Source organism: Galendromus occidentalis, unplaced genomic scaffold (assembly GCF_000255335.2).
Source record: "Galendromus occidentalis unplaced genomic scaffold, Mocc_1.1 scf7180000077496, whole genome shotgun sequence".
In the NCBI taxonomy this organism is placed as follows: Eukaryota; Metazoa; Arthropoda; class Arachnida; order Mesostigmata; family Phytoseiidae; genus Galendromus; species Galendromus occidentalis.
In genome coordinates this window covers 217,569-288,959 of record NW_003805484.1, presented here as the reverse complement: position 1 = coordinate 288,959, position 71,391 = coordinate 217,569, and the positions used below count along the sequence as shown (strand labels likewise).

At 53.9% G+C, this 71,391-nt stretch overlaps 1 protein-coding gene across 1 annotated transcript; it reads left to right on the top strand.

Moving 5' to 3' along the window:
* Window positions 1–20,798: 20,798 nt before the first annotated feature.
* On the top strand, window positions 20,799–63,523 carry LOC100901790 (ELAV-like protein 4). The gene is made up of 6 exons (XM_018640681.1): window positions 20,799–20,880; window positions 36,522–36,625; window positions 57,536–57,689; window positions 60,476–60,478; window positions 60,797–61,085; window positions 63,202–63,523. The coding sequence occupies exons 1-6, from the start codon at window positions 20,799–20,801 to the stop codon at window positions 63,521–63,523; spliced, it is 954 nt and encodes a 317-aa protein (XP_018496197.1).
* The last annotated feature ends 7,868 nt before the right edge of the window (window positions 63,524–71,391 follow it).

Here is a 71,391-nt window from a genome sequence, read left to right as displayed (position 1 = left end):
AAAATATATCATGCGGGTTTCAGCCCTCCGCGCCTCTGACTGGTTCGGCCACGAGCCGCTGTACGTAGCCGAATGAAAACCAAGAGGGAACTCATTTTTTCCTCCCGCTATTTTGCAAATTCTTATTCTGTATTCAAAAACTCTCGCGAGTTACGCCGCACCGCTGCAATGTATCTCCGCGTCGGCTGACGGCTCAACGGATCAAAAAGAAGGTCTTCGCTATCCCGTTTCGCGTCTTCATCGCGTTCATAATTATTCAGCAAACAAGTTTTTTGCCTCCGCTCAGTTCGACTAATTCTATCCTGGACTGGGGCGCAGACGTCGGCGCATGAAAAAAGGAATATATTTCATTAGAACTAATGGTGCAAAAATGCTATAATCAGCTAGCATCGCTCATGCCACGGAATTCGCCGGCTCTGCTCCTCGGGAAACATAAACAGACGGGGTAATTTCCAAGCCTGTTCAGCGGTCGGCACTCAGCGTTAGTTCGCCTCGAGAGCGTAGCCACGCGGATTAAACGGTCCGTCTGATGGAAATGCAGGATGGACGGCAGAGAGGGAACTTCCCGGCAGAATGAGCGTCCAGTGGAGAAACGGATTCATTGTCTGACTGAATTATTCGTCGTTCGAAATCCATCCGGCCCAGTGCTCTTATCCGATACGGGTCGATGGATATGTCGAATACGTTGCACCAGATGCACATCCGCGGATGACCTGCGTGAATCAGTGCGTCGCGTTTGAACCTCGAATTTTTCCCCACCGGTTTCATTCGGGAAGATGACGACAGGCAGGTACGCAGCCGAACAAGCCGACCTTGAGAAGGGGGGCGGGAGGCGCTTCAGGTGCACTTGATGCTCAGGAGAAACAGGATCTCGCGGGTGGAAACCCGTAGTGGGCGCTGAACTCTCACAGCGCAATCGGGTGGAAGTTGCTCAACGCCCGCACTGGTGCGTTCGAAACACCCTTGGGTCTCCCCTGGGGTCCGAACGTGGAGGTTCCTGAGGGCCCAGCGAAGTCGGTTCGCTTCTTGATTAGGACCGACTCCTGCTTCCGAAAGAAGCCCAAATACGTCACGCAGCAATTTTGAGGGGATGGTTGGCGGAGGCATGTATCGTTCCTCGATAGGGTCGACATTGACGAAAAGGGGCGCTGTTTTGGTCGCTCTTGTGTTGACCGGGTCACAGGTCTGTAGATTCCGCGTCGGGTTTGGAAATCCCCGCCTTGTTGAGGGCCCGGGAAGTGTCCGCAACCGTTGCGGCGAGCGGGTTGCTTCCGTCGCGTCGCCGACGGCGTCGGCCGCTCGCTCAGCCACCCAGTCAGAAAGTCAGTCAGCCGGCTGAATGAAGTCGACCCTATATAAAAATAGCCGTCAGCCAGAGGAGGATGGGCATTCATGGCCGTCCGCCTGCCTTCCAGGTTGCCCGCCGGCTCGCCTGTCACTTCATTAGCCTGCCTTTTCGTTGAGGTCATGTGAAGCCCTTCGACCCTCATTCAGTTCCTCTCCTGCTCCTTTTCACCTCATTCGCTCTGGCGTTCTCCACCACGCTCTTTTCATTCCCGACTTCTCCCCGTCCGTTCCCATCTGCGATTTCTCTGCTTGTCCCAGAAGATGAAGAGCTGAAAAAACTCGTCGTCGACTCTGACGGATGGGGGAGTATGGGCGAGCGAGCGCACGCACGGGGACAGAGGCTGCGACGGGAATCTGAGGGAAGACAACTCCGAGAAGGACGGCGCGAGGACGTTGCTGAAAGATTGATGGGTCGACCTGATTTTTCGTGACTCACTCAGCACTCGATTAGCCGGTTCAACTGCGAGAGCCATGTCGAGTCTAGGAGTCCGCGGGGGCATGTATGATGTTGCCCATTTTCTTAGGCTCTCCGACCATCCATCCATGCGGCCGCACATTATTCCGTCCTCGAAATCGGCTTTTTTGCCCCGTAATTGTGGCTGCTGATGCGCCAAGATTTGGAAATAGCGAGCTCCCGCCAAGGAGTCTGCTGTAAGGCGACAGTGCAAGAGTTGTTCGAGCAAATCACTGCGATTCCTCGGGAAGTTTCATTGAATTTTATTCGAGGAGGACGTCGTCGACGTCAAGCAAGGACTCTCAACGCCCAGCCAGCGACCGAGCGTTTGACGCGGAGTCAGAGCAAGGAACGAAGAAGATTCAAAAAGTTTTTGCTTGCTCGTTTTGGCTCCGGGCGTCGAACTGACGAATCGGTCCCGATCTATCTAAAACTCACTGCTCCTGCGTAGTTCGACTGAGACTGACGATCGGACCTTCGGCTTGCCGATGCCGCGAGAGGGGAGAAGCAAAGACCGCAATGAAAGCGGAAGGGGTGAATGGCGGTGGCGAGGAACAGTCGAACGAGCGTTTCCGCGGATAATAATCAATGGACTCGATTAGCATATCCGCTATCCGCCACCGTCGCTGTCGGACTGGTGGTGGTTGTGTTGACGATGAGGGCATGCACGACGGAGCTCGTGGGCGCACGCAACCGATTCCCCGCCGACGGAGAGCGACAGGGCGAGTGGGGGGCATCCACGATGCAGGATGTTCATCTCGTCAAACAGTGGAAATGAGCCATTCCATCACTGGTGCCGCCAAGCCAGTAAGGCAGTCGGCGAGCGCGAAGCCTCACACGCTCAGCGATCGATACGTCCTCGCGAAAAAAATACGAGCCCCGCGACTCTCCCAACAGAGGATTTTATTTTTCGCGCTCCATTTTTTGCCTCGTTCCGAAACAGCTATTGGTGAGCTCACTTCACGCTTGACGGAACGAGATGAATTTCATACCTGGTTTTCCTTCCGGATTTCCTCAGAGCGGATTGCACTGATTCTCGCGAGACAGTCTCTCGCGATGGATCCTCCAGCCATCGGCACCAATGACACTCTCCGACGGCATTAAGGTCGCGAGCGAGTTGGAGAGCGTGGGGGCTGGCGAACCCGAACAAGTGAGCGGGGGAAGAAAGTTTCTTTGCTTTTCTTTGCAGAGAGGATATTGAATCGGGCGGAGCGATCTGGCAATCCGGGGAAACTGCACGGGAACGGGCAGACGGCTGGCATCTGTTCTGTATCCCATGCGTTGCTGCGGCTCGGTAAAAGGCTCAAGATCCCCTGTCGATTCGACTCGATCTCTCGCTTAGTTTCCTGATTCCCGTTCTTCCTACCACGTGTAGGTTTCCACAGGGTTCGTCTGCCCTCTTCGAGAGCAGGGAAAAGTGAAAAGCTCCTTAATGGCAACGAAAATGGAATCTATCTCCTCGCTTTCCTGGCGTTCGCTCGCCCGCACGTCTGTACGTCGGGTCTCGTTTCTCGCCCGCTGTTCCCCTCCTTTTCTCCCGCTCGCAGCGAGTTCGCTCGTCGCGGCTTCCTTTGCATTCAAAATTTACGACACGAATAGATGCCCCTCGCGACGGCGCTCCGAATCGGAGCGATTTGCTGCACGCACGAGCGGGAAGCCACGAGACGATATTCAGAACGTGAAACACCTCGCGGTCGTGCCCAACCGGACGCGAGCGGGATAAAGGGTACCGACTTCCTGATTTCACCGTAGAGCGGAGATCAAGACGAAATTCCCGCGAGATTCACCGTCTCGACTCCGGACGTGAACTTTCGGCGTCTCCGCCGCCATCGAGGGAGGCTCACCACCTACGCGACCGGCAGAGCGAGCAGCTACGGCGGGTCTTTGGCGTCGGGCAGCAGAAAACGTCGGACAGCTGTGACGTTTGCGTTGCCGTCGCCGGCCGGCTTGGACTGCGGCGGACATCCGCTAATGAGCGTTCCATTAACACCACGTAGAGATACAAGCTTTAAGAACGGACCGCTGTTGAGGAATAAGGGACAACCTCGAGCGGACATGGCACAACCAGAGAGATTAGCAAGAGCACTGGCGGAACAAGTCGTTTTTCTTCCCGGTGAGTCGTTGTCTTCCACAGGAGCGTCCGTTGCACTCGTGTCAGAAGGAGACGAGGGGATTGGGATCAGAGATTCGGGAGGAAAACGAGCAAGACGCTGGGATACAACAAACGTAAACAGTTCCTCGAGGCACCGCAGATCGACGGGTTCCCGATGCTCCGAGGATATATCATTCCGGATGTACGATATGGTGATCGACGATTGGCCGGGACCGAAAAACCCCGGAACTGGAAACCGGTGGAAATTTCAAGGGGCGCAGGCAGGCGGGCAGGCGACGGCAGCAGCACGCAAGCCGGAGGCTCTTTGATCTGTTCGAGAGGAGTTCGCTGCCGAAAGTCGAAACATATTGGCTTTTTATTCCGGTTCCTATTCCTCCGGCTTGCAGCTGGCAGGCGAACGGGAGAAGAAGAATGAAATCACTCCCTTGAGGATTTCGTCGTGAGTGTTCAGTTCCTATGGCAATTTCTCTAGTGCCATCGTCTTCTCCAGTTCCTCCTCGGAGCGGTGTTCCTGTTCTCCTTGTTGTGCTCGGTGTTTTGCGTCCGAGTCGGCGTGCTCCTCCTCGTCCCAAAGATGCCATTTCTGCGGGCTTGCCAATTTATCCGTTCATCTCTCAGTCTGCTCTTCGGCAGTGGTTCGCCGCCGCGGTCTCAATTCCTATAGGCCACATTCAAACGCGTTCGTTCCTCTCGTAACCAAGCTCTTAGGAGGAGGAGGAGAAGACAACAAGAGCTGCTTCAAATACCACTACGAAGCGAGTACATCAACGGAGCTAACCGTACAAGGACATGCGTTTGTTCTGCTTCTGCCGCATTCTCGTATCCCCAGTTCGTGTCTTGTACCTCGATTCTGTTCTCAATATCGAGGAACGAGCGGAAAACGAGGCGGCGGAGCACGATGTTCGGCTTAGATTGAGAGCGTGCCAGAGGATCAGTCAGCCAGAATCGTTGCGCTAAATAAGTGAACTAAATCAAAAACTCACACGCGCACGACATGAACTAAGATAGCTGTTCCTCTCTCCCATCCCGTGTCACCGACGGATATCTCCCGAAATGATGGATATTTCCCGTTCTATCGGGCGGCCCCCAGCCGATCGCACCGTTTAATCTACGCGGGGAATCGGTCCTTTCCCATGCGCCGGAAAAAACGGAAACTTCGGAGAGAAATGCTGACGACTTCCAGCGAGAGATTAGTGCGAGCTCCGCAGAGATCCGCAGCACCACTATCGATTAATTTTCGGCCGCCGCGGTTCCCTGAGGTGGGTAGCAGCGGGAGCAGTCGGGATGTGTCCGTTGCTCGGATACGCCCTGTATCTATTTCCCTATTATTTTTTCCTCTTTTATCTTTCACCATGTCCCTTCCTGTTGCCGTCCCCGATCCTTGCGGTTCTCTTTTCCTGCTTGTCTTCACTCGGCTTTTCCTTTCTTCTCCATTAAACTGCTCAGTTATCTTTCACCCATTTTACTCTCGCTATCGCTTCCATCATCAGCCCCACCGAAAATGAGTGGGTCAGTGAACGTGAGCAAGAGATACAAGCGAGCCTGCTCAAGCTAACTAGCAACTCTCCATCGTGAAGGCTTTCCGTTATCTCGACTTTTTCCCTCCTCCAAGCCTCGACCATCCTCCTCCCTTCTGCGAACCAGTAGAACGGGTATGCAGGCGGTTCCGGGGAGCAATCAGTTGCAAGACCGGTTGGGAACTGGTGCTGGAGCCGGTCGCTCGACACTACCGCCATGCTGCATCATTACCTTTATCTCGTCGATAATCCCTCTGTCTTCTCGCCCGGCCTCCCGTTCGAGAATCTCTGGGGCCGGGTAGCATTGCCGGATCCCGCTGTCGCTGAGGCGCGCTCAAATTCGAGTCCTCGCGGAATCCGGACAATAGGCCAGAAAGCGTGCGTCGATCGACGATAGTTCGACATCTGGGCGATTCCCGGAGACTTTGCCTCGACCGTTGCTCTTCCGAAATACATAGGAGCCTAATAGAAAGACTGGACGAGATGAATCACTCGGGAAAAACCGAGAGCTTTCGCGGCATCCGAGAGGACGAGGGTAATCCCGAGGTTTCGGTGACCGAAACCTTGAGCCTCGCGTCTCAGTCAAGATTCTTCGCCGGAAGTGCTTAAGACGCTTCAAGGCTCGGTCTCCAATGGATTGCGGGTCCATTGGGCAGCCCCGAATCGAGTTGATAAATGTGGTGACTACCTTCCAGCGTGGCATATGCTCTGTGGAGGGCGGAGGAGATTGGAGGGAGGCGGCAGGAATAAGCGTGCTATGAGCGTCTGTTCGCTAAACATTTTCCCGTTCACCAAAAGTCGGGACCCAGAACGTCGATCCCAGACGACAGATACGAAATACGTCCTTGTCATGAATGATGAACGATCGAGAGCGATGTCAAGTGTGTAGGGGTCCAACCGGTACGTACCTGCTCGTCATTCGAGTGGTTGTTGCACAAACTTGCGCAATCCTCGCCGCGTAACGGTACGCGGCGCTTCTCCGATTACGATTCGAGAGTCTCGATTTAGGCTGATCATCCGAGCGCTCGATGGAGCTTTCGAAATGCTCACATGCTTCCCCGAGCTCCAGACACGCTCCAAATCATCTAAGTGAATCCTTGCGGAGTTCGCCCGCTCGCGAGGAGTTCCTCTTCGACCACTCCTCCGTCAGTCTGTCGGCTTTCCATTGTCCTATAATGGCAGCATACATATCGACTCATCTCTCGTCGTGTTCGTTGTTTCGTCGAGGAGAATTAGGCGCACCGGCCATCATGAAACTTTCTCTGCACACGGTAATGAGTCTCTTATGCTCGCCGCATCTCAAGACCCCCGGAGTCGGAATACGCAGGTCGAGTGTTGCGCTGAAAAACTTCATGTGAGCAGTGAACACCTCGATGGGGAAGCAGCGGAGAACATATGTTCCGTGTCTATCCGACAACCCTGGTGACCAACGGACTTGTTCATCGGCTGTTCTAGACTCTTCTCGGTCTCCCAGTGTTTTTAGACTCGTTGGCGAGTGTTGACAAGGTTCCGAGTGATGACCGCATCGGACGGACCCGAAGAATGTGAACGAGAATCTGTGAGAAAAATATCGAGACTTTGTCAGCGAGTGTGTTTCCAAGCGATCACTCCCGCCGCCCGGCTGTCGAGAGGGTCTTTAAATGAGGAAACCGACTCAGCGGATGCCGGCACCCTAGACAGCGGTCGGTTTCCTGAGAATCATGTTTCGCCAGTCACGGTCCGCTTCGATGCTTCATCTCACTGAGAGAAGAATCGGAACGACGAAATCGACGCCGGGGAAATATGAGGAGAAGACGGCCGACCAGGGTGGCCAGATATTCTCTCCAGACGTTCCGAGGCTCCCGGGAAGCGGTTCGAGGGGTACAGTGTCTCCCCCGACCGACTGACTGCCTGTCTACCCTCCTTCCGACATTTCCCGAAAGAGGGAAAAAGTTTATCCCGAAAAGGGCGTCTGGAGCCTTCTTTCCAGAGCAAGACAAAGCATTCCCGGGCGAGCTACAAGAGTTTGTCGAGAGCTTCTCGAGCAGTCCTCCCACTTTAACACACCGGTGATTTTTGAGCACAACGAGAGAAATCGTGAAAAATAGACCAACTTGTGCTCAGTTCGATCCCCGCTCGGACCAGTTCTCTGGAGAGTCCCAAACTCGGCTCTCTAGTCGGGTTGTCGCTTTCTCCATTGACTGGTTCCCGTTTCGAGCGAGCTAGTTCCCCCAACGAATGTGGGTTGCGTATAAATGGTGGCAGCAACAGTAGCAGCTGTCAATTAGTTCTGCTCTTCCATATCGGCTGGCCGGCGCTCGTGTTTGATGTGGGCTGTCGACGACGGCGGTGCGAGTCTACGAGCAATGGTCGGCGGCCGCTCGAGCAAGCGAGCAAGCAACCGCGCAAGCTAAATGCAAGCCGACAAGCAAAAGATCAAGAGGACACGCGATCCGCAGCAGCCAGTTGTTCAAGCAGCCCTCTACCGAGTTTCTGTCTTGTGCTCTTGACCGGTCGCCTAGGTCGGTGGCCAGCGGAGTCCCTTCTTCCACCCGATCTTTTCCTTCATTCCCCATCTCCTTCAAGCTCTCCTCCCATCTACGGATCCTCCACCCTTTTCCGCTCCAGCTTAGTGGAGAAGTTCGGTTGTATCTTCTGCGGGGGAGTGAGAGTGAGAATGAGTGCAATGCTCGGTAGGTAGGGCCGGGGGAAGAGGGTGGGGGCGGAAAATCAGGGGGAAACGGAATCGAGAGACGGAATGGAGAAGGGTCATAGGAGGTAAGGGGAGGAGGGAGCAAACGAGGAAGAGTGACAGCAAGACAGACGGCTCTGGACCGAGGGAAAAGGGAGAGAGTGAGTAAACGAGGAAGAGAAGAAGAGAGAACCAAGTGGAGAGGGTGAAGCGGCTACACTCCTCCTTTGTCGGTGGGGTTGCTGCGAGAGAAACGTACGCCCCACCCGCCTCTCGCTCCTCGCCCAGCTCGCCGCCGCCGCTAGCAGCAGCAGTTGCCGCTGCTTCTTCTGCTGTATAGACATCCTCTCTCCTGAGCTCTGAGGAGCCGAGCGAGCGAGAGAGAGAGAGGGAGAACGAAAGTCGGGGAGAGAGAGCGAGAGAGAGCCGCCGGAGGGTGAGCAAGCGAGGGAAGCCTCCGAGCGAGCAGCAGTCACTCAGTCAGTCTAGTCTTCTCTGTCAGAGCGCAAGGAGCTCCTCCGTGTTGCGTTCGTTTTGCTGTTTTGCCTTGAGTTTGTGTCGTGGTCGTCGTCTTGGTGTTCTACTCCACTGATCGTCGTCCATCGTACCGTCTATCCTATTGTTCGTTCTCCTGTCCGTCTGTCTCTCTGTCTTCTTCTGTCCTGACTCTTACTTCACCTTCAAGAGCAGAGCGCATCTGGCTTCGCTCAGGGTCTGCTGCCAACGCCGAAATTACCTTCAAGTTTCTTTCGATCTCGGCTTCTGCCGCCGAATTCCGTGAGCGGTCGTTGAGACAAACGCTGCTGCCGCTGCCACCGCCGCCGCTGCTGTTATTACCGGCTGTGCCACCGTGAGCTGTCATAGCGAACCGGCAACAAGCCGCCACGGGAAAGTGGTGACAACAACAACGACAAAATCAACGACGACGGCAACTAGTTGCACCAACGCCGTGCGTAGAGTGTGTCCGAGTCAATCGTTCGAGAATCTCGCGAATCTTCTGCAGCTGGCAGCCGGTAAACGCTTTTCGGCGCTCGATCTGTATCCATCGTAACTCGGTGCAGAGCGAATACGGTGCAGAATCAAGGAGTCGCTGATTGCCATAGTTGCTGCTGTGTCGAAGAGGAAAATCTCGGAGCGGCAAATGTTCGAAAGTTGAGCTCACTTGTTGTCGTTGTTGTTGTCAGGCTGCCGGCGAATCAACACCAGGCTTCTGAACTGAATTATCACACACCTCCATCGAGACCATCGTTTCTCATCGACGACTCGAACGGCACTGTTATCAGCCAGATCGAAACTATCTGATCGTAGCGGGTGAAAATTGCTCCAACGACATCAACAACTTTTTCATTCGTTCCATCGTCAGAGCGCGCAAATCGATTTCTGTGACGGCTCTATCAACTCTGTTGTTCGTGATTTGGTGATCATCGAAATCGTCGGTGTCGAAGTCATCGGAGCCGCCGCCGTCGACGACATCATCATCTCCCAAAGACAACCGGAGCGTCTGATCAACGTCGCCGACACCGTCGTCGTCGACAACCAGGCGTTCGGTTAGGTTCTTTCCATCTGTCTGTTTGTCATTCATCTGTCCACGTTATCTATCTCTAGTCGAACAGTGTTGTGACCACACAAGTGTCACGAGGGATACCATTCACAACTGAGCCACCCATGCATTCCAAAGAAGCTACCGATATTCAGCGTAAGTTTGAACTTTGAAGCTTTAGCCGAATTTGTAGTTGAATACCAGGATTCTCATCCACGATAGCAATTAAAGTTCGAAGTCGGTGTAGAATTTCGATGTCGATTCGAAAAATAAAATCACCCCAACCACCCTTTGGCACGCTGCTCAGCCTATGCACGCTTTTTATTCTGGAAATTCGCCCTCATCTCGGTGTCGCACCGTTCCCATAAATCCTGGAGCTGGACCGGCTCTTCGCGTTCGACGTATCCACGGATTTGATCGACTCGAGCTCAGAATCGTCGGTGAGGATAGCATGACGTGTTGTCCCCTGGAATTCATTCGTACGATGGCTGAAAGCCGGCAGTTGGAACGTCATCGCTGCGAGATACTCTGGGATGGCGCGAGGCAGATCTCGGTCTCGTCCTCGACTCGAGACCCGAGGACATACGTCGTCAGCTCCGCCTAAATTGTGGAAACCGCTTGCCTGTCGCACTGACTGAATTATTCTCCACTATGTCCGTCGATCTTATTCGCTCGTTCACTGGCTGGCTGTTGCTGCCGCTGTTCGACAGCGCGCCTAGATGTTGTCTGTGAGTACTAAAGTCCCCACGGGACACTCTGGCTTGGGGCTCGAATTCGATCTAGGTAATGTGACTCAGTCGCTGCTGCCGCCGTCGCCAGTCCCTCCCTAGCTGGTCCCCTCCTCACACCGCGTGACGCTTCATCATATTATATACAGCGCAGTTGCTGCTCCTATGGTAGTCGCAGTTGCTGGCGAAGCCCAGAGTATGCGATTTGAAAGGATTAAACAGGATCTGGGGACGAGTCACCCTCGCTCACGTTGCTGCTGAGCTGTAGGCGGATTTGGTCCAGTTGGCCAACTGGATAGGTTAAAAATGCATCGACGATTCCCTCGGGTAGGGACTCGCCGAGAGTTCACTCACTGGGCGAACGAGCGAGTCTGCCCACCGGAGGCGACATCGTCTGCAGCAGTCGGTTTCGCGGCAGTTGGTGCAGGTGGTTTCTGTAGTGGTTCAAATAAATAGCTTCTTCGAAAACCCCGAGACGCTCCGTTAGACGCCATCAACGTAGACGTTGCTCTCCTCCCCTCGACACCTCGCTTTCACCCGCCTCTCTGTCTCCGACTTTTCCTCCGGGCTCGCACCCCGGTCTAATTTTTTCCCAATGGCCAAACATTACGACGATGAAGTCGAAAACGATCATGGAGTCTCTCGATCGTGATGATGATCTTCTCCCTCCGTGGAGACGTCGCCGAAGACGATCATGGAGACGTTCTGGAAATCGGTGGAGAGAAGGGAAAACAGCGGCAGCAGCGGAAGAAAGACAGGCGGTGATACGACTCGCTTCGGACTAAACTGATTTTCAAGTCCGGTGGAACATCACCGACCCGTTTGCCTGTTCGCTCGCTCCCTCGCTTGCCTAATGCTGTGTAAATGCCACGCATCGAGGAAACGTTGCTGCCGTCCGGATACAATTGGGGACGCCGCACGGCAAATGGACGGGCAAGCTCCGTACGGGCCCGAAGGAACGTGACGCCGCGCGCGTGTCTGCTCGTGAGAGAAAAAGCGAGCGTTGCTGGGGACAGATGGCTCCCCGAAACGAAGCGAGAGACCGGGGAGATCTCTTTGAACCAACTGTTATTACCCTACTGCCACCGCAAAACGGCACGCTTCCGGTGATTATCTGATCTGTTCGTACGCCGTATATCTACCCGCAATGACGTCATCGTACCAGAACGCGCGGTATTATTGTACTCGAGACAATTCATCAAAGATGAAGTTATCGTTCGCATATCGACGGTAGATCTCACCCCGCGTGCCGCGATCTCGAGCGTGACAACTTCATCAAAGTTTCAATTACCGTAGTCACATTGAAGCGCTCCATAGTCGCGATGATGACTTCATTAAATGCGACCGGAACCGGCTCACTTGGAGCCCTTAGCCTGTTCGCGCCGTGGACTCGCCGCCATGGTACGAAACACCTCAGTATGTGCATTAAGTGGTATTTATATGTGGGGACCGCTTGCACGTTCGACGTCGAAACATATGGCGTCATGTCACCAGGCGTTCCTGCAGGAGAGAGCCTGGAGGTAAAGTCCGCTGATCGAGATGGATGTCTCAATCCTTGCGTCGCATCGTTTGGCTCCCGAGCCGCCGCACCGCCCCGGCCACCGCGCTGTCAAAGGGTCGGAGAATAACCACGTCGATAACGGGGTTCGGATACGACGAGGCAGTGACGGCGCAGGCGATTCTTCCCTCTTAGGGATAATTAGAGAATAGAAGACAAATAGATATCGGTGGCGGTGAGGCTGCTCGCTCGTGGGCAGCTGTGTCGGCTGCTCGAAACACCTCTCGTCGAGTGGCCGGTCGGCTCACCAATCTGGTTGAGTGGGTGAGTGACGGACGGACAAACTGTCTGACTGGTCGACAGGCTACTGTCCACGAGAGTCAATGGGAAAAGTTTCGAACGATCCTGACGTTTATGATCCGTTAACGTCCTGAGATTTATGATCTATTAGAACACTTGTTCGTTATTAAATCTCGTTGGTTCGAGAAAGTAGGCTCTTCCGCTCCGCGAGAGATCGGGGGACCCAGACGGGTTTTGAGGATCCAGGAGGGGATCTTCGATTCGCGTAGATTCCGCCGAATCGAAACGAATTCTTCATCTATGGATCTCAGGAATAACTGGCGAATAACCGGAAGCGCAGAGCTTCAGCAAGATACTTCTCTCCCGGTTCATGACGGCGAGTATACAGCTGGCCGAGATCGCACGAGTTCTCGTAATAAAGAGGTGGCGATGAGGCAGAAAATGCATCATTCAAATAATTTTCAAAGGAATGAGGATGAGGATGTGGTGGAAGTTTCGCGAACACATTCCCTCTATGATCCGCGAAATTCCACCGACGTCGATGCCCGTTTCTGTATCGATGTCCGTCTTTTCACTTCCGGCACTCGGCAGTCCACCCGTGGTCCATTTGTTGTCGCTCTACTGGGCTCAGTTTCTCAAGAACATGTCGACGAATCGGGACCGGTTTCCAACGGACTCCGCTGCCAGTTCGTGTCAAACCTTCGGCACCGACGGACCCAGTGACTGACCGGAGAAAGCTAGTTGGCGAGTGTGGGCGGCTGGTTCGTTTCACCGTAAGCTTCTTCGATAGAGATTTCGTCACTGTTCAACAAATGTTTCGTTCTCTCTCTCCGTCGAGTGACTCCTCCCCCAAGCGCGACGTCATGGTCAAGAGTTCTCGTTACCCTCGAGCATCGAACCGATCAGAGTCGCTCATGCTTTCGAATCATTATGATGTGTATGTATCTATTCGATTAGCGACTTCGGGGGCAACAACAACTCAAGTCGGGGCCGACCGTCGCAGCCCCGAGAAAATTAAACGACTCGGATCGAATGATTCGCGAGCTGGTCGTACGTCGACGAATGAGCGAAAGCCGATGCTGACTGAAGGCGAATCGGCTCATGTGTTGCTCCCTGACGAGATGACTACTCCGATAAGCGGCTCGTCAACGATCCGAATGCCTAGCAGCCGATCGATACCGAGATTCCCTCCGAGAGCAGGGTCACGCTGCCGGTCTATGCGAGCGCTCTCGCTCTCTTGGTAATCTTAGCAAAACTCCTGATGTCGTAGATATTGGATCCGCCGCCGCCGCCGTCTTCTGCCTTCGGCTCTCTCGTCGAGGGACCAGCGAGGAACAATGAATTCATCCGAGTATACCGGCGATGCAAATTACAATTCGTCGTACCCCTAGCTTTGATCGTCTTTGATGTTGACGCCGACGCTGTCATTTTCGATTAGCTTTTTGCTCCGCTCTCGTTCATAGTCAGCACGCTCCTGTTTATTTTCTCCTCTGTCGCCCACGATGTCGTTTTCATTCACGAATACGACATGCATATGAGACGAAAAGTAGCGCCACGCGAGCAGGAGAGCCTGGGAGCCGAATGCAACGAACGTCGACATCAGATAAAGATGTTTCCATGCCCAAAGGCAAGTCATCAAAATGGAACACTCCCCCGCACTGATGATGACAGTTCTATTTTTGCTGCTGGGCGAGCGTCGGGAGCTGTCCGAAAATCGGTAAATATTAACGTTGAGACTGACTGACTCAGTGACTGACTGGATAGCTGAGTGGCGACTCGCGCAAAAGGCTCCAAGCGAGGGTTTTCCATATGCAAAGAGTTGTGCTTTCATGTATGTCTGATCAGCACGGTGCGTCTCGGATTGCCGTCGGAGAGGCTCTTACAGGCAGAGCCAGTCAACTCGTTTTTCCGCTGTTTGTCGCCTCCTCATGCCCCTCCGCCCATCTTTCGGTGTGTGTGTCCTCGTGTCACCATATCATCGCGGCCATGATGAGAGCTCGATCGCTGTCCTCCGTTTGATCGGTTGCTCACTTGCCCACTCCGCGCCGCGCAGTCTAAGTATGTGCTTGGGTTAGCGCTCGGGACAGCTGCCCTCTGATTTGGTGTTTGGCGTCGTTCAGCCGTCCCCCGCAAGCTCTCGACCATGGGCCTACGACGAGGGGCTGGGACTCCACTCCCGCATCGCTCGTTGTCCCGGGAGTCCCGGTGTGGAAGCCCGATCGGTGCCCTTCAAACACTTTCGGCATCTGCATCTTGAATTAGCTCTTCCCTCAATAATAAGAGGGCCCCGGCTCCCGGTGTGCCAGCCGGAGGGAGTAAGCGAGCGGGAGGCCGAGGAGGAGGCAGTAAAGCATTCTTCTTGGAACGCCCACTTCGTGCGTGCGTACTTGTATGCGTGTGCGAAAGAGTGAGTGAGTGAGTGTATGTCTGATACGACAAAGACCCAATTAATGCCCCGAGCTGCCCGTCTCCGGTCGCTCCCCCGGCCCCCCTCCCTCCCCGACTGCTGACCCCTTCCACCATCGGATGCTGGCCGTAGAACAATACTGTTGTTACTTGTACGGCTGAACGCGTTTGAACCCAACGCCCACACTTTCTGTAGGGGAGCCCTCCCGATGCTGACTGGAGGGTTGTGGGGCGGCTGGAGGGAGGCAAGGCGGAAAAGGAAACGAATGGGGCAAGCAGACGAAGCGCTTGAACTGGTGTGCGTACGGTGACAAACAGTTTCCTTCTTCTGAAAAGCTTAATTGGGGTGCAGGGAATTTGCGGCAAAGCCTCCTCTGTTGCCACCGCTACCGTCACAACCGCCCCATGCATCAATATGTATTAGCTCGGCGGCGGAGGAGACCGAACGAACGAACGAGTGAGTGGGCTGGCGGGTGGGTGGGTGGGTGGTTGGACGGGGGGCGCCCATGCAACGCGAGTTCCAACGTATGCTCGCTCGGTTTTGCCGCTTGCCCCGCTAACCAGGGGAACTAGCCCGTGGCGCCCCACCCCACGACAATCCCTTGTTCGAGGATTTTTCGAGTCGACTAATTGAGGCAGGAAAGAAAAACTCGTAGTCGTTCACTCGATGCGAGTTATGCCATTCCCTACGGATCGCTCGTTCCGCGATTATTCGTAGGGGAATCGTAACTTATCCGCATGTCACTGCGACGAGAATTATATCGAACGACTCGGATGGGGCGCTCAATTTTCTCCTGCTCGCTCGGGGAGGAGCTACGGCATTAAAATCTCAGGAAAGCGTAGCATTCGCCGCGGAAGTCGCGGAAAGTGCGCGGGAAATTCAACGGTGACGACTCTTTGGAGAGAGAGTGCGAGAGCGCCGCAGTCCTGGGAGTTCTCTTTTTGCCATAGCGACCGCTGAGAGACTCCAAAATAAACCCGGACTCCGCTCAAATCAATTTTGACGGATAGGTGGCTGACTGACTGACTGACTGGCTGGCTGGCTGTCTCTCCGACTGCCTGGCTGCTCAGTCGCTCCTACGCTTCGGTGGACGAGGGGACGGAAGGACGGCGGCCTGCCTGCGCGCGAAACGATATACAAATCGGCGGGCAAGCCGGAGCCGTCTCCTCAGAGTTCTCGGATCAATGGACTGTTTGTCGAAATTGGAGTTGTCTAAATTCGATTTAGAGAATCACCGGAGCCGTCTGGAATCCTCCGCTGTCACCGTCATTCGACTCGCGTTTGAATCGCAGCTGTGCAGTTGGGAGAGACTGCATCATCTCCGGATGATTCGAGTAGATCGACTGCGATCCCCCGAGGTCAGGAGGGGGCGTCGCATACGAAGCGATGATCCCGAGAAGGGGGCGCTCGAAACAGTGCGCCGCCGACTGCTAGCGCGAGTGGACCAACTGCCTGTTCGCCGGTCTAGCCTTTCGTCGGTCCGCCGGTTCGCGAGAGCAACAATAGACAAAGCAAGCCGTTCAAAGAAGGAAGCATCGTAACGGGAGAACATATCTTTGCTTTTATTCTCGTGTCTGTTCGGTACCAGCAGCAAGGGCGGCCGACAACCCGTCGTTGCACTCGCAAGTGCGCGTGCTTCCTTGTTCCGGACTCTCCAGAGACACCCTCCGCATCCCATGTATTCCTGGGGACTCCTGAAGAAGCCTCTCGATTCTAAGAAATAGAGATGATGATGCGAGGTCGCATCCTTCACTTTCGCGAAAATTCGAGGGAAATCCCATACGAGGAAGAATAAACGTCTGAATAAAAAAATCGTGAAAGTCAGTCTGCTATCCAGTGCCCAGTCGAGGGTCGCCTTATAGCAAGTCATGTCTGAGCATCGGAGAGCATCCGAGGGGAACTGCCATTGCTGGATACGATCAATGCCGCTGTCTCCGGGTCGTGGCCGCGACGACTCGACGGCCGTCGTCACCCCCGCCGCCGACGTTGGTAATCAGATAAAACTGGAATCCATTAAACGCGTTGATCCTTGACGTCGGCGCGAATCTATGCGGGCGATGCACTATCTTTGTATACGGCATTCAGATGCTGATTCGGTACAGCTAGGCGTCCGTTCGATCATCCGTTCACTTACTTAGCCATTTCTCAGTCTATCGCTTACTTTCCCTGTTCCCCTAGTCCTCTGAAAGCCGTGCTGAAGCCCCGCAGATTGACGAGAGCAGGTCGGGTTGGTGTTGCCCTGGTTTCCCGGAGGCGGAACATGATCGAAGGCACCGAATATTGTTCCCGTCAAACTCCGTGGCTGAGTGTTCCGGGAACTCCAAGAATAATAATTGGCTCCGCTACGAGGTCCCGAATCCTCGGACTTTCCGAGGCAGCCTCGATGCGAGGAAAATTTCGAAACTCCGAGCGATCGACGGATGGTCTCTTTTGACCAAGGGACGGTGAACCCTTGGTTATATCATGGATTTACAGGAGCGTCTTGCTTCGAATGGCGTGGACGTCTCGGAGTTTTCGATCCTAGACGGTATCTCTTGATGACTGCGCCCGTCGGCTCATTCGGAGATTATCACGAATGCATGCTCGTACTAGTGCATGCATCCACCCGAGCGAGCGAGCAAGCAAACAAATAGATATTTCAATCTAGTGTCGGGCCTCCGCCCTAGAGCTGAGCGTATTGTTGTACCATTGAGGGAGGCGGACGAGCTGTATAGAGACGTCATTCGTGATGACACCATAGCATATGTTTGAGTAGTACCTCGTCGACGGGACCAAAATGTCGGCAACCCCGCCAGCCTGGGCCCCAGTCAGTCGATGGATGCCGTTGTAATTGTTCCGCTCATAAATAGATCTGTTCGTGCATTGCGAGCTTCCACGTATTCGATGTTTCATCGATTCACTCGGTGGATCCCACCGCAGATATTGTTCAAATACATCTGCGCGGGCCATCGCCGGTTCTTCCCTCGTCGGTCTCGATAAATCCTCAAAGCCGTCGTCGACAAATGAGATATAGTTCGTTGAGCTGGATTCTGCTCCGGGTCGGAGCGGAGTGGAATTTAGCTCCCGGAAGAATCCATTAATGGAGGAATTCAGGGATTCTGAGCGGGCCGGCCCTGATCCTGGTAGCGAGGATCGCGTCCCGCGAGACTCTCCCCGTGGGTGTTTGCAAATGTCGACTTCATTTTCTATGGCGGGACTGCGCTGTGACAAATCGCTGCGAAACTTACTCGCGACCGGGCGCGCTCTAACCACCTGCGTCGAATGAATGGAACAAATCCCGCACGAATAATGAAATATCCGAACATCCGAAGGCATGTCGACGGCGAGCAGACAAACTGCGGCTGGCTTCCAGTTGGAACATCTCTCTCATACCGAAGCGAAATTCCTCCGCCAGGAATATTTCATTATCGAGCTTGCTTCTCTTGCATCGGAATGAATGAGCTCCTTTTAATTATGGAGCGGCAAATTGCGTTGCGGGGGTACCGGAACCGGGCGGAAAGTTGAGCATGCAAACGAGTTACACGGCTAGCGTACACGGGGGGCGGGGAGGAGGAGCTCGCAAGGGGAAATGTTCCGCGCCTCAATCAATTTAGCTCGTCGCGCTCCTGATCGTTTCATCACAGACTCTTCCCGAGCCAGCGTACAAACGGTCGGTCGGTCGCACTGACTCGCGATTGAGCCGTACCTGGAGTCAGCGGATAGACTGCTCGCCGGTATTCGTCGATATTCGTCGAGCTTCATCGGTGACCTCAGTTTCTAATCAGATCGTCAACTAGTGCAGTGGAGGGAAAAACAGAGGTCGGCCGAGCGAGTCTGCGAATGTAAATACGAATCGTGTTGTTCGGCGATCTGTAATCTCGGTCGATGTCAAAGCAATACGCGCGAGCACGCGATTCCGTTGCCGGCTGGCTCCTCGCAGCCGCGGGCGTTTCCCGCTCGCTTGGACGCGTGTTAGTGGCAAGTTGGTCACGAGGTGTCGACTTTTCGCCCCTGAGCCCTCGTCCTGCACCGGGCTGAGTGGGAGTTATGCGAGCGACGGACCGACCAACCGACTGACTGACCGACCGTCCGTCTAGCTGGCTGACGGACTGGCTCGGTGTCCGAGAAACCCACGGCTCGCTGGGCCGGCTGAGCGGTCGGTCCGTGCGTCGTTCCGACAGTCGCTCGTTTTCCCGGCTTCGTCCTCCACTCCATAGTGGGTATCTTATCTCAGTCTTCGTCTCGATGGAGCAGAAGAACGAAATGAGCAGCCAGCCAGCCAGCGAACCGACGAGCTGAATAAGGGGAGATGAGGACGAGAGGAAGAAGAACTGTTTGTCATCGCGCTTTGTGCGGCCGATGGCAGCTCCTCCCTCCCCATTCCTCTCGTTTTTCCCCTGCTTCTCGTTCTCGCCGTTCTTCATCCGAATCATGGAGTCGAGTGGCTGAAGTCGCCGAAAAAGATGGAGTGCATGGACACGGCAGGGAACCACTTTGCGCCCTTTTTAGCCTCATAGACCCAGGCTGCTTTTTTCGGACTCCCAGGAAATGAACGGAAACGTGGACTGCCACGGCATTCGTCCAATACCGATGTCATTCGCGAGCAGTCGAATGTTTGTTGCCCCGAAAACGGGGACGCGGGACCATGAGTTGCCGAAGACGTACAGAGTCAATATACAGGAAATCGCGCTCAGCCCGTCCTCCGAAGTACCTACGTCAAACCGTTCTCTTGTCTATCTACGATCCCAGTGTTCAACGCTGAGTCTCGGTCCTCTCGGGAACCGGATACGGAAAAGTTACCGGTCCTCAACGAGGGAAACCGACCGGACATAGCGGTAATCTCCCTCCATGGCCGCGGTTGTCGACGACGACGTTTTTTCTTTCCATTGGCCAACTCCAAAACGCCGCTCCGTATTGCGAAAACGGGCTCCTTTCGGACTCACGGGGAGAACCGGTATGTTCGTTCCCTTATTCGGATTCGGACCCGTCTCTGCGGGACTCCATCCGTTTGTTCGGCGACGAGCTCCAGGCGCAGTCTTGCTCTTTCGACTCCAGCGCGGAGCCTGAGCGCGGGGTCAGGAAATGTCACTACTCGGCGCAGTGTCAAAAATGGATCGACTGCCGCAGGTGTCTCCGTCCCGGCGGAGCTAGGAAGAATAACTGTCACGAGTACCTAACATCCCTATCGAGGATGTCAGGCCAACTGGCGGGGCACGCAAGCTGGCGAAAAACGGGATGAGGTCAAGCCGGGCACGCGGGATTTGGTCCATCAGTCAGCCTCCCCGTCGGCGACTAGCCGTGGGTCGATCGCAACCTGTGCAAACTTAAATATCCAAAAGACTACATACGCTTGTAAGGTTTCGAATCGGTTCTCGCCCTGGGCATTTTCCTTCCCCTCATGCCTCTACCTGACCTTCCCCCCCGAGTCCCGTCTTTCCCTCGCTCAGCGGCTCTATGGGCGTCGAAGTTGAGGAGTTGTTTCGTGTTTTCGTTCTCCTTCGTAGACAGCTTCGGTTGGATTTTTTTCTCTCAATTCATCCCGGTGTTCGACTTTTTAAAGGAAGCGACTTGTGTACGAAAGTCTCCTGCGCACACACGCGCACTGCGCACCCAGCCAATAACGTACGCGGTGGCGGCCGGCGTAAGGAGGAACGAACAGCCAATATGTGGGTGCTTGCTTCTTCGTTGCTGGGAGGCAAGAGGGACGAGGCGGGAGAGACGCTCTAAAGGACTTGCCCGTCGCCCGCTGGCTGGCTTGCTTGCCTGCCTTGAGTTTCGTTGGTCTTTTCTCTATTATGTCGGCGTGCTTCGACCAAGAGAGTGACAAGCCGCCAGCGCCTCTCGTGACATTTTGACGGGGTGTCAACCCCAGCAAGCGAGCCACCGAGCAAGCGAGAGACCAACCGACCGACCTACCCTCCCGCCTGCCTGCCTGCCTGCCCGGACAGGCAAGAAGCTTGCCGAACAAGCGCGCGATGGACTAGCAAATACGAAGCACGAAACCTTTCGTTCGAGCTCGGCGCCGATAACGAAAAATACGAGCGGAATTATTTGGAGAACGAGTATTGAATATGTTGCTTTGTTCCTCATTCCAGATTACGAAATGAACGGCATAGAAAATCAAGCGCAGTCGCAGTCCCAGTCACCTGGGCCGCAGACAAATGGCCTACACTCCCCCAGCCAACAGGCCGGCGCGGGCGAGGATTCCAAAACAAATCTCATCGTCAACTACCTTCCGCAGACCATGACCCAGGAGGAGATACGCTCTCTCTTCTCTTCGATAGGCGAAGTTGAGTCATGCAAACTCATACGAGACAAGGTTACAGGTAAGTCCACTTTCGTTAATATTATCCCCAGCCGGTCGTATGACTCACTCGTAGACAGAGTTTTCCCCTACCAACCTCCGGCACGCGTGTTCCTCGCTGCCGTCGCCGATGTATCGGGAGAGGGGTACCGAGCTTCCCGCTGCCTACCGGCGAAGCTCGGATGAGCAGTCGAGTCTTGGAGCTCTTGTACTAGCTCAGTGAGGCTTCCGAGTAATGGTAACACAACACTGTGGATTATAATTTTGAGGAGCTCCAGAGCAATCGATATCCAGGCTCGAGCTCCAGGTCGGGGCAAGGTCCTCGAATTGGGGACCATTCGTCGAATCGACCCTCGGAGCGAATCGACGTTGGTCTACTGGGGCTCGGGATAAAATCGCAGAGCGCCGACTCGACTCGAGCCGCAGACCGAAGATGCATCGTACCGGACCTTTGTTACTGCGGTAATGGCCGACCTGTGCATACAGAGATAGAACGCCACAAAAAAGACCGAACGAGTGGGAGAGTGCTCCAGTGAATCGCCATCTGAGCCCAGGGAGGATAATCCTTCTCAAGATTCTTCACGCGCTCTCCGTCGGTCTGAGCGGGAGGATCCCCAGTGCTGAATCAGAGGATTGAATTATTATAATCGGCAACAGGTAGTCGCAGCCACTGCTCCCGGGATTCCGGAGGAATTTAAATTTCGAATACCCCATTCAAAACTCGCTCTCCTCATGGAGATGGGACGGTGCTGCTTGAATCTCGTTGAGCCGTTCGATTGTTCTCCGCTGCAAGTGGCATGATTCGTTAGCGACATGCTGTGCTCTCCGAGCAGAGGAAATGTACTCACTGGGAACAACTCGTTCGGTGCTCGCCAGCCACATCCGAAGGTGGACTCGAGTCGCTTTCTCGCCAGGGCGGCTCCCTTAGCTTGAAGCTTTTTTCCCCTCTTCCCCGTGGTGGTGGCGGCGGCACAGCAGCAGCACGCCGACTGACTCCCCGGCCGGCCGGTCGGTTGGCTGGCCGGCTGGCTGTCCACCGTTCCGCGTAATTTACCAGGGGCAGCGCGGAGGAAGAGGAGGACTCTCGCACTGGCAGGGAGCGATGCGGTATTCGGACCGGGCCGGAGGAGGTGTGCGACGATGGCGGCGTGTCCGTCCGTCCCTCCCTTCATCCATCCGTTCGTTCGTTCATCCATCCGTCTATCCATCCCACCGACCACCCAACCAGCCGAAGAAACAGCGGAGAGGACACGCGAGCAGGCAGCGCAAAAAATAAAGAAAGGAACAAGAACTGAAAGCACAACGTTGCATGTCAAGCCGAGGAGACTAGTCGGGCCGACTAGGACGCTCTCAGGTGAATTTCCCTCCTCTTCCGAGATCTCCTGCCAAGCATGGCGACCAGAGCGGCGACGACCTCGCGCGGCGAAGCTAAGCAAATGACTTTTTAAAAAGTCTTTCTTTCCCTTCTGTCGCTCCTTCTCATGAAACCCAAGCCCGGGGTCGTATCACGCTTATTTCGCCGTCGCCTCCATCAGAGATAGATCACGAGCCTCCGCTCTGCCTCCTGCTCTTCGTTTCCTCCGCTCTATTACCTCGTAACTCGCCTTCCGAACGCGGTGTGCGCGGAACGGAGTCGGAGTGGTTATGTTACCTAATGGCACCTGAGTTTGTCTCTGGGCTCATGCTGGCACCGAATTAAGATTTTGTCCCTTAGGACTAATGTTTTGCCAGCAGCTGCTGATGGTGCTGCGTGAGAAGAGGAGCGAACGACTTCGAGCAGACGATACGCGCGACCAACTCACTTAGACTGAGAGCGCGACAGAGAATCGCCGAATGAAGGAAGAGGAAACAGACGATGCCACTTCCATTACCGCAGGCCCTTCGGCGGCGGCAGCAGCGGCGGCCCGACCCCAACCGGAGCCTTTAATGAATATTCTACTGAGCGCAGTTCGAGCTGCCCGGACGACCCTGTTTTATGTTGGAGTTCTACAACGCTAACCAGATATTGATATTGGATTAGGGACGGGCGGCATGTGGTCTCCGGCTCTCGCCTCCAGCTCTCCCTTCACACAGCTCGGCTCTCTGCTGAGGATCACGGCGCGCTTTGGCGGCGGCGCGGCGTACTCGACATTATTGCGGCGGATCGGTCGCGACTAACTCGAGCCTCGGCTCCTGTGAATCGTCATACCCCGAGGGATGTACTCACGCAGTCAGGACGACTCTCGCCAGCGTGGGGACGCGCTTAGCGACGACCCTCGGCCGGCCGGAGTAACCCGGGAAATTCTATCGGGGAAAAAAAATAACGATGGCGATGGAATCGCCGGCCAGCAGCGAGGGAGCAGTCGCAAGCCTTCTGGGTAGGAAACCTTCGGCGCAAGTCGTGTTCTGCCTGGCCGGCTTGTTGGTCGTATTGGTCAGCGAAATGTTGCGACGGCTGCTGCTTTGCGAAGTGGACGAATGAAAAATGATCGTTCCTGTTGCATTGCTTGCGGTCGGTGTTGTGGCGGGCCCACACGTGATTTCGACTGCGATGGAACGACCGGAGGAAGAGAGCAGCAACAAGCTCGCAAGGCGGTCGGTCGTCCCTCAGGCCGGCGAGCCTGACAGGACGGAAACAGCACGGGTCGCGCAGGCGAGCGAGCCGGGTCCCGAGACAGCGAGCATGACAATCTTTTGTTTTAAAGGTAAATTATGAACCTGCACAATGTGTCAGATTTTCGCCGCTGTCCTGTTTTCTTGTCTCTATGAAATCGTGCGAGGCCATGGCGGTGCTCGCCTGCGAGCGTGCGTGGCCGCCGCAGCTCGCGTAACGACGTTTGCATGGGACGTGCGGGCAGCCAGGCGTGCACGCATGCGTATTTGCGTCCTTTTCTCCCGGATTCCGATTCCTCCGTTTTCTACCTCCTCCGCTATCGCTTCGAAATTGAAAAGCCGCGAACTCTCGGAACGGCAAAGGGTTCGGATATCTGATAGATTAGGAGCTGGAAAGCAAGGATAGCGGGGAGAAATGCGGAGAATTAGAAGGAGGGGAAGCGGAGAAAGAGCCATAAATAAGCGAAGTACCACGGAAGGAACCACAAGACGGATTGTGTGGATGGGTTTGTGGATGGAGGAATCGAGAAAGGAAGGAAGGAACCGGCGAGAAACGAACAAAATTAGATTCCCTGTCTCTCTCCTAAGGGAAAGAGACGGAGCACGGAAAGCACCGCTGGGAGATAAAGGAAAAGCGTCGGGGGGGGGGGGGGAACGGGGCACAAGAGAAGAGGGCTGGAACAGAGAGAGGAAAAGTGGGGAAGCGCATTTGAAAGAAAAGAACGAATAAAAGAGACACATACGCTTTTGCCTGTTCAATGGAATCTGCACGGAACGAGCCGAACCCAGGAGAAGGTCGTCTGCCGAATTGGATCCATCCGTCTCTCTAGCATCTGTAGTGGCACTCACTTCTCGGAGAGACGGCGGCATGGAAACAAGAAGGAGGAGATGCAGATGATTTTTCCTCCTGTTTACGCTTCGGTTTAGACTGTGTTCGGGACTAGAGCAAGTCATGTTCCTGAATTTCCCCCCTGAGCCTTTCGTCGTTGTCGACACTTTTCCGCTTCGTGGAAGTGTTCCATCTCACAGGTTGCTTGATCTAGGAAAATAAATTCCGTTCGCCTGCTCGTGCGGTAGCTCGTCCCACCGGCAGCGGTCGGGGGACTACCAGAACCGCCACTCCTCCGTCGCTGGATTCGGACGTCGTCACCGTTTGGAGCAACCGGTGAGAAGCTGTCCGCAGTTGCACAGGGGACTTATTAAGCCGGGATAACATTACCCTACTCACTGCAACGAGCGGACGAACGAACGCACGAACCTACGAGCGATCGGCCGACCAATGGACAGACCGATAAGATGAGGAGGAAGCGAAAGACACCGGTGGGGAATGAGACTGCTCGCAGGGAGGAAGACAGGTCATCTGACCAGCTAGCGAGCAAAGCCAGACCGGCAGCTGACAGCTAAAAGTTAATCCTGTCGTTTTTCACTTTTTAGCGGCACAGCCAACGCCCTCTCACATAGTTCCCGGTCGGTGTCCTTCTCCTTCTTCATTTCTCGTCGTCTTTCTTGTTTCGTTCCTTCTGCTGCCACTGCGGATCTCGGGGCAGCTGGGCGCTTGCAGTTGTCGTTGTTGGTGTCCGCTTTTGACATGTCATTATTCCGAGAAAGAACTACATAAGCCGCTGTCATGACATCAGTCGGTGGCTGCTGGAGCTTTTTCCCCCCCGCGAGTGACAGCGTCCGCTCGCGCAAGTTCCAGATCCGGAAAAGTAGTATTTCCTGCTTCTGACCTCATTACCGCTTCTGACCAATTACTGTTATTATTGGAGCTTCTTCTCCCCGAGGTCACTGAAACCAACGTGCCAGGACGGAGCGTTCTCCACGAGCCCGGGTCCGAAGGATGGATCAAGGGTTCTGGAGAACACAAAAGGCCCCGGAGCAGTTGGGAAACCCCAAGCTCTGAGAACCAGGAGCAGTTGGGAAACCAGCTGAAGCAAGAGACCATGAGCAGCAGTTCCATGCTAAACGGGTACCAAACGCTCTCTGTGCTCGATGTGAGCGGGACGAGGGAACACTTCGAACAGAATGTTCCAACCCTAAACTTAATCGTCTGACCAGCGGTTCCGGTTGGTGCTTTAGATCATCGAGGCAAGGAACGGAGCAGGGAGGGAATAGCAAAAATACTGCGGCGACGTCGGTCTCCGCCATCGTCGGGTCGAAACACGCAGGAACATATGAACGACCAGTCCGTGACGCAGATTTCAAAATGCAGTCCCGTCCACTGACGAGCGACTCGCGTGGAGTTCCTCGTACACATGTACGTGTGCGAGGAACATTCGTCCAAACATACTCTAACACACAAAAGCTTCAAACTGCCGAGCTCTCCTCGCGGTGTTTTGCCGGGGGAAAAAAATACCCATTCGCTACTCCGAGGCGCCGGTGTAACATGGGTGAAGTATGAGTCTGTGCGAGTTGAGAAATTCGAATTCCGCGGAAGATTAGAATTCCATGAGTTTAATATGGTTGACCGATATTGGACAGACTAAGTTTGACTGTTCAGACGGATGAGTCCCTGGTGCAGCTGGGCGTCTTGAGGGTGAACTTCAGGGTCGAGGGTAAAAAACAAGGTACCGATTTTAATTTTTTTTCTCTCACTGAGCTGGCCCGTCCCGATTTCCATGGCTCATGGGCCGTGAAACACGAAAGGCTGAAGAGCGAACTTTTAGAATGAAAGGAGGACTTGAGAGACGAGGGTTGTCTCGACGAGAGACATCACTCGAGTGGTGCCCAACTCAATCAGCAAGCGTTCTAACAATCCACGAAAGATGAAGAATACGCCTAAACGGAGAAGATTACTGCGGAGTGTCGTGCTTGTTTCTTCGGGTGCAGCGAGGACTTCCACTCGACCGGAAAGCGCCACGCCGCTAGAAGGGACCGAGCGGTAGAGGAGACTCGGGATGCGAGTAGTAGGTTATCAAGAGGCGAATTCGTTGGGGCTCGGGGAGTCCGGGGACGCTCACTGCTCGGACACGCCAAAGGCCAGAGCAAACCAAGCCGAGCTGAAGCGAGCTCGGAGACGCGTTCTCTCGGCTGGGCGCTTTGTTGAAACTTAGTGCAGAGCCGTTCAAGCGTGCGGAAAGACGAGCGTCGACAACTCTCGTCGACTTCGACAACGACAAACATATCAGCGAGCCAGCAAGCGAGCGAGCGAGTCCTCCTGCCTCGCTTGTCCTCCGCTCGGCAGATGCTTTCGGTGAGCCCTGGTCATCCAGCGAACAGGCCATGCCCCGAGCTGTTTTTCTTTTTCCCTCGCCAGTGTTCGTTCCCGTCCTGACGTGGCTATCTCGCGGCCATGCCCGTCTGATTCTCCACGCGTATACTTGCTCCTACATGAGCTCCACATCCTCTTGTGTGCGCGGCGGCGGCAGCGAAATGAGCGAACAAGCTTCCTCGCTGTCTGACAGACCGCAACCTCAGCCCGCCCGGACTGCAGAGGCCGGAACTTCTCCTGAAAACTACGAGGCGAAGACTACCACTTTTGACCAGGTAGCCGGTAAGACGGATAGCCAACCCATTCAGGAGCTCAGCGAGCCAAACAAGGATCGCTCGCCACAACAACGAGGGGGGACGTTTGAGAGGACCGGGACGAGGAACCGGTGGCTCCATCGCTCTTTCCCCGGGAAGCGACGGATCAGAGGGAAATTTCAGCGATCTCGAATCGAGGAATTCTGTTCGAATCTAATTCCGCATATGCACATCCATCCGGAGCGCTGCTATTCCTCGTTGACCGTCGGGTAGTGAGCCATTCGTCGACGGGACGGCAAGTTCGCGGCTCGGTTCGCTGATTTGCAGTTCGCCGGGGAGGGGAAACAGGGTGGGGGAGAGGGTGACTCGGACGGAGTGTGGGTGTATTCTAGCTCGCCGAGCTAGTCGGCAAGTCGTCCCGACCAGTGAGCGTGCGAGCGAGCGAACGGGTGGCCGAGTGGGCGAAGAAGTGCGGGGAGCACACGGCTTTAGGATGGATAGATTGATTTTCGATTTAACGTCGTCCGCGAACCAACCAATGCTCGGGCTTGCGGCAGCGAGCGTAGTGGCAACGACGCGGCCGGCGGCGGGTCGACACTGTGGACGGGGCCGCACGCCGCCGGGGGCTGACGACGACGTTACGATCAGGTCGTCGGAGGGTCGTCCGATGGATGACGACAAGCAAGCCGACGGGCGAACAAGCCGCCAGCCAGCCATGCAGCCGGCAAGCCGGGCGAACGTACACATCGTCAGCCAGACAGAGCTCCCGAAGAATCGGGGAATTCGAACGACATCGACACCGCAACGAACGAACGAAGCAGGTTCCCGATAGAGGGAACCGAAGCAGGAATTCTTTCCCAGTCGATAAGGACGCCGCCGCCGTCGTGATGAGCTCACCCGCATTTGTTTGATCCCGCCAACTCGTGCGCGATCAGACCATGACGATCCCGATCAAATAGAATATGTATCTAAATAATTACACTTCGAACTCATGCGGGGGCGGAGGGATGCTCCATGCCGTCGTAAAGATCGCTATCGAACGGTCCCCCGTAAAACCTACCAGTTACATAGCCGAGCGAACGCATCGCTCCGGACACACAGACCGTGCTCGGCGTATCTCCCGAAATATCTATAAAGAGAGATGCGTATATTCAATATTTACGCTGTCGGAGGAGCATCAAAGCTCGCCCCGTCCCGGGGAGATCCTCGAGGAGCGACGTTTAGTATCGGTTTTGGCGTGAAGCTCACCCGCTCGCTCCCCGCTCCCTTGGACGAGGCCGTCGGTGCCGTTTGATATTCGACGCACGACAAATCACTACTTCTCGGTCCCTCTATCGCGGGCAGACTCCCTCCGTCGTTCTCCACTTGTAGGTTGGCTATCGGAACGTATTCCTTCTTATGTATGTTCTCATGATATCGCCGGCGGGAATCGTTGCCTACGCGTTCGAGGAGATGAATGTAACCTATCAATATTTGTTCGACTCTCGGGCTGTTGAACTCGGAACGTCATAGCGCTCGCTCCCAGCTCTACTCCGCATAAAAAGCGTGGGGAAGGAACGCGACACGAGGGATCACCCACCCCCTAAGCCCGCTCTTTTCCCCCCCCACGCGGGTTTGAAAAGAGAGTTGACAGAAAGACTTCACACCGGAGTAGAACAGAGAAGATATCGACGCATCATTGTCCCCACGGATGACCCGACTGTAGAGAGGCTTATCGGGAAGACCACGACCACCTCCTCGCCCCCCCCCACCCGCATCGAAGACTCTTTCCCTACAACAACACCGTGCTCACGCTCCATTCTAGCGAAGTGAACGTTCCCCGTGCTCGGCGGGCGAACGGGTGAGCCTGTATCGGTTTTCAGCTTCACGGGCGAGGCGAAGACGTCGACGGAGGGGGGCTCGGTGGAAAGCGGACGCGATAAGAAATTCTCTCATCAAGTGACGCCGTCAACGGCGACAAAGGCCGAAACGACCGAGTTAGTCGTCTTCGATTCGGACTCGTCGTCCTCGTCGGCATTGGAGCTCGGGCGGTGTTTCTGAGCGTACCGATCCCGGTTAGATACGAGCGAGGGAGGCAAACCTGACGGAGCCTCGGATCTCGCTCGACGAACGAGAGTTATCGACGAATGTGGAAATGACGCAGAGAACTTTCTCCGTTCTGGGCCGCGCGCGAGGAACACATGTACGCTCACCGAAATTATCATGAGCTCTCATCCTTGCCGACAATCGGAGGGTCTACCCATGGAGCGGGTGAAAAGAGATCGTTCGTTCGTTCAGACAAAGCCTCGATGCCTTCAATCACTCAGGACGTCTCTGCCCCAGGCACGAGAAACCTCCAAACTGGATGACAAAGGTCCCCGTAGTACTCGAACGCACGTCGTACGGTGAAAATCGAGCACGTCAGACGAGCTCTGATCGCGCTACGTCCTCCCGGGGAGACGTTTCCACGAGACGATATTGTTCGTTGCCGTCAGCTTCCCCCCGTAGCCTTCGGGATAGCCGTTCCCTCAAGAGTTTTGGAGTGTTTTCGTCCTGCTCCTCTATCGCGGTGACCTCATGGCCTTATACCCTGTTCTCCAGAAACTCCCTCTCCGCTCAACTATTGACTGACACTTCAGGGAAAGTTTCGGGCTCCGTCTCCATCGGTGCTTTTTCCGATATCGTCCCTAGCGGGACCAGCAACAGCTAAGGTGGACGAAAAGCATCGCACCCTGCGCTCCGAGCCATTTCCCCCCTCACTCAGTCAGTCAGTCAGTTGACTACTCGAAGAGCGGCTTAGTTGTCGGCTGTCAGTCAGACCCAATAGAGCACCGATTGGGTGTGGTGCGGTTCCACAAACGGACCTATTTTCGGTCGTGTGTCCAAGGGCGCCAAGCAACCGGCCTTGACGACAACGGCTCTGAAAGCCGATCCATCCCGGAGGTCGAACCACCGTAGTACACGGCTCGTCGGGAACGATTCTGAATTCGGCGTCTACCGAATTCCGTTCCTCCTCTCGAATCGATGCATTTAATTTCTGCGCTCCGGGTGGCGGCGCAGCTTTACCGAATATTGAACCCTATTGTGCTCATCGGTGGCTTCGCCGCCGCTCCCGCATGCGTTCAGAGAGACAACGCCCGCATCTGGTTTCTGTCTGCGGGTCCGCTCGACTCCCGCCCTGCTCTCCATCAGGGTTCGCGTGCCTTCCAGCCCACGGCCGACCGACGTTTGGACTTGTTCGCCCCATACGCCGCCGGCGGCGTCTCATATTTGCAATGCAGCTGCTGGTGAATGAGGGGCACAAGGAAGCGCGAGGCATTGCGGCCATTAGAATATTATTGGAATAAGAGGCAATCTCAGGCAAGACAATCGGCTGGACGCCAGCTGGTCCACGGAACCGACCGGCCAGCAGCAGCAAAACAGCCCGAGAAGCCGTCCTATCGCAACCAGGCTGGTCCTGTTTCGCTCGACGACGACGACGACGACGTTCCCGTGCTCTGCAACCACCACCGACCGACCGACGTCTGCGCCGCCTCCATCCGCTCTCGCCGCTTGCCACGTCTCGAGCCGCTCTCGTCTCTGTTTCCCCTTTCGCGCTGCCATGCCTTTTCTTTGCACAACTATAGAAAGTCTCATTTTGTTCTTCTTTCTCTGCGATTCCGCGCGACATATGGCGAGTCCTCCCCCGCCTTTCTCCCCCCCCCCCTGTCCATGCTGGGCCCGGGCAGCGAGCCTCCGAGCCGGACCGAGACGGCCCAGCCTTGCCTGTCCGTCACTGGCTCCTACATTCCGATGATGCCAAGCACCCATCCAGCGACTTCACGATAGCGGCAAAGCGCAATAAGAGTCCGTTCGGCCGTCAGAGCTTCGATGGTGCTGGCGGCGGCCTGCCCCCGACTCCAATGATCGAAAGTCGAAACGGTGTGCGCCGGACAAATATCTCCCGTGAGCAAGGGGTGAAACAGACGCCGCGTGGGGCCATTTCGTGTTGGATTTTCCTCACGGAAACAAACTGTATCGGCTTCACCGGGAGCGGATTGACGCCACCCGGTGATAGTCTTCCCATGGAGATCCTTCTCACAGATTCGGACTTACGAAAAATTCGTTCTGCAGATCCAGCCGTTGTTCCTGCTCGTAAGAAAAGCCGTAAGCACATTGATCGTGTTACCGTCTGATGTGAGAGCTTTTCCGCAGCCTAACGTTGTGCGCAATAACTTTCGCGAGTGCATTTGCAAACTAATAAATTCGGATCATTGACAGATGCCCGAATTATTCTGCCTGGAAATAACGCTCGGATTTGTATTGCATCGATCTCCGAATTATCAACAAGCATCGATGAGCGAACGATCTCGATTTTCGAAATTATTCGATCCACTCAGCGCAGACGAAGCAAACAGTCGTGCCGGATGTCTCCGGTGCTCCCAGGCAATGACCGCCGGTCGAAGAGGCCAGCAGCGGAATCGTCCCGCCGCCCCCAACTACCGCATTCGTGAATCCGCGCAATTAATGAAAAGCTCCGTTGACGGATCCTGTCGCGAGATCCTCTCCATTTATCCTTCCGCTCACGGGAGGATCGGAGGATCCCTTCTAAGGAAGAGATCGCTCCCGCCCGTCTCGCGTGTTTCCCGGGAACACTCATCGAGATCCCTCCCGCTAACGGGACCAAGCCCTGGAGCCGGCCGTCTGAGCCTAAGGGTTTGCTCTGGTCTAGCCGACTGCTTAGAGCAGCTGATCCGCACCACAAAGAGACCGGGAGAGTAGGGAAAACGTTCTCATGTTGTAGAAATGCCGGGAGCGGTTTCTGTTCAGTTCAAGTACAACAGCTCCAGGGTCTTGGGAGTTTCGTTTCTTTCTCTCTAACCGGTTGGGCGCTTCCGTTTTCGAGAGCCCACGGCTCGAAGCTCAAATTCCTAGGAAAGCCTCTATGATTCGACTATAGCCACCAGTGGTGGAACTTTGCGAGGGTGGAATAAAACACTCTGAGAGTTCGGAGGGACGCCAGCGCCGCCTGCCCTCGGGGTGGAGTCTGTTTTTCGCAGCGGCTTCTCTCACCTCAACATCGGATGAATTCGCATGAAAAGTGCTGAACTCCTTCGCGGAGAACCCCTGCGGAGATATTACATTCCGAACGAGGTGTGTTGACGCACACCCATAAGTATTGACACGCTCCCCGTTTCCTAGCCTCATCGTCAAGATGAATGTGTGTGTAAGTCTGCGCCTGTGACCGAACGCCTGTGGACAAAGTTATCGGAGTCGTCAGTACCTCCTATGACACGTTTCGAATACCACTGCTTTTAGCGAAAAGGAGAGTGCGAGATCCAGACGGCTCTCGGATCGGTCTTTTCCGCTCGGACGAGACCCGTGCGTAGGCCCTCGGTCATTTTCGTTCTCTCCCAGAGCTCGTTCGCCACACGCGGCTTCGCGGAGTCGGCTCGCCTCCCCGAGCGAACCCCTTTACGCAATGCGAGCTCGCTTTTGTTGAAGTTTTCAACAGGTGCAAGACACTCCGCCTGCTGCCGAAAGACTGGGAGTCGAAATCCTTCTTTTGCGGGCGAAAGTTCCTGGGCCCCGGGCTACGGAGCTTTCTGTTTCTGTCACAGAAGGCCGGAGTCATCCTTCTACAAATCGACCCGCGAACCGACCTGCCAACCATGGAGCTAGGCGTGCAGCCCACGATTCTCGGCCCAATCTGTTCGGCCATATTGCTGTTCGTTCTTCCACTCGTTTCCTCGAGGAGGGAATCGGAAGCGGCAACAACGACCGAAAGTACGTTCCTCGACCGAGAGGCGGGCCCGAACGCTGGTGCGAAGATGTCAAAAGAGAGTCACTACATGTCGGAATGAATCCAGTCTGGCTCCACTGTGCCGTCGGATAACACGTTCCGAAGCCGCTGTGTGCAAATATGCACGTAGTCCCCGTAGACACTTCCATAGCTCTCAACAGGTGTTCTATGTATGCGCCGTAGATGAGGGGTGCAGCTGTAGGGCTCACGTTCTCGCTCGCTCCTCCGGAGCCGAGGAAGCGACGAGTGCTTTGACGAAGTGAGGGAAACTAATGCATCAAGCAAAAAAGCAGAAACAGGCTGCGAGTTTGGGCCGGCTCGGTCGCTGGGTCGTTCGTTCGGATTCGAGCAACAAGAATAACGATGAAAGTGTCAATAAGAAAAAAACTCCCGTTTTTCCTGGAGCTCCGCCGAGCTTGCGCCAGGAACGGAGAGCTCCGGTCGACTCGAGTCGCGGGCCTCCGCTCGAATAAGTCGCGGTTCGATGTCTTCGAGCTGAGGCTTAGCAATCGAGCGTCGCGCAGGCAGAGATCTACTGGAGGTCTGGATCTCGGCTCAACAAAGCGATGCACGAGGAATAGCGCGGCAGGACGACAAGAACGAGCGCGCAGACAACAAACGACAAAAGGACGTCGACGGGAACAAACACAGGCACGTTTTGTTGGGGTTCGGTTGTCATATAGTGTTGTATGTATGTACATCCGTCCGTGTGCTCTGTGGAAGAGCGGGGGCGGCCGCTTTCATTTCGTATGCAACATTATTGCGTTGACTGTGGTGGGAAAGGATGGGAGGGAAAGATGAGATGGGGGTTGCGCTGACTCTGGACGAGTGAACAGGCAGACGGGCTCGCTTGACGGCGGAGATCGCTCCGAAACGCCGCGTCGTCGACGGAAAGCTGGACGGAGCGACTAGCTGTTTGGTTGCTCGACGAACGAGGAGGCTAAAGAAAAAAGAGGAATTGCGACCAGCGACGATAAATCTTTCAGACGTCTCGTAGACGGCGATGCTAAGAATCTAAGAAAACGACTACAAAGCAGGCCATAAGTCAGTCCGGTGTTCCGTCGTCGTCAGACGACAGGCAACTCGCTCCGTCGGCCGGCCGCTGTCAGTAAACGAACGAGCGACTGAGGAGCGACAAGAGAGGAGATCCCTTTTCGGCGGATTTGAGGACCGCATATTTGGCAGCGGCCACGCTCCCAAAACGCCAACGGCGGCTTCGATAAACGTCCTCTGCGAGCGCGTTCGACTTAACGATACTTTAAGTGTGATCGATATTTTGTCACGCAAGCCTCGCGGCGGCGCGGCTACGGGTCGGTCAAGTTTGACTCGGTCGGTCGGTGGGTCGTTCGCTCGCTCGCTCGCCCCGAGCAAGGATTTTGCTCTTGGAAGGAAAAACGGAATATTCTCCCGTCACGATCGCGAAACGATTTTTCCGAGCTTGCGACATTCTCAGAAATCAACTTTTTTTTTCAACTTCGCCGTCGCCGCCGCGGGAACGGTCGAGAAGTTTCCCCTCGCGATGTGGTGTCAAGTCGGTGCTCGGAAATTAATCGCGAAGTAATGGAGAAATAAAACCCGCGCGCTACGCTACCCAAGAATGTCTTGAATTATTATTATCCCCAGATTCGAGTCCGTCCAGCGGTCCGAGAAGACATTCGTTCGATTCGCTTCATCTTGCACGAGTCGTCGAACAGGCAAAACAGCTTCTCGTCTAATGAGATCAGAATTAATTTCGGATCCTGCTGCCGCGGCTGTTCCTTGATGGGTTACTCAATTCTTCTTCCTCGGAGCGTTTCTCCGACATTTTGAGACCTCTCGAATCTGTTGTAACCCTCTGTCGACCGAAGCTGGACTTGAGAGCTGCGGGAGGAACTCCCGTCGAAGAGGGACCGGGAGAGGAGAACAGTGAAACGTTGAAGGCTTCGGGCGCAATTTTTCACAAGTTCACGCTCCGTGGAACAAGCGAAGCGATGAATCGCGCTCCGATGGCGGGAATATCGAGCCTTGTCCGAGGAATCATCACCGCCGGTACCGGCTGGAATGACTCGTACCGAAGCACCCGCATCAGTTTCCGTTCCTAGACGCCATGCTCTTATACCTTCGTTCCTTCCGGACGGACCGACGGACGATCGGTTCGTCCGTCCTACCGTCCGTCCATCAATCAGTCGGCCTCAAGAATGTATCGATAAAAACCGTCGAAACCGGTTGAATTAATTCGGGAGTCTGTCGATAACAAGACTATAATGGATGGTAGTCACTGAGGGAAAAAATCAATTAACAAACTCCGTGGCGCGTGTGTACTCAGGGACTTCAAGCTTCCTTGAAGTTTCTCCGCATTTTTCTATGCGGAGCTGTCGATTTTTGACGTGGCGCCTCTGCGCAGCACCGCTAGTTATAGGCTCGCTGAGCAAGCGCGAAGTCTGGCGAGGAGCGCTTCACTGAAGAGTAGCGGATCCCCTCGGGAATCTTCCAGCCGAGTTTAGGGTTCGCTTCATGCGTCTCGTCCAGTTTCCCTAACGGCGTTTCCCCTCCTCGCCCTCCCTACCCTCGATTTCCCCTTGTTGAACTGGGCTCCTCGTAGCCCTTGTTGGATCCCCCTCGGGCCCCTGGGGCCCTCGTCGTCTTCCCGGGGCCCCGAATTTCCGTCTCGCCCCTATAAAGTCTCCCATCGCTTCCCTGTTCAAGCTCCGTGGCGTCGTCGTCAGCGGAGTTCCTTGGAGGAATGGTCGAGGCTGTGCAGGAAAGATTGCTAGCTGCGGTACTCGACGAGTTCTTCTTCTTCTTCTGCGGACGTCTCTTCAATAAAAATCGTCTTCTCCTCTGATTCTCCGTTCTTGTCCGCCCGCTGCTCGGCCCCAGTCAGTTATAGCCCCACTCGCTCACGGGCTGTCTAGCGGGAACCGGAGTCCGGAATCATTCGTTCCGAAATCAGCGCCATTTTCCGTTTAGGCTTCATCTGGCAACAGCCGAGACTCGATTGATGAAGTTTCGCATTAATATTACGTTCGTATTCCATCCTCGATCTTCTGACACTCTGGCTCTCTGAATGACTGTGCAGATCATTTGTTCCATCAGTTCAGGACGGAGCCGGTGATCGTATCGGATCGACACGGAGCTCTCGAGCGCCGTCGCCCGGTCACGGCGGAGTTTCGCCCCCGTGGGTCCCAGGTCCGGTTGACTCACACCGATTCGTGATTCGCGAGTTTTGAGAGTCTAGGCGATTGCGTCTGCGTCGTGATACTCGCTGACGTAGTGACGTCCCGAGAGGAAGCGGCGAGACGAGCCGATTGCAATGCGCAGCTCTACCCATGAGCTGTATTGCTCCTGTTTTAGGTTTCCTTACGGGGATCTTCAAGGTAACCAGAGCGGGGGCGGAAAAGAACGAAGCTGTAGACGAGGCCTTTGGAAAGCTCTGTAGGAGTGGAGTGGATTAAGGGGATCAATCGAAATTCCGAGGTGTCCAGCAGGACAGAATTGTGTCTTTTCTCCTCTCACGTCTGCAAGCGAACGCCGTGCCGGTGGGGGCCGAGTGACAGTTCTGTGTCGGAGTAGAATCTAAATAAATGAACAATGAAGGGAACATCGACAGTCGCTTCTGCTGAGTTCGCTCTCGCGCACCTGCTTTCCTGATAAGAGGGCCTATGAGAACAACGTATAGAATACGCTTTTCACGAAATAACATTCCTGATCCTGGATGATGTGCTCTTTGGAGGAGCATCCGACCTACCCAGCTGCTTGTTGAACCAGCATGTCTCGCTGAGTCGAGAGGTGTGTTTTTCCTAGCTCGACTACGAGCTCGGACCCTTGGCTTGCTTGAGATTGAAAACATCTCTTTTCGATTCCAGGTCAAAGTTTGGGATACGGATTCGTGAACTATGTTTGCGCCGAGGCCGCCGAAAAGGCGATCAACACCCTCAACGGACTGAGACTACAAAACAAGACGATTAAGGTGAGTTACCCGAGCCTGCTTCGGGTTCGAGACTGCAGAAGCTGTCGACCATACTGCTTTTAGGACGAAGTCTCCGTATGTTGTCGCTCCTACGAGAAACTCAGAAATCATCACGAGAAGGACTCATCGATGAAGTGGTCGAAGAAGGATCGCGGACAAAATATGGGGGACTTTGTCGAGCCTGTAGCAAGGCTTCCTCTCTGATTTCGGCCTGCTCAGCCGACTTCGGACTTTTTTACCCGTAATGTCCCAAATCGGATCAAGAAGCGAACGTTGAGACTCCGGAGCAGATTTTCTGCAAGAATCGGATTTCTCTCGTTTAACGAAGTCCCCCTCATAGAATATGGAGTTGTGACTCGGGACTCGGACTCCGGGAGGGATTCTAACCGATACGGGAGCATGAGCTCCCAAACAAAATCGGTAACAAGCCTTCGGTACCGACCATCTTTGTGCGAGAAATAATTGGGAACTCCGTTCCTGCCCGGCAATGATGATGATCCCCATCATCCTCGCACAGCTGAGTTCTTGGAATTCCAAGGGTCAAGGTACTGAGTCTGTCGAAGAGTCGTCGAGAAAATGAGCTTAGCTGTGCCTCGCTTTGAGGGCATCTCTCGAACGAACGCCGTCGATGCCACCACAGTCGCAATTGGCGATGGATGTCGACGACGATCAACATAAAGCTATCCGTCGATTCGCACTCGAGCAGTCAGACTCCTCCGAGTCGGGCGAGTTGCGGGGGGGACCGGGGAACTCCAAGATCAAGGATGACTGCAATTATGACAAGTGCCGACTCATCATTGGACGCAGAGGCGGCTCTGGCACCCACTCAGCAGACTTCGTTTCCTGAATTTCCCCATTGCAATTTTTACCGCGGGCAATGATGGGAAGCTTTTGCGCCGCATGGTTTGACGTGAACGTATTTCGCTGCGGTGAGCGCTTTTTTTTCCGCGCACACCAGGAGGATAAAAGCTTCTAGGAGCATCAGCGGCGCAGCTATCCGGGCAACTGATTGAGTGAGTTATGTGGCGAGCCCCCGGCAGACACCTGTTGAGAAACTTCTTTTGGAACGTCCGTCGGAGAGAGCAGCCCTCTCTTCCAGTTAGTCAATCCGTCAGTCTGCGGGGAAGAGGATGGAATGAACTAACACGCAGAGAAGAGCGAGATTTTAAATGAATCGACCGACTAGCCGAGCAAACGAGACGATAAGGAAGAGCGAATGAATGAGCGCACACTCGCATAACCGACTCGGCGGGAAAATCAGCCCGAACCGCTCCAGCTCTCGCGAGCTTCTGGCGACGGAGTAGGAGAGATACTGAGAAAACTACGAGCACGAATTGGAGCCGAAAAATATTTCTAGCTCGGACGGATAGTCGACCAGGTGAAGATGAAACTGGGGGGGAAGAGCGTTCGCACTGAAATGAGCGGGGTAATAAACGAGGATGAAGAAGAGGTCTGAGATCCGAAGTTCGGACCTAGGTGAGAAATTACAGCATCCGGACGTGCTGGGCTGCAAGACCGGAGAGTTGAGCCGAGAGTATCTGACGGCTCGATCGGCGGGAGGTCGGAAGGTTCGTTCAAATAAATGAATGAATGACAGACTGACAGGCTCCGTCTCACGACGAGGTACCCACTGGAGATGGTGGGGGGAATGAATAAGTTCAGGGGTCGTTGCTCGCTCACGTGAGCGGAACGTTTGACCGTAACCCCCGAAACCGAAGATTCTGCGCTTGCGCAGCCGTCAGAAGTGTCTGCCTTAGAAGATGAGGAGCGGAACGAGGCGAGATGGGATAAGAAGGGGTTCGCTCTCGCTGTTTGACGGCCGATGGGATAGAACTCCTAACGGATCCCCTTCGATGGTGTCGGGATTCTCGCTTGATTCCCTCAGACCCATTCTCCCGAGTATTATCTGAAGTGTTCTTGCAGCTGTTGTCATTCCTCCTCGCGGGAGAGATTTCTCAAAAAGAACGCGCCCTGGTCGTTTATTCCTTCCGAAAGTGCTCCTTTCATTCGGTCGCACGGCAAATTTTCCATGGTCAAGTTATGCTCCTGCATACTGCGCAGCCGCCCTCGCTGGCCCGCCCGCCCGTCTATCCGTCCGTGCTTCCACAGACCATTGATGGTAGACAGCCGTGATGAGCGATGGTAGTGCTGCCTCTCGTGGTGGTGGTGGTGGGCGGACACGCTTTGAGCTTCGACGCCCTACTGTGAACTCAGTGTTTCGTAGCTGCATTGTTGCCAGTTGGCCAACAGTCAAGCTACGGAGCGACCGAACGCCAGGCGAGCGAGCGGTCGAGGTTAGGCGGCCGTTCTCCTTTTCCCTTAGCAGGGATCTTAAACCTCTCCCGGGGCTCCGAGGCTCCTCTGAGCCGCCAATTCCTTCTCATGGAGGCCCTAGTCGTGGAGTTGAACGAACGAGTTGCCCAGGAATGAGCGGGGCACTCTTCCCTCAGAAAAGTAGAATGACCCCTATATACTCGTTTCGTGAGAGCTTCGCGAACCTCGGAGCTCGGGAAGAGATGTGTCTAGAAGACCCCTTCGAACCGAAGAGGTCACAGCTCCTCGCCCCCTATTTCGTGGACCTTCGACTCGGTCGCCGTTTTAGGACAGAAAACGGCGGGGAAGCGATAACGAGTAGAGGAGGAAGCGAGCTCCTGCCTAAGAATCGACCACTTTCTCTCTCCCGAACGTTCGCATGGCTACCGGGGAGGTCCGCGTTAATGAGCAGAGTTCACCTTGGGACGCTCCACCGAACGCGGCAGGTTAGGCGAGGTGCTATGAAGGAATTGAGAATGATGGAGGCACTTCTTCGAGTTTGTCGGGAACGAGGAATAGGAGGCTATAGCATGGGGAAGAGAAGTGAAACGAGGGAATCGCTCGAGAGGAGAGAGATGAGCGGGCGAGGCGGAAAGGTTTCCGCTCGAAACCAACGCCCCGGGGCAAAAGTCGTGAAAATAGCTAAGTGGTTCGTCGGTCCGTTCGACGGTTAGTTGGCGGAGTATTGAACTCGATGCTGAGCCTCCTCTGATGGAAGTCCTTCTCGCTGTCGAGAAGCTCTCGTCTTTTCGAACGATCTGAACCAACGCTCTGACAGCCTGCCCGCCGCCGGTGGGCCATAAAGTTTCAAAGCCAGTCGGTGAGCTCGCTATGGCTAGCTAAAGAGTAACTGGGTGTGTTCTTTCTTCCATCAATAAAGCAGCCAGCCCGACGGCGGTCGAACCGATGGGAGAAAAAGCTGGACATCGAGTCGGATGAAGAGAGAGGGAGGGCAGCTTGCTGCTCCCGTGGTCCCATTCGTCTGCGCGGCGGTCACGTTGCACCGCTGACTGAACCGTCCGCGTGTGTTCGAGCTGGACGGTTCGACAGCGGACCGGCTCCGTTAACATCATGAAAAATACATTAACTTCTACCCTATGTTCCCGTTCTTGCCTTTCGGCTGACCGGCTTGCCGCCCACCCGCCCGTCGCTGGCCGTCCTTTGGCCTGACCAGCTTGTCTGCTTGCCTATCGTCGACATCCAGCCTCTCGGGGAGGGTCCTCACCACGTTGATTATTTGAATAAATGGTGGGTTCACCCCTGGAACTTTTTCCTCGATCAATCTCGGACGGAGCAGTTGATATGTACCTACCACGAATTCGAATCTGAACTTCCGAGTGAGGAATCACGTTGGACCAAAGTTCACGGTGACAGAAAGTCTCTTTATCAGCGAGAGACTGCGTCGGGGAACCGACTGCGACTACGGAAAGAATCCCAGCCTATTGTTGCCGTCTGGTGTCTGTAAACTCGATGGTCGGCCATGACGTACGAGAGCCGGCTCTCTCCGACGGTCATCGAGTTCGATTCCGAATTGATCCGGCCGCTGCGTAGGTCGGGGGAGTCGACTCGTCACCCCGGAAACGAGCCCGGCGAAAGCCAACACGACGTCTCCATAATTACTGATGTCTAAACCAATAATTACCTTGTTGGTGGAGCGACAGAAAAGCGACAAAGTAGTTTTTCCCCATTGGAAGTTCCCTCGTGCCCGAGTGCGCTCAGATCCTCCACAGTACACCCGGGTCTCGCGCGCTTGTGCGTTCATAGAGCGTCGAGAGACTCGGAAGCTTTCCTTGGAGGCGGCACTCTTTCTCCAATCTCTCTTTTTGCTTTATTTTTTTTGTGGTAGCGAGCGAGATGGCCCGGTCGGACGCCGCAAGTCTCGCGCTGCTCGCAGTAATGAGAAGAGGATACTCATCATTGATGCTCCCTGGCCCTCCCACAGGCCTCGAGGGACGACCAACGTCATCGTTCACGGTCCCGATTTAGTCGGTCGCGTAAGATTATGGCCATTTCGGCCTCTGCCTACCCGCCGCCATATCCAAGCCCGTTCCCGAGGCGGGGCAGGGCGGCTCCTCGAGGCGCGGCGACGTTGATCAGTATCCATATTAACACCCCGGTGGCTGAGTCTTTTGATTTATTTCTTTGACTCATCAGCCATCGAGCGGACGCGGCCAGCGTTCGTCGAACTGAAGGGGAGAGAACCATTTTTTCGTTCTTAAAGTGCCATTTGGCCTTCGCGATCCCTTATCGCTCGTGCTCCGGAATATTCATCAACTACTGCCCGAGCTCTGTCTCGAAGCATTGGAGGAATGGTGCTGGGATCGGGATTAATAGCCGGCGTTCACCCCTATGCCCCGGAGCATTTTCCCTGAGCATGAGGATCGGCTCCGCATACCGCGCCGAAGCCTGGGAAATATTCGGAGATCGCCTGGGGAGACCTTTGACACGGTGAACTCGGGAAGATGAGCTCTTCGAAGCTTCGCCGCTCCTGCGCTTCTTGGTGTTCTCCATCGATCCGTCGCGTCGGTCGAAGGCGAGTGATCGGCCGAATTGGCGGGAGGTGCCGCTGCCGGTCGTGGGAGAGACTGACAAAAGTTCGGCACCGTATGAGCATTAGAATAACGAGCAAGTCAAGAATGTCATTTATCAAATATTTCCCCCCATGAGGAACTGCGGCGTACGCTTCCCGTGCTTCCTCGCTGAAAATTATAGATCAGTACACGTCCGGAAAGTGATTGAGCTCGGAAGAGCAAGCAACCCACCCACCCATCAACTTCCCATTTTTCCACCCCCTATGCCCTCGCTTCACGTCCGTGCGCCCTTTGCTGTCGTATGCATTCCTCTGGCTTGCTCTGCCGCGTGCCGCTCGGGAACACGTCTTTCGGAGCTTCCCACTCTCATCTCGCAGATGTTCCCCGACTTGAGAAATAGGTGGTCTTCAGAATGTTCTCCCACTATATCGTCGTCGATGCGGCACGAGTTTGACAATTCCGTAGGAAATCTCCCGGCGACCCGTGAACTCTCGCAAGTCTAAATAAGCTCATACCACTGGGATTCCTCAGACGCCGTCACCCTCGTCCGATTATTATCAGCACTCGATATCGGTCGCTTAACGGGCTGCGCGGGCGGCATAGCCAGTAGGACGTATCAGCATGGACGATGTATCGCGCGGAACTTCGTAGGAGAAGATGGCGTCGAGCTAATTACAGACACCGCCTTGTTCGCTTTTTATCTTTTCCCTTCTTCTTCACGGCTGCTTAGCTGTACGGTCCGTCGGTCAGTCGGTCGATCCCGGCTGAAGGTCTCGGCTGTGTCCGTCGCCATCCGAGCCGCTGCCGCCGCCGCCCTCGGGGAAAAATTGAGCTTGGTGGAGCCACAGGGAACCGAAGAACAAACTAACTATTTGGGCGTTCCATTCTTCTGTCGACCGACGGCGATCCAAAAACGGAAAGTATCATCAGTTAACTGACTGGTTACGAATATTCTCCGTGACAGTGAGGAACTGTTCTCCGCTCTTTGACGATGCGTGCTCTTCGATGGTGGTTTGACGTTTCTTCGTCCTCTCGATGTTTGACTCGAGTTCAGCTGTGCGCTGAGTATCAGCGTCGCCCTCCGAGCTGTTGACCCGTGGAGGGGACTCCAATTGGCCACGTCATCAGGTGGAGGAACGAGAGTCGAGGAAAAGAAAAGAAGAACTCTGCTAAATTAGCGCGGAATCGCGGAGGGCGGAGTGGAATGATTGCGAACACGTGAACACGCCTGTCCGTACGAGATGATGTATTACGCGATAGCTTCCTGCTCGAGACGTGAAGGAATACGGATGCTGACCGGGTCGGAGACTCGCTGATTATACGCGTACGCTCGAGCGTTCGCGATCCGATTGCGTCAGAGCGGAGGGGCAGCGTCATGCCCGGAGAGGTGTTCGAAGATTCGATCCCTGGAATACCTGACCTGCTGAACGAGGAGCGAGGCGGATAGAGCTTGTCGCCGATTCCCTTTATCCCTCCCGCCTCGCGATCCGTTCCGTGACGTGCGTCGCTCTTTCGTGCCAGGGGAAGAATCCCCCCAAACAAGAGGTACGGCATTCGGGAGGATGTGAGCAGAAACTACGGCTTCTCGACAAGAGCTCGGACGCCACGGTGAGCACACACACGCGAGCCAAGCAAAGTTCTGAATCTCCGAGCCGACCCTGCGAACGGAGAAAGGAGGGGGTTGAGTCGGAAGTCGAGCGATTCGCCGATGTCCGCCTATCGTCCAACGGCCCGGGATGAAGGAAAATGATGACTTATCATTTCTAATCTCGAGTAACTCGCCCTCGTGTTCGAGGCACGCAACTCGGTCGGTCATCTAACTAGCCTGGTCACCTGTCCCGCGCACGCACCGGAGCATCGGGCAGTGTCGATGAACTTTGAAAATAAAGCTCCACCAGACCCAGATATTTGAGAGCCCTGATTCAGAGCTCGAGCCCGTATCGGTCTTGACGGTGTCTTCAGAGGTGGCTCCAGATTGAGAGAATCTCAACCTCCCGGGAAAAAACTCCCGAATGACAGGCTCAAGCGACGCGACACCGACTACCCCACGGTTCAATGGAATCACCCGCAGAAAATAGAGGAACCAAAGGAACGAGAGAGAAACCGACAAGACGAGACGCAATCTCATCGGTCCCCGAATCGACTCAGCGGTAGTCCGAGGATCAAGTGCCGAGCGGTAGCTGATTCCAGCATGTCTTGCTCGAACTCTGACGGAGGGGACTGCCGATGGATGGGAGTTCGGAACCAGGTTGCTAGTCAGCGAGGAGAAGGCAAGGAAAGAAGAAATAACATCAACGCTCCGAGAGCCCGCACGGTCAGAGAGATTGAAGACGTCGATAGACCGAGGAATCGGATAAGACAGGAGCTGAGAGGAACGACAGAGGAGGTGCTAAAGCGTCGATCATGAATAAGTCGCCTGGGACACTCCCGATTTGTCCGGCTTCGGTCGTGATCTTCGCTGCCGTCGTCCCGTCGGAACCGGTGAGGCCGATTCCAGTGCTCGACCGGGGGCGACGTCGGTGGCGTTTCCGCTCGCCAGGACCTCTCTTAACGTCTCGTCTTCCACGGCAAACAGTCCCTGACCAGTTTCCTCTTCTCCGATGGCGGGCGGTCGTCTTCGCTTTGAGCATTTGGCGAGGCAATCCCGGCGAGCTCGTCGGGACTGGGCAAGCCCTCCCAGGGTGGGCACGGACGTCGGCAATTGCATTTGTCCGTCCATATATCTTATCTATATATATCGGCTCCACATTGAGATTCGTCTGGAAGTCTCTCCCCTCTATCGGTGTCTCTGCTCTCGCCCTCCCCTTCTCGGCTCACATTATGATACACACTTATCATGAGCGCCTGTCTTGCCTGGCTGTGTCGTCCTTACCGTTCCTTGCCGGCTCTTGCCATTCATTGCCTCGGACTCCTGTCCGAGCGACAGATCGACCACCGGTCCCCCGGCCGGCGGGCCTCTTCCTGAGTAGTTGGCGCCGGTTGGACGACGATAAAAGGACGACGTCGTCGTCCTCGTCGAAGGCGGCGACAGGCAAGAACGGGATGAGCATCAGCGGGACAGTAGAGCAGAGTAGGGGGAGATGTCACATCTAGAGAGATGGCGGGGTATCCGAACAGATCAACAGCGGAATTAATGTGCGCCGCCATCAGGTTTGTCGTTATCGTCGTTTCCTCGTCATGAAGCCGTCCGCTTGCTCCGCAGTTGCCTGTTTGCTCGCTAGGTCGCTGGCGTTGTGGCTCATCCGATGCTCGGTTGCTCGGTCGGTCGGTGGCTCGGTCGATCAGTCGATGGGCGCTTCCTCGATCGTTCCCCACCAGTGGTGTCACGGCTGGTGGTGGCGGCGGCGGTAGTGCTGACGACGACATAGAACAACGGCTCTTCTCCTCTACCCGCACACAGAAGCGGACAGACAGAGAGTAATCGATAGCTTCCCATCTACTATCGAATGGAGTGGCTTTGCTGCAAATACTCGCGGGAGAGAAGTGAAAGCCAAAATGGTATTGTCATCAAAAACACCAGCTCTCCGGACTCCGCAGCATTCGTCGTCAGAGCCATCCCGGTCAACGGGAAACTCCGACCGAGTGGAGGTGGAAGGGGAGGATGAGGAGTAGGCGAGAACTCTGTTTGCGAAAAATCGCCAGACGTGGAGTCGCCCGAGAAGCATTGGCAACCATTCTGGAGTATTCAGGGGGAGATTTCGGGAGAAAAAAATTCCCTCCCCTTGTCTCCACGAGCATTTTTCGCCATCGGGGATTCCCCATTCGTGAAACTCGCGTTTTCGCCGACGGAGAAATCACCGGGGCTCATCGTTCTGGACTCAAACCACCCTGAATACTAAAGTACAATAAGCGAGTGTCTCAGAGCTATATGAGTCGGGACCGTTAGGAAAATTCGCGACAGACCTCCATCGGGTTTCCCCCCCGCTCTCCCCATGCAGCGCTGCCTGCCGGAAAGCAGCCGTTGCCTGGCAGCCGGCCGTCGGTCGGCAGCGAAGAAGCGGGCAAGCAAGCAGTGTCTTTATTATGGCCGGTCCGACAATATCGCCTAATGAACGGACCGGGTGGGCCACGTCAATGGCACGCCGATTGGGCAGCTTTTTTCCACCGTTCCTCATCGAGGCCTCCTTCCTCTCTCTTCTGCGCGATCCGCGGACCGGTTTTTCGGCAGCATCTGCTCCCAGCCACCGCTACCCCGAAAACTCAAGAACTGTTTTGGCCCGCTCCCCACGCGAGTCCACCTGTCTCCCTGCGGACTTCGTGTTCACTCGAGCTCCTCTTCTAAGCTCCGATCCCGATCCTCGTCGTCGTTCCGCTCCCTCTTCCTCGGATTCCATTCCCTCGAAGTGGAGCGAAAATCGGGAAGCAGACCGATATAATAAGTGACCGAGAGAGGCTGCGTCCGTCCAGAAGGAACTGAATCTATGGATTGTTACGTCATTAGCTTCTCCTCTTTTGAACAAGAACGTCTGCGGGGTTGTGAACCCTGCGTGCGCTGGCTCTGCCGTCCCGCCGCATCTTCGCCCCCCTCCTGCCTGCGTACAGGAAGGAAGCGGGGGCAGGAAGCTCCGTCCTCTCCTCCCTCATTCGTTTAGCCTGCCCGCTAGGAGTGAGGTGCGGGACTTCGGCTGCAGTTATCGGGAAGGCAGAGCGGTGACCAACGACGGAGAAGGAGGGAGCGCCCGAAACGCACTCGTACGGCCTCTGACTCCGACCCGGCCGTCCATCCCGTCCGTTCCTTGTCCTTCACCATTTCCGTTGTTGCTGTCGCCGATACCTCCTCCTTGCAATCACCGACGAGGCCTGCGTGTCCTCGGCTTTTTCGCTGGTCCTCTTGTAGGATTCGGTGTTGTGAAGGTTCCCCTCGCTGTAACTGTTGATCTCATTGCCTTAATCCCCGTCTACGATGTTCTCCATTTCCCGCTGAATTGATTTTCAGCATTTACGGAGACCTCTAATAGAACGGATTGGCGCCGTTTTTTCTGCCAAACTTGACCTCCTCGGGTGGGATTGGAAGCTGAACTTTCCATCTCCGTAAGAGACTGCGATCCGCTCGATGAATCTCGTAAGCAGTCCGGTGTTTCGGCTCCGAGATCGTATCAGACCCTGACGCTTGTTCATTTTCTCCTCGGCACCATCATCCAATGTCCCGAGTTTGCTACAAAATTACGTATCACATAAATTCCTGTGGACGGGACATGTTCGGGGACTGACGCGCTTATCGTTCTCTCCCGAAAAGAGCGCGGACCCGAAAGACGGGATAGCCCTCGGTTGAGTGAACTGCAGCGCAGACGCAAGCTGGTATGAGAATGAGAGTGGACGAGAAAGAAGTCCCGAGGGAAGAAAAACCGAAGAGAGACTAACAAATGAGAGGGGAGAGCGAAAAGTAGAGCAGAGTGTGCGCATATGGGGAGTGTATACCACCATGGCAAGTGTCGGGCTCCGAAACAATGTGCTGAGGCGTCAATTTCTTTCCTCTTCTACTCGACACCGAAGGCCTTCTCCGCCGCCTTCGACTCTCTACTGAGACACCAGTCCGAGTTCCCCGCGCGCTGCCGCTCTGAAAGCTCGTGGAAGTGTCCAGGGCCTCAATTTTCCCTTCGAGTTCCACAAAGATTTTTACTCTCTCGTCCGAATGTCACGATATTTGTTCCCGTCGTGAGCATACGGCCGCATTCAGGTGTAACGTACCGAGAAACTATCCAGAGGAATCATGATTCGGCTCCATCGATACTCATGCGCTGAATGCGCGCCGAAAATTAGGACAATCCACTCATTTGCTCCCTTGTCTATTCCAGGTAATGTAATGAGGATTGAAGGTTCAGAGCTGACCGTTGCCTAGCAGATCCAGCGCCGTGTCCGGCGCGAGCGCAGGACGTGAGCATTTCCCTGTTCCCTCAGTACGACGCGTCGGAAAATAATGGCACCGGCGGGAGGGGTAGTGCATTTGGGTAGATATACGGACAGACGCACAAACGGCGGCGTGGCCGGGTGGCAAGCAGGCAGGCAGACGGGCAGAGGGGTGAATGAGCGGGAGGGCAGGAGGCCGGATAGAAGGATATCGCGTTACCGAGCGCCCTGTGAAGCTCTAATGAGGCTCGACGGTGTTCCTATTACGCCGCTAGTGACGAAAAGTAGCCCATGAGCCGCCTAGGGGAAAACATGTTCCCAGAGTGAATTTCGATGTTGCGAACGAGTGCGTGAGCAAAAAACTTCCGCGTTCTGTGTGTATACCTCAACCACGATGCGCCACCGCTCGCAAATTAGCGGGAATCGCTCCCCGAGAGCGCTCAAAACTCCTCCGGGTATTTCACGATCCAGTCGGTCGTCACGATTTCTGAACACAATGGATTCGATTTCCTACAAATTCATGAGTGATTTCACTGGGAGCAGCTCACATAGGCGATGATCAGGAAGGAATGAGCGATTATCTGAATAAACTGATTCCGAGCAGGACAGGGCAGGATTTAGCGGAACGGTTCATTCCCGGGCGTGTCTAGCCCGGGGAAACTCCATGACGAGATTATGGCCAGACGAGAATTCCCCAATCTAGAAGGGGGAGACGAGGAAGGCCGGAACGGTCACGGAAAGGTCATGATACCTATGACAGAGCAGCCAAAGAGCCACGCTCAATTTCTCCTGACGATGGGGAACTTTCGGCAATCTGCCTCAGCGTTCTTTTTTCCGCTTCGGCATTGTTTCAGCCAAGCTAATTATTGTTTCAGTCAGCTACCTGCGGGCAAAGCGCTCGCTTGAGACCATAGACGCTACGAGAGGTGTCCGAAGCTTGAGGTGCACTGGGCTCTTGCTGAGGGACGTGTTGATGGCCGGGACGGTGAATTCTGTGGTCCTTAGCTGTTTTCGCCTGAGAGGCGAGCCATTACTCAGCGAAATGAGCTCGATTCCCGTGCTCTCGAGTCGGACTTCCGCTCACGGGATTTTTTTCTCGTCACCGGTTTCCCGGATCGCTAGATTTAATTTGTTGATGAAATTGGGCAAGATGGAACCAATCTGGATTGCTTCTGCACAACATTAGATTGCTTGGGCTGCTCGGTGTGTTTTCTGCAGCGAGCGGAGGTCGACGCCACGGTGGTCGTCTGCATATGGTAAGAGGTTCCGCTCGCTCGACCGACCGCCCGCCTGCTAGCTCGTTGCTTCGTTCGAGGGTTCGCGAGCTTGGCGGTCTCTCACTTAACTAAATTGTCCACTCGATGTGCTGCTCTCGAGTTTGTACCGGCTAACAACCGAGCTTGCTTCTAGTCATGGAAGTCGTGGTGGTCGCGGAAGAGCTTCAAAAATAAGAAAGCGTCCGCCTCCATGAGTGCCAGCTATCGCAGCCAGCCGTCAGGGCCATCCTGCTCGCCAGTCAGACCGAGTTGACATTTCAAAATATATGGTCCGGTCTTCAAGTTGATGCGTCGTCCGTCTATGAAGACGAGGACGAATGAGGGCCTGACGCAAGACGGGCTGATGCAGAAGACGACCGTGGGAGAGGAAGGAGGAAATGGTCGGGCAAGAGGACATGAAGTAGCGTGGGGGGGCGGCAGGGGATGAAGCTAAAAGAGAAACAAAGTAGTGGTAAGGAGAGCGATCAGAACAGGAACGAAGAGAACCGAGCAGCGGTCCGTTCATGGAGCGCGAGCGGTTCGGTCGGCCGGTGGAATCGGCGACTTTGTGGATGAGTAGGTGGATGGGTGGGTGGGTAGCGGGGTGAATAAATGGGTCAGCTCTCCATCGTCGTTTGCCGCTCCATGGCGGTCGAAGGCGGTGGATAGCGGACAAAGCATTGGACCGACCGACCGACGGACGGAAGGACGTTCTTGAGCTGGCGTATAATATTTTTATTATTTGCTGTCGGTCTCCGCCGTCTGACGAAGATATTGAGCGACGGTCGGTCCATCTAGAGAGAGGAACGCCCGGCATCGGCGAGGCCCTTCCGTAAGACCTCTTTCGTCCAGCGGAGGAGGCAAGTCATCTTCCTCTCCCATTTCCTCCCGTTCCGTCATCTCATTTTTTCCTGCGTCCTCCTTCGTCCGATTTCTTTCTCCCAGCCTTCTCCCGTCATGACCCGCACTTTAGTCCCTGAAACTCGTAGAAAGATGAGGGGAGGATCTCCTGTGCGTTCAACGAAGAACTTGTAGGCTAGTGGCGGTGTATCGTTGTTTATCCCCTGCTTTTACGCCGCGATGGATGAGACTCCGGTGAGGCGGCGGCGGACTGACGCGTCCGCTGCGCCTCTGAGCCGGCGAGCGTGTTGGCTGACCGGCTGCCCGGAGAAGAAAGAGGATCTTGGAGCTCATTGAGAAAAGCTTTCTCCCCTCTGAGTCGATCTCTCGATCACGGCCCCTCTTTTTGCTCTCGCTGGGAAAAAAAACCGCCCGAGCGACCAATTAGCCGCTACCGAGGGAAAACCACCGTCCCGTGCAGCCATGGCTGAGTGCCGTGCACGCTTTTTACCTCAACCTTTCCTTTGGCAACCCCTATTTCCCCGGCCGACCTCAACTCACTCAGCTGTATCCTTGAGGGTTCCTTTCAGGTAGGGCACACATCTCTATGGAAAGTAGGGGGTTGGTCTCCTCTTGATTTACATCAGGATGGGAGCTGTCTATGCAACGCACGGTTAGATTCAGACTCAGGAGAAAAAGAGCACGACCAATGCGGGCGGAGAAAAATTAGAGACGGGCCGGAGTACCAGCATAGATGCCATTGGACATTGACGTCCCCGTGCTCCGCAAGCAGTACGCAGAAGCGAGCGGCGAACCGAAGGACTTATTCGGCTGAGGGGAAGGAGGGGAGGGGCAGAAGATGGGGAAAAGCCGAATTGAATGAATGACTGATGGGAATGATGGAAGATGCCGTGCTCGCAATGAAGAGTTAATGCTTCATCACCCCTCTGGGGTTGCCTGCGGAGCATGAGTGAATCGATCCGCGCAAGGGGCCCGCCATGTTTTGTACAAAAGGACGTCAATGTCGATTGGGACGGAGAGAAATGGAGACGGGAACGAGAAAAAGAAGATCGCATAGGCAAGGGGTGGCATGGGCGGGCGGCAGACCGGCTGATGGGCTCGAGCAAAAGCCTTAATAACGATGATGATGATGATCATCATCACCTCTGAGAGAACATCACAAATCATCTTTGATGATGCTCGCTAGCCGGAGCGGAGCTATTGGCACAGCGGTTTTGTTGGGTGATTAATTTGGGATCGCGGAACCGTCAGCCGAAATCGGCGCCACTATCGTTCTCTTATCGTGCCCCTCTCGAGAGCCCTCGCACTCGTAGAGGCATTTCTCCTCCTTCGTGCTTCTCTCGCACTTCGACTTCTCCCCGTTTCTCTGTCCTCTGTCGACAATCCAGACTTTCGGATCTCGTTCGAGGCTCGCTTACTGCCTTGATTAACTTCTCCAGGGAGCAAGGAGCGGGGGCAGGGGAAGAGACGCATTGGGAAACTACAGAAGGGCTTTTGCGCGGGCGTTCGGGCGGACAGGCGGAGAAAAGACGTCGAGATGAGGGAACGCCAGGATGACGACGCAATATTTTTATTGCGATGCGGACGCCCTTCATTAGTGGAATGAATTAAACGAATGAATAACTTAGTGCTGCTCGCTACTCGCGACGACCGCTGCGAGAGGAGGGAACGGAGTGAAGGAGCTGTTTTCCTCTCTTGACTCCTCGGCTAATTTGTAACGCGCTCCCTCTTCCCAAACCACCCACTTGAAACTCTCTCTCAGTCGCTTTCTTGCCGTTGCGCCTTCTGTTCCGAGCACGTTCTTACTACTTCCACCCTCTCCCCCGTTGCGTCGGTTTCCGTAAGCAGAATTCGTTCGGTGCTCATCCGGCATTCCATCACTGCCGATTCGCATCCAATTGTTCTTCTGCCCAATCATCGGCTAGCGTTCGGAGCCTCTACCGCAAATTCCTTCCCTCGGTTTATCCAACGTCTTCGGCTCTGCGACCACCAGAAGTTCCCTGGCATGCACGCCATCGATTCCTCGGACCTTCGTTTGACTGTCAAACTACGGAGTTCATGAACGCAACAGCGCACACCAGCAGATACCTATGGGTAGAATGACTGCACCGGTCGGATCCACTCGCGAATATTTATCCTGTCCGGGGACTTTGATTACCTCGTTGGCGACGAAGGGTCCGATGTATGCAGAGCGGAGATACCATACATGAGTGAAGCAAATTAACAGCTCGGTCCGATGCCGATTGCTAGCGACCATTCCTTTTACGGCCAAACCAACGTCGCCTCCTCCCCCCCTCCCCGAAGCATTCGAGTGGGACGTCAAATTAACCCGACAACCGGCCAGCGGAGATCCTACGGCTCCTCTTTTCCCTCCTACCTCCCTCGCTCTAGTCTCGTTCTCCCGCACCACTGACCGGGCATGCACCGTTAGACCTACGAGCGAAGGTCCGTTCGTTCGTTCGTGCGTCCGTCCCTGGAGTAAAGCCTGGTTTCTAATCAACGTTGCTTCCTCCCTCGCTTGGCGGCCGACTTGTTCCCTCGGAGGCTCGGTTTTGCCCGAACGTCGGCCTGTTCGCTCGGGCCGTTGGTCGATCGGAGGCTGGCGACCGAAGTATTTTCCGTTTCCTGTTTTAATCTAGACTGGCTCGCATCGCCACCGAGCAACTCTATTCCCGACCAACTGTGTCCAACGACAATACGCTGCACGCCCCGGTGCCATTGTCCGGACAGAATGCAGCGTCTAAATGGCACGTCAAAGGGGTGTAAAACGAATGTTTATCCGAAACTCGTATGGCCGGTTGGCACAGCAGAAGACGACATTTTAAAATGAGGACGATGTTTATCCGAACGCTTTCGAAAGTGGCTTCCTTCCGTCTGATTGTCTCGGGTGTCCGAGAATGCTTCTGTATGTCGAGCTGTCGTAAGACTCGGATCGGCGCCCAACTCCGATGCTTTGCTTTGTGTGTCTTTCCCAGCCCGTGCGTCGTTCGTTCGTTCGTTCGCTCGCTCGGTCGGTAGGATGTTAGCTTGCTTGACCGGTCGTTATCCCCGGTTCGATTCGCTGTTGTCTGGCGTTGTATAAATTGGCGTAGTACAACAACCGGACATGACTCCCGGTGGTGGTTGCTCGGTTGGCGGGTCTCTTCGCAAGGAGCCGCTCCACTATCGGGCTGACCTGCCCTCCCAGAGACTCGCCGATCGGCTAGCCCTCGCACACGGACCGTTATCCTGTTGGCGTTAGCCGGCCACCATTTCGCGCGGCCGGCTGCTTGACGGGTGGGCGAGCGAGCGGGCAGGCGGGCAGGCGGGCCGGCCAGAGATAGGACGACGACGACGACGGTGGGAGAACGTCAGGAGGAGTTGCGGGGAGAGACGTTGAGCGAGCAGTTACCGGCAGTAATGAGGTTATCCGAATATGCCGCGCCGTCGAGCGTTTCCTGTCGTTTCCTGTGAGCCGGAAGAATCATCGCCGATACCGTTAGCAACATAACAAACCCGCCCCCGCTCCCTCCTCGCCCTAAATCTTCGCTCGTCATGACCTCTCTGCTGCCGTTTATATACAGATCTCACTCAAGCCTAGAACTCCTCCTCCAGCTCTCGAACCCCGTCTCGCTTATGCTGGGGGTCAAGGTGGAATACTTCTCTCTTTGGAAGTTTATTTACTTCTCGAAGTCGTCCATGTTCGGGATCGTTTCGGCTGGAAGAGGCGAAGACGGGGGCGTCGTGCCACCGTGGTCGTCGCCGTGTCGAGAGGAGGTATATCTTCCGATCTCCCCCGACGAACGTCACCCACCTCCCAACCGCTTATTCCGCGGCCCGGAGCCCCGAGCCGCGAAGTCGTAGATCCGAACACTGAGCCGCGGCACGATTCGGAGAAAGCCACGGGATACGACCCCTACGGACGCGTGACGGACTGATGAGTTGGCTGAGCCAGTCGTTTGCTTCTGACGTCGCATCGGATTCAGCCGATGGCTCAGGACTGAGTGTGAACGCTTCCCTCTTTGAAGCGAAGGCAGGTACCTCGCTTTTGAAGACAATAAAGATGACAGTGCGATGCAGTGCCGGGTACCAGTTGTGGGGAGGGATGGCCCGTGACCATGAAAGCCCAATGACTTTCTGTTTTATATTGACGGCGATCTGGGGAATTTCGCTGGTCTGGACGATTGACGTCATCGGCGTATATTTAGAAGCAGGGGGACGCGGTTCTCAGGGTCATACCGCTTTGGTTCTGACTGTAACTCTCTTCATCCTCACCGTTTCCCGCCTACTCTGGCTCTCAGGGCTCCATCTGAATCGTCACCATCTGAATTGTAGTTCATTTTTAGCAGTCGTTGAAAGTGAGGGAGGAATTGCGGTGAAGGAGGGCAATCCAGAACAGGGCGGTTTCGTCATCCAACCCTAGGAGAGTTTCTCGAACATCGGTTTTCCTCCGTCTCGAATACTTTGAGGCTCTCTGTCTACTTTCGGTCGGCATGACTCATCCAAGTCAGTGGAGAAAGGATGTTTGATAACAGTAATTTTTAGCCTCTCCGCTGCCCTGCCGTCGCTCTCGGTGTCTCTCACCGCTACCCCACTTCTCTCCTCTTCGGCTGCTCCCTCCCATCTCGTCCCTCTTCCCCTCGGAACTGTTCTCCTATCTTTCGTCGTGTTTCCACTTTTCCTCTGACTGAGCTTTCAATTCCCCGAACTTTATCTGAGTGACTTCCGAAAACGATATTGAGGCGTTTGTCAGATTCTCGAGTTTTCCCTCATCAGTCCTTGCCGGAGTTGAACTCCGGCTCCGAGTATGACCCACTTCGGAGATCAAATAACTTCTTCGGATCAATTTCGAGCAATTTCTCATCGCCGACACTCGAGGGCTGAAGAATCAGAGCGCTCCACGAGAGATCCGCTGGCGGCGGGCCTCCTCTCAGGCCGTATATCGAGAGCCGCTATTCTCCTCGTGGCTGATCTCGGTGTCTTTTCCGGCCTGCGTAGGCAGCCATCCGGTAGATCAATCACCAAGCAGCGAGCCTGTCGCCGTCCGGCTCCAGCCTTCGGGCTACGACGGATGTTTGGTGTGAATAGCTTTCAAGAGAACGAGCGAATGCTCGCGTTTGTTGGTACACTGGAGATATGCCCCGCGATCGGATTCAGGAGCTGCCGCCTGCGACCTGAAGGGGCTGTTTGCACAGCCTGAAACAGTCTTGAGCGGAAATGTGTCCTCCTAGACGTTCGGCCTCGAGTTTCTGAATAATGCGATCGCCTTGCATCTACTGAAAAAAATCGAGTGATGTAGTTGGGAAATACCCAGAAGCAGCCAGCTACGAGAATCGAATGTGGGCACGCAGTACTAGTCGCCGGAAGGAAGTTTAGGTGGAGGGAAAGTCGTCGCGAGAGCAGGACGGGATCATAGATTGGAAGCTAAGGATCTCGTCCTTCCGGGAAGCGTCTTAAGCTGGTGCAACGGAGCGGATGGTAATGTGCTGACAGGACGTCGATGAAGATGAGCTCGACGATCAGGTCGGGCTCGAGGCTGATGCCGAGACTGAGGTTTGCGCTGCCCCCGAACGTCGACGTCGCCGCCTCGGCCGCCGTCGCCACCGCTGGTCGAGATGATCACCTGCGACGGTCGAGGGAGGGGGAAAGATCGAATACCTCATCCACCCCGCGAGTTGCCGGTGGTCGTTCACTGACGCGACGCACATCTGTCACTCGGTGTCTCGCGTTCCTCTTGATTTTTTACCGGATCTCCGGACGGTCGACTGCCTCCTCGAAGCTCTGAGACCACGAGCTGACTGATATTCCTTGGCGCAGGACTTTTCCCGTCTCTGGAGCGTAAGTCTCGCGGCGGAGATCCGCAAGTTTTTATGCCCTGCCCGCTATTCAGTTAGCCGAGATGTCCCGGGTCCATATGCGATCGTCTGCACATATTTTCCTCGAGTCCCTATTTCTTTGTTGCGGATGCGGTTCGGGGATACCGCGACGGAGCTCAGGAATCGATTTTCTTCAATTCGGAATGCGGTACGCCTGACACGGAAGCGCCATCGGAAGGTCACGATTTCAGCCGCGTCGTTTGACGAAGGATACGTAGCCGCGTGCGTTGTGAGGTTCCCCGATGAGGAGTCGACTCAAGCAGTCAGTCCCAATCCCGGACGGTTGAAAAATGTATTCACGTGACTTTCGACCGCTCAGAACACCCGAAAGAGCAAACCCAGACGCCCCTGGTCGGCGTGAATATTTATGACGAGTGTTGGCTCACCTAAACTTTGCGGTATCAAAGTGCGACGGCAGCTCCCTGGACATCTCTCCGCAGAGCCGGAGACCGTTTTCAGGAGAAGGAGAGAAATGTCTTGAAGCTCTCGATTTTTTCTTTCCCCCGGGCAGAGAGCACTCGGCGCTAGATTTGGACCGGTGATTAAGCCTATTCATTTTTCTTGGCGAGGTCTCATTTTCCCAAGTCCATCGATTGAAGCCAGTAGTGAATTAGGATAAAAGCGAGTGAGCCAGCATACAAAGTGGAGCAAGCCGCAGAGGTTCGCCCGAGGCGAGCGAAGAGCCCAAAAAAATAAGCTCTCCGAAGAAAAAAAGCCCACTCATCTTGCGCTCTCCTCCCGACCAGCCCTTGAAGCATCAATAATCGGATCTTACCATTCCCGGACATCGGTCACCTCCTCGGCCGGCCGGTCGGTCGGTCTGTTCGTCTCGCTCGGGAAATCTCTCGCGGTCAGAGAACGTTGTTCCATTTTTCTTACTCCCTCGGATTCCTTTATCTGTCGGAGTTTCTTTCGCGTTCCTCCCCCGGCTGCCGGTGAACATCCCGATCGCTGAGTCCACTATCCATCCGGTTCTAGGAACGAGTGTTGTGATTTTGCAACCAGGACAAAATATATTTTACGGCCGGGTTCGCATCGTGGGGTTTCCGATCGGAGACCGACAGCTAGAGCAAAAAGAGAAGGAAGGGATCGAGTCGACGCCGACGGTTTCGCACGTACATCGCGGCGGCCGGGGCTCGGCTTCCAGCTGCTTGCTTTTATCCGTGAGTTGGTTTCAGCGAGGTGGCTTAGCCCGTCACTGTGTTTCCATTTCCTGCACTCACTCAGCTAAGTCGGTCGATTTTTGCGTCATCTCCGACCGAGCCAGAGATTGAGACGGTGCTCGTGAGCGATGAGGAGCTCCCCGATAATCTTGAGGAGTTCTCGCCCAGTCTCACCAACCACAACGAGAACAGTCGATCACCGACGCAATGGGTCTCAGTCAGCGAATCAGCCAGTCAACCAGCCGGCCTGCCTGGCTGCCAGCTTGCCCCGTTCCATAGGATCCATCCACCAGAGCCCCAGGTTTCCCCTCTCCTTTCATCCTCTGATTCCCTCCCCTCTTTACGCCTGCTTCCCCGCCTGCAGCGGCGGCGTCGTCGGCTCAGACCCTCGTTTAGATCCGTGCTGTGAATTTCAATGGGACGAGAAAGTTGATACCTTCGTTGCCGATGAGACTGAGGATCGCTTTGTGCTTGATGTCGGCCGCCTCGTCTCTAACATCGGCCACCGTCCGTGTCGTGGGGTTTTTGTCCCTATTGCCGTCCCGTGCGTTGGAATGGAGAGAACGAGACCGAGGTAACGGGGGAAAAACGAGAACGGGCGAGAGAGGAAGGGACGCAATAGAACTTTTAATATATCCTGAGATGACCGCTATTCGACCGGCTGGAACCGATCACGTAATTCCCGTCGAATACCGACCGACGGAGAGCGAGAGGGGAAACCAACCGCCAAAGAGCTTGCTAACTCATTCCCCAAAACGCATGGCGCCCGGTGTGGGCCGCCGACTCCACCTAGAATCGAAATCGATACTGCCCGACGTCGCGTCTAATCCGACGGAAAGAGTTAGGCGAGTGCGCCGAAAAAAATCCGGGAGAGATTGAGATCAGTCTTCGGTAGGAAACGGAGCAAAACAGGAACCCTCCGATCCCCCCTCACCGCTCAGCTATGTCAAGTTTCTCGTCCGGATATCGGGAGTTACGGCATCGGAACAGGGAAAAGCGTCACGGATTCAGTTTTTCTGCTGATGGCTATAATCGGTCGTCGGATCGGATTTAATTTTCACTCACGAGTCTGATTCTATTTCAGGTTTCCTACGCCCGCCCCAGCAGCGAGGCTATAAAGGGAGCGAACCTCTATGTCAGCGGACTTCCAAAGTCAATGACACAACAAGATCTCGAACAGCTCTTTGCGCCCTACGGAGGCATAATTACCTCCCGAATTCTCTGCGACAATATCACTGGTATGTACATACCTCTATACATACACGCACGTCTGGTCTTTCTTCCACCGCTGAAAAGGTTCCCGGACCGCGACGACCTGTAGCGGTACATGCGGAGCGATGCAATCCTTTGACCGAGGCATTCAGGAGGCCGCCGATGGGAGATATGAGCGAGCAAATAATACAAATATCCCATCATCAAGGTCCGATCGGTACCGTATCCCTTCTTCCTTCGGATGCTCCTGACGGGTTTCGTATAGGATCGGACGTCCTGTCAGCGGGAAGCTGCAGGGAATCTTCGTGGCGGGAAATAGAATACGGAGTCATCGATGTGGGTGCTGTTCCGTAGCCGCTCCCGGCGGCGGCGTTAAGAAATTGCGAAATGTCCTAAATGTCCTGACTGTGCGGGCTCGGCGTGAGGATAAATAGCGCAACCAGAGAGTGGGCCGGACGGGCAGACGGGTGAAAGACCGACGACAGGCAATGGTGCTGTATTGACGGACGTTGGGGGGTGACTCGGCCACTCTGGGCTGACGAAACGCCCGGAGAAAAAAAACGAAGGAAGAAGCCTGATCCATCTTTTGGTCTTTGGGATCAGTCGCAGTCTAGCCGTTAGACGTATCCCAGCGATCGGCATTTTTAGTGGTGCTGATGGCAGCGAACGGCTCTGCCGTCGTGTCGGTGGTCGTGGTGGCGGAGTTGATGGTCATGGCAAAGACGGAGGCGCCCTTCCAGGTCGTCGTGAGCGTACATAGATCGAACATCCCCGAGTTTCCCTTCCATCTGCCTCGACTAGTTCTCCTTTTTTGTTCGAGCCCGAAACTTCATCGCATCCTCCAATTTTTCAGTGTTCCTTCAGCGCGAAGCCTGTCTGTTCTCCGTGCCTGACGTGATTCCCGATACCTCTAAGCGCGATAAATGAGACGCGGAGACGTGGAAAAATGATGGCGGGATGTTCGTAATCCGGCTGCTCACCGACGATAGGAAAATCGCCGAAAGGCTTTAGCCGTTTCCATTTTTAGTCGAGCGCTCGGAGCGAGGACGCCGCGGCGGCTCCGGCGGGCTCGGAGCTTCTACTGCCGGCCGGCCGGCGGCTGCGACTGCCCACTCCACTATCGGAATACATACTTTCGTTCGTCATTTCGCTCCCCATCCGTTTGTACGGCGATTGGAATACATTACCCGGACGGATATCAAACGAAACCACATGGCCGGCCAGTGAGCCGGCCCGCGCGGACTGCACGGGAGAAAGAGCAAAAAGCCATTTAGTGTCTGCTTCCCTCCTATGTATGTGGATTTGTGAGTTTTATCACGTTTTTGTAGCGCCGGCTAACTGTCCTCTTCATTTGTTTCCGAACAGCCGCGTAGCTTCTATTTAAAAGCCTGTTCCACTCTTGTGTGATTTCATTATTCCTCAGACGGGCTTTGTTCGACGCTGGAACCGCCTCCCTCTCGAGAGAGTTTGACGCGAACGACGAGATTCTCGAGCGTATAAGCAGGCCGGTCGAACTCTTCCAAGGGAGCACTCCATTTATTTTTCCCCTTCTCCCTTCGATCGGCTCGAATGAAGGATATTGAGAGAACCGATTATTTCGTGGGAATGGTTTTACTTCTCCTGCCTTTTCCTCTGTCGCCAGTTGACCGAGGGGAGATAGTGGAAGAACGAATATGACTTCGTGCCCTCGTTTGAGGACCTCCATCCCTCCGCTAATCCTGTCCCTAGCTGACGGGCGTTGCCGATCTTCTTTTTTTGTCGTCGAGGGGACGGTCCGTCCGGTGGAAGAAGGAGGCGACTGCGCTTCTCGCCACGAGCAGGACCGCTGGGGCAGCAGCTGACTTCTCCGGTACGGTGCGAGCACTAGTTTTACCGCTGCTGTTGCCGCAGCCGATCTGCATGACAATGGCAGAATCCGACGCCACGGGGTGGTTAATTGAGGTCGTAAAAACGAAGAATCGCCGGTCGGATGTCAGGATGTGTCGAGGGTGTTGGTTGGGAAACGAGTTTGAATCGCCATGGATGGAGCCCTTGAGCTGACAGCATCGAACTCCTGCACACCTTGTTAGATGGTTGGCTGCATGAGCAGACACGGCCCGAGCCGAGGTCCCGGAAGGAAGTTCGAGATTCCCGATGTGGGAGAATGCTGGGGCCCTCGGACCAGGGGAACCTCGCAGCACGCGCGAGCGAGGAAAACCGAACGTCTGAATCGATGGGGCCTCATGCATTGCTGCCATGAGCCCAGCGCGAGAAAGTGAGTCTGCTGAGGAATGCTCCGGTCCGAGCCGCTAACGAAGAGACTAACGAAGGGGATTGACTTAGTTCCTCGGAAGACAACGACCACAAGCGGCCTATCCTGAACAAGGAAGGGGTAACAATTCTCCAGAGAACCGGTGGGGAAATACACTCTCGCTTCCCGGTCTCAAGCCTCCATCCCGCACGGTCGTCGGGAGGCTTCGCGACGTGTCGCGAATGACGAGGCGGACGACCGCATTCGTCGGGCCTCGTTCCAACACCGAGTGTCTCGCCTTCGGTCCGTGATTCGATAACCGTGACGGAGACGTATTCTTGGAGATTTCTGAGATTCAAACAAGTGGGGGCCGAGCGCCCTACGTGCCCTCCTTGATCTTCGATTTCATCCATAAGGTCTTTGACCGCCTCCTGGTGAGCGATTAAAATGATGACTGAGACGCACCGTCGTTGACTGGTCGCGGCCTTTCCCGCAGGCTGATACTCTCACGAAGAGAAAAGACGTTCTTACGCGTGTCGAAGTCTTACATGCGAGACTATTACGAACATGAATTCCCCAAAGCGGGTTCACAGGCTCCGAAGACAACGATAATTTTTTTTGCGTGCTCAAGTCCCTGGTGTTCGTGTTGCCGGTGCCCGTCTGCATTTAATACGCGGCGGACCATCAGCCTCATGATCATCTCGCGCGCTTCCATGTTTGCCGCGAATAGTCCCACCAGACGCGTACTCCCACCAGCGTTAAGGGCGAATAAATAAGATCGGGCTGCTCGGCTCAGACATCAAGGAATGGGTCGAAGGTCCCGGTGATTGCTCCTCTCGCGAGTTGTGTCCGTAGAGTCGAAAGGGTCAACTTGTAACGATTTGTAATTTTTCCTCGTTTCAGGACTTTCCAAAGGCGTCGGCTTCGTGCGCTTCGACCAGCGCGTGGAAGCCGAGCGAGCCATCAAGCATCTTCACAATACGATTCCTGAGGGTGCGACAGAAGCGATTACGGTTAAATTCGCTAATAATCCGAGTAACAACGCCAAGGCCATTGCACCCCTGGCGGCATACCTTTCTCCGCAGAGACGGTTCCCTGGGCCCATCCACCATCCTGCCAACCGATTCAGGTATGGCCTTCCACCGCTCTCTGCGGCTGCCGCATCGCCACTCGCATCGAACCCTTCGGCCAGGTACGGGACAAGCCGTGAGATCAATTTCTTTAATGATGCTGTCTTCTTCATTGTTCGAAGACTGGATTTCTCTTCCGGCTGTAGGGAGCTCGCCGATCTTTTTTCTCATCCCACCGGGATGACAACCCCGATTCCCTGATCGAGTCGCGGTCGTTGGTTCTCTCCCCCCTCATTAGGGGGGAAAACACGTCGGCGCGCTCCCCAGCCACTCTGACAGTATTTCTGCATCGGTGCCGTCCCGTTTCTGGTTTATGTTTCTATATATATACATACATATGTTCAGAAATTATTTCGATACTATGTTCGATGAGATTTATTGTTGATCCACGCGTTGATGACGCGTTCGTTCATTGGTTGATCAGTTGCTTGAAGATGGAGGTCCCCCTGCTTTTTATGCGACTTCGGTCGGGGACATCCTTTCCTGTGTTGAGCTTTTGCTCCTCTGACCAGCTGTTCAATCAATCTTACGTACCTGCGATTGTTGTTATTGTTATTATGATGATTGGAAGCGTTCCAAGAACGATATTATCTCGACATCACTAGATACAGAAAAGATGCTGACGTATTGTTGTGCTTATGTTGCTTCGCCATCGCTCCCTCATATTGAGTTGGACATTAGACGCTGTGTTGGACGTTCGGATCAAGCGCGCAGTTTTTCTTGCTTATGACGAATCGAGGAACTTGAATTTGTTTCGGTTTTTATCTGACGGGACGACCTCGTAGGTAAAGAAATTCGTAGACCGAAGCGAAAAGTTCTATCGAAGATTCCTTGAGCCCGGATGGTGTCTTGCAATAATAATACTGCGTCGTTCTGCATAAAGAATCGAGATCATGGGCGAAGTCGAATTCGCTCCGCAGAAGAGAAGAGTGGACTGTGCGAGGGAGAAGAAAAATTGTTTCAAAGCCCCCAGCCCTCTTCTGCGCCATGGCGTTAAGCGCAGCGGTCGTTTGCTTGAGGAATAATGTACCAACTCCATCCATTTATGGGGAATTCCACCCTACGCCCACACGATCTCCAACCCAACGAGGTTCAGTTCTCCGCCACATCAATCGCACTGATGGCTCGGAGCCCGCTTCCTCAAAATCGAGGGTGCAGAACGCGAACCTCTGCGAGCGAGTCTGCGTGGCGTCCGCCTGGCGATGCGTGCCTCTCTCGGCCCCTTGTTTAGCGGGCAACGCTGTTGGTCGAAGGATTTTGGTCCGAGCGGTCGGCCGGTGAATTTCCGGAGGATATTCGGTCGAATCTGATCATTGGACCTCCCGGAGAAAGTTCACCAGGATGCGGAGCGTGGAAAATTTCCCTCCGAGAATTTCCGCTGAATTCATTCGGGTTGCTCGCCCGGCAATGTGAACTCCCTCGCTGATTCGGTGGGACACGCTCCTTAGTTCTCAGAGAACGAATGGGCGAACACGTCATAAATACCAGATGCGATAGCTGCATAGTCGAATCGACTTTGAGCCGGGCCGGGAACTTATCTCAGAGGATATACGTCATAACCATTCGACCCGCAAATCGTGCTCGACTATCCAACACTCCAACACAGCTTGCTATCTGTAGCCCCTCACCCGCCCCCCTGTGTGTGTTATTCGGACCACGCCGCGCTGGGGATAATCTTAGGTCGACCGACCGAAGTGTCCTATATGTTCAGCCAACTTTGTTCCGTCTCTGTAGCACGCTATCCGAACTTTTGTGCAGTTCGGCAAAGTCCCATTGGTCGGAGTCGACGACAAAATATGCCAGCATCTGGATGTTCGTGGATGAACGGGTGGGCGAGCCGGAGTGAATGCGGATTGCACATCGTGCACGGACCGGTGACGGGCAGGAAATCGATATCGACGAAATTTTGAACGAATACTAGTTCAATGAAAACGTCAAGGCCAGCGTGAGCTGAGTGCCCTCGAAGCACGAAGTCCAATGCCCGGAGCGCGAGCTCGTTGGGAGCGTTGGCGAATCACCATTAGCTGATTTACGATATCGTGAGCAAAGTGGGGCCGAGAAATTCTTGGATTCGGCCCCATACATCCGAAGGTAGAGACGAGTCTAGCAACGATCGGGTTCATCGTCACGGCGTTATAACGAAATAACGACCGAGCTAACAAAAATATTTCATCACAGGTACTCTCCTCTTGCCGGTGACATTCTCACGACTCCTTTACTCGCGGGTAACGCGATAAACGGCACAGGCTGGTGTATCTTTGTATACAACCTGGCTCCTGACACTGAGGAGAACCTCCTATGGCAGCTCTTTGGCCCGTTCGGCGCCGTACAAAGCGTTAAGGTTATCCGCGATCTCCAGACCAACAAGTGCAAGGGATTTGGATTTGTTACTATGACCAACTATGATGAAGCCGTGGTTGCAATCCAGACTCTGAACGGATACACCTTGGGTAACCGAGTTCTCCAGGTGTCCTTCAAAACGAACAAGGGCAAATCCTAAACGACGAAGACAGCAACAGCGAAACAACGCCGTATCACCGACTATCTCGCCGCCGATTCCTACCAACGACAGCCAACTTCGCCATCTTCCGCCGCCGCCGCAAGAACAGCGGCAGTAGCTGCGCGTCGTGAACCAACTCCGAAATCAAGAGATTAATGGCAACAACACACCTAGGTGATTCGGCTCACCCCCACTCAATTAATTGAAACAAACAATTTACCAACCGAGCAGTACCCACCAAGTCATTGTGTATACCGCCCCCCATCCACCCAAACATTCCTCCTCCCCCCATCTCTTCCGTCTCCTCCTTCCCCCCATCTCAACCAATCACAATCACCTTACCCCGTACCGCCATCATCTGTCACCGTCTATCACCGTTCGATCAAAGCCTGGTCGGATGGTCACGATCTCAGGAGATTCCTCTTCTATCCCAGTTCCTTGAGAACTCTCTTCCGACCCTGTCACTGTCTTCTCCTCCTCACCGCCAAGCCTCTCATTCCTCCCCCTCCATCCTGGTTCATCATCAACCCCAACGACGATACCTACCTACCTACCAATGATGAGGAATTAGCCGTTGTTTCGGTCCGCCACAATGTTCTAGATGTTCTATAATTCAGATATATATATACATACAAATATACTGTATATTAGCCGATTGAAATCCGCGCCGTGCCGACGGCTCCGAGCCGCCGGCACGATGTATTTCGCTGCAAGAACTTGTGATGTGTGGCGGGTCGACTTGTTGCATAGATAGAGTGGAACGTCTAGTCGATACGGGCCCAGCCCCTCTGTGAACGTACTTAAATCGAATCGATACCAAAGATATACATGATGATGATGATGCCCATTCGAGGATACTCAACCGGAAAGTCCAGTGACGATTTGTCGGCGCGCAGCTTCATCTCGTACAGCCTCTTGCCCCGCGTCCGCGACCGATCACCGAACTCAGGTGCGTCAGGTCAGAGAGGGACAGAGATCACTGTTATCTCACGAAGTCGACATTATCGCTCTGAAACGAAGAAGAAAACCCACCACCGGACGACGGCTTCCTAAGAACGAAGGACCGCCGCTCCGCATGCCCGTACATTCCATTTTGTGAATATAACTCTACAACCAACTGAACGAGTGGAGGAGCAAAGCCAAGCTCCTGCACCACCATCCGGAAGTGATGGTCATCCCTCTAACGACGACAACATCAACTCTAATAACAACCATGAAATCTACGACAACGACATCGAGAAATGATAGATAACTCCATTGAACAAACTCTTCGATGATGACAATGACGATAAAGCTTACATTAAACGTTTGGCATTGATTACATCAAGAGTAGTCAGCTCCGCAGATCAGAGTGAGCGAAATCACATGAGACTGATATGTGAGCAAGCCAGGGAGAAATCGACTGGAAAGTTGGAAAGCGGCGCGTCCTGCGACGGAGCCCGTCCAGGAATCGACCGTAACAAAGAGACGAACACCAACAACAATTTTGTACTAGAGAAAATCTATCCGCGTCGATCAAGCAAGACTTCTGTCATGCGGACGTTGATTGAGGTTAATGAAACGACAAGCAACACCAGAAGTAACTAAGCGACATCTGAAACTGCTACAGAAGACGATGATAAGAGTTATGAAAACATTGATGCTGGAAGGAAAACAGATCGCTTAACAAAACACGATCTGAACGAAACAACTTGCAACCACTATTACATCTACCAACATTACCACCATGACTATTACAACAACTACTTGCCCCCACTGTGATAACTATACTCTCACCACGAATTCTTAATGCTGTACTCGTCTGCTTACCGAGAAAAAAACGGCGATAGCCACATTTTTCACTCCACCCACATTCTACGACAGCAACAGCAATGTTTTCTTATAGTGGTAACGATTAAAAATTTGAGATTCCCGACTCATTTGGCCTTTCACGTGCAACCATCAGACAAACGAACAGAAGCAACAGACGATACCATCCAGACGTTCTCGAGCAAAGTACCGGGTACAACCGTGACAAACTCGATGGATTGGAGATCCGTCCTCGCGAAGCGGCTCAATCCGATCGTCGTCGATCTTCTCTCAGATAATAATTCAACACCACCGACAACAGTGATAACACCGATTAAAATACTCGACCACACAGTTTACATGGCTTACAACGATTAAATTGAGAAACGACACCGCTGAGCCGAGAAACAGATCGACCCTGATCTCGCTCCTCAGCACTCAATTCTTTCGGAACAAGATTAAGTCTATCTCCAGAGCTCATGGGACGATTTGCGTCCCATGTCGACCCGTCAAAAAGTGAGCAGACATGAAAAAATAGGCTTCTGCGAAGCTGTCCCTCGATTCTGCGATTCGACCAAGCGTCGATGCCCTCGGAAATTTGTTGATTCATACATCATATATATATTATATATATTTATATATATATGTATATGATATATATACTGCTCTAGTTTGGAATTCAGTAGGAATTTGTGTGTGTGCAAGTGAATGTCTCGGAAACAGACAAACAGATAAGACACGTCATCCCCAGAAACAAACCAGACAAGCAAACAATTCAGACACTGTACCACTCTCTCGAATGAGATGGAATACTCAACCGGAAAGCCAAACGAGATCTCATCAAAATTCTCTCTCGGGAAACTACAAACTACTGGAAACAAAACGAATATTGAAATCGGAAACAGGCGGAATACTTCGATGCAGGCACCCGAAAACGGTTCCAATTTGTGTACCTTCTGTTTTTCACGGATGGCATCACGACTATACATCTGAAGTGGAGCGATCCATTCGGATTTTCCCTGATTCCCTTCGCCTTATCTTGATTGACCGAACAAAGCAGGCAACCATCCGACAAACAAACTACAATCAGCTGGTTCCAAGCTAATGGGAGAACGAAACACGGACTTATCCCAGATCCATCTAGTCGAGAAGGAAAACGCGATCTCGAGCGCCATTTTGATGCGCAAAGACAGTTTCAGAGTGCTGGACATGATGACCATTATAAAAATGATGAAGATTATGCCAACGCCGAAGGCAAGCTGCTTAGATCACCTCCATAGTACTTGTTCGTCTCATTCTTCTTCTGATGATTACGATCGATTCATATTGCTATGATTATTGCCGTTATGATCATTACGGCATATCGCCGTCATATTAACGCCGCTCCTATACTCTTATGATTACTCTTATGTAAGCGACATATACGTTCGATCCGTGTGTATTTCTCCGATGTAGTAGTCGTCGTCTATAGACCATCAACCACCAAGCTGTTCTGCTGCTGCCGTAGGGCTCGGTCCTGACCGTTGGAAACGGCGCTCGTCGTTCGTCTGGACCAACAGGCCGACGTGCAGACCCGGCCCCCGATTGAATTGTCGATGCTGTTCTCCTCGATATCGAACGAAACCGACCCCGCGATCCGGGGATGGGAATCGTCGCAGAGGAAAGAGAGCATACAAACAGGCCAGCTTCAAAAGTCGATATTGGCTCCAATCCTGTTGGAGATCATCGCACCTCTAATCACCGATGAAGGTCGCTGACGCTTTGTCGCCCAGCCACATCGGTCGGAGGACAGCTGAACAATCGGTCAGTCTGCGGTCTGCGATTGCGCCCGACACGCGCAGCTACCGGTGGCAGTTGGTTGAGCGTGGATTCGGAGACTCAAGCAAGCTTACGCTGCTCCCGCCATGCGTCACACACCAACCGATCAGTATGTACTTATTGTCCTTCTTCTTCTCATTACTTGAGACTATTATCGGTAGACTGTCAGCTACGATACAACTATCTGATGATGAAGACGATTATTATCATTAATATTATATTTATTATCAATTACACCAATTAAAAATGACTTTTCGTTCAGGGCTTTTAGAAATTCACATTCGGTTTCAAAAGTCCGGCCGAGCGAAAGTCGCCAAAAACATGAAACAGTGTCATCAAACGTTCCCGACAAGAAAGCGAGAGACAGACCCTATTAGATGAAACAACACACTTTACTATTTATTTATGCCTATGTCTCGATCAACATTCAAGCGATCACTCCAATCGAGATTGATTCATTCTTCGATCATCATCGATACCTTCACCCTCGACATGCATCCATTCCATAAATCAATCAAGCAAACAACCACTCATTCTATCTATCCATGACTTAGTACTTACTAATTAATTACTACTTACTTAAGTGCTGACTTAGTTATATATCCCTATAGTACGGATTGTCTATTTATTATAGAGGTCATCATCAATATGTATCTTGCCCTTCGCTCGCTTTTTCAACGGTTCTGATCCGCTGATTCTCTTTTTCCACCTTGTTCAATTACTGAACTTATCCGGACTACCGTTTCATGGAACCATGATCAAATCGTGATACCCGAACTATTGCGGTAGAAATTTTCGGCGAATCAAACCCACACCTCTACATCAGCTTTCGGACGGCAAAACTTGATGCAAGACAAGATTCTCAATCGACAAACAGACGTGAGCGATCCTGGCGCGATGAGTACTTAATATATAAAGGTTAATATATATATATATATAAATATATATATTATTGAAGGCACGAGTAAGAAAAAATTGAATACTACTCCCTTACGATATCGATAGAGAGGAAAAAACAGACAGACAGAAAGAGAGATGAAAAACGACGAAAACAACAACAACAGCAACAAAATCACCGTCTCCAACCACCTGCTCCGCAACAACAAAACCAACAAAACAATAACAGCTACAAGAAACCCCAAACCTACAAGACTAGGTAGAGATGAGGAGAGCAGAGGCTGAAACATGAGCGGGATATCTATGACAAAGGAAAACAGAGAAGAGTAAATTTGACATTGTAACACTTTCATATGAAAACCGCAAAGGCAGAAATACTGAGCAAAATTGAATGGAACTCGCGATGAGTGACAAGAACAATAACAGCATCATCGACGGAAACACGACGACGACGACAAGTACGAGGAAACCTGTGAAACTTCGGAAGCTTCTTTGCTGACTGCAACTTCGGTTTCAGTTTGTTTTGTATCGTTTCTGAAGCGAGACATTTCATGTTTTCTCTCTCTGTATGAAAAGAAATTCTACGTACACAATGACGACGACACAGCCATTGCGAATCGCAATCAAGGATTCGTCTCTTGAGACGAGGCAAACAACAGATTGCAGACAAAATTTAACACCGCCGAGCCTCATTGGACAACATCTCCGACGAGCTTTCAACAAGACGTTGAAACTTGTACCGCCCTACCAAACACATCTGAAGAAACAAGTACACAGATACACAACGCGAAGCGACGTTGGTGTTCGAAAGAGGAAACTCGTGGAAGAACAAGACCGAGGCGGCCAGCATGAGATCCTGGTTGGACGTCTCGGCACGTTCGGACCTAATTTCGTGGTAGTCCTTTTCTGTCACTGTGTTAGTTTGATCATTAGTTCGAATTCAATTTAGTAGTAATTTATATTGAAGTATTTTTCCGTCTCTATTTTAGCTTAAATGTGTACGCGCGTGGAAACATCGTCGATGTGTTCTCGACCACCGCCTGCCTAAAGTCAGGTTCTCTTTGCAGTCTGTTAAGTTCTCCTAAGGGAAAAAACTTGATCAATACTTACCATCGAGCAAACATCAACCAAGAAACCGATGATAAGAGAGACGATATGAGAGTGAAAATCAATCACGAAATCATGCGAGCGATCGACCGACCGGCTCACCGACCGAAAGAGCAGGAGACCGAACGATCACTGGATTTCAGTCATCGGCGCCTGCGAGAGCGAATACGCTGTCAGATTCTCAAACACTCGAAGTCAGTCAGTCAGCCGAAGGCACTTGGCATTATGACACTCGCTCGGTCATTGGGTCTGTCGATCGGTCGCGGGATCCGATTATCGGTCTGTCGATCGACTGGAACACAAACGAAACTGATGATGGAGTGATTAGTGAAATTGTGGCTAAATTAATTCAGTTCTGTTGTTATCAGCTGCTAAGGGTGCACGAGAGATAAAGACCGGTGTTCCTTATGCCCCAAAAACGTCTGTGTTTTCATTTTGTTCGCTCTTCGGAACCTATGTTCATTTCTTCTTGAACTTAGTGTAACCCGAGTTTCTCCTAGGTCTTCCTTGATACCCGGAGATCCCGCGCTCTCCGGGAATCCTTCGGAGCGTCGATCCATTATGGAATGGAGCTTTCCACGTTCTTTTCAGAGTTCTGTGATACCGGGAGCAATTGGATAATTGTTTCGAGTAGAAATGATTTCTATCGATGAGTTGGGGACTCAAGTGATGAGTTTGTCATTTTCACGATCGCTCCAAACGAGCTTCCTGGGAACACGTCGGCGCCGCTTCGTGGAACACTGGAAACGAATCACAGAAGGACAGTGCACGCGGAGGCAAACTCGGGATAGATGGCTTCGATTCTTATCGTCCCAACAGAGATTCTGAGCACAAGGCACGAAGCTCCGAGAGAATATTACAGGTACTCGGGCCAGATTCCCGGCTGATGTGAGCCCTTAATTTGGCTATAGCAGGAAGAATCGGTTTGTGATTTCACAAAACTCGCCAAGTGTGGCTACAATGACTCGGGCAGAGAGCATGACGAATTCGTGGGAAAGGAAGTTGAAGCTCCAGAACATGGGGAAACTATCCAGCAACGAGAGCCCGATGCAAGGTTGAGGGCGCCCTTGCATGGAGAGACTTCGTGAGAACTTGCCTGGAAGAGAAGCGCGCGGCCGATCGTATATCGGGCGTTTCATCCTGCGATAGTCGTCCCGGAAAAGAATCGCGATGGCTGGAGGGGCCCGCCGACAGGAATCTAGCGGGAGAAGTATGAGGATCGGTGCTTGAAAACCATGTCTCAGACTGACGGGACTCAACCATCATGGATCCGGAATCCCAAACATCTGAACCTGTATGACTGCCGATGGGAGATCGATTCTACGATCCCTAGCAACCCTCGGGCGGGGAGAAATCGAATATTGAACACGCAGACAACGACAGAGATACGAAACACTTCTCGTTCTGTAAATATGCATACTGTCTACTGTCTACAATGAAGTCTTCATACAGAACTATATACAAACATCGCCGACAAACCGACAAACCACGTATACTCTAGAATTCTAGTCGTTTCATGGAAGTCAAACTTCGCTCCAGACGAGAGACAAGGCGACGGCGACACCGTCGTGATCGAATTGCCAGTCGTGAAAGCCTGACTGACAATGAGGTTTCAGGCATCGCGACAGAGTCGAAGTTGAAGGGAGAGCGAATCCAGAGATTCCTTGACGCTCTGTAGAGTGTAAAGCGTTCAGCGAGAGAGAAAGCACTCGGGTATCGGGTTGATCAAAAAGAAACTCATGGAAAGGTATGACGGAGACGTATTGGCTCCGATTGTCCGCTGTACATATATATGGTACGATAATTGTACGAATCTTCCAAATATTCTGAAGTGCCAAAGGACTCGACCGATGTTGCTGTGAGGTCTCGGGGGAAATCATTGAAGGAATGGCTTCAGTGGATGATGAGGGTCATTCTGATGAACGTCAGGCACCAGGGTGGGAACGAGTCGATTTTTATCCAATAAGGAGGGATATCTCTCTAACCATGATGAGGAGGGAGATCTCTCTAACCACCTTTTCGTGTGGAAAGGTTTGGAAGTTTCTGAAAGATGTATTTCCAATGGTGCTCTATAGGATCCGAGTTTGATGAAGGGCACGAACGCGCCGTTATGTACCCGTGCCCTTCGGGAAGATTCATTGATCGATCGATGGAATAGGTTAGGCGAGAGAAGTGCTTCTCGCAGAGAAAGCCGAAATTCGACGATCGCTACACGAGAAGCATACAAGAATGAATGTACAATTATTGACTTATATGCA

Excerpts from the sequence above, each read along its gene's own strand:
- LOC100901790 (XM_018640681.1), top strand. The coding sequence starts at position 20,799 with ATGACCCAGGAGGAGATACGCTCTCTCTTCTCTTCGATAGGCGAAGTT. Across the intron at positions 36,626-57,535 it reads TACAAAACAAGACGATTAAG|GTTTCCTACGCCCGCCCCAG; the intron begins GTGAGTTACCCG and ends ATTCTATTTCAG. Across the intron at positions 61,086-63,201 it reads GCATCGAACCCTTCGGCCAG|GTACTCTCCTCTTGCCGGTG; the intron begins GTACGGGACAAG and ends ATTTCATCACAG.